Here is a 72,089-nt window from a genome sequence, read left to right on the forward strand (position 1 = left end):
TCATACGATGTTTAAAAACAGGAAAAAAACCCGGCAAAAAAGTTTATTTATAGTATATTATTTTTTTAAAGTCGTTTTGCGATATTTTCACGACAGTTTAGCATTGGAAAGGCGTTCTATGTATAAAATCAATTTTCTTTCTTTGAAGAAGAACGCATAATGGAATAAAAAATAGAAAAAAATAAAATTTCGGGAAAAATCCTCAAATTTAAGGACCGCCTAACTCCCTTGAATATTAAGCTATAATTTTCAAACATGGACCGAAAGTAGGCCTCTATGAACCAAACCACTCTACTAAAGTAAAAATTTATAGATAGATTAGGGAGGTCGCAATTATCCCTTACGTCTTTTGTTTATCTAGCCGGGAGAGGGCAATTAAAGCTATGTAGTAGCACGAAACCCGTATAAGCGTGGTCCAACGGCTTAGACCATGTGCTAGTGACTTGCGATTGCAGCGAGAGGGGACGGGTTCGAACCTGGACTGTGGTCAATTTTTAAAATTTTTTTTCCTTTGTTTATTTTACATTATATTATTTATTTAACGTGTTTTTCGATGTATTAAAAGATCCTATGTATAAAAAAAATTTATTTGTTTGGGAAATTTCAAATAATGTTTAAAAACAGGAAAAATCCCGGAAAATTAGTTTGTTTATAGTATATTATTTTTTTAAACTCGTTTTACGATATTTTCACGACAGTTTAGCATAGGAAAGGAGTTCTATTTATATAATATCAGTTTTCTTTCTTTGAAAAAAAACGCATAATGGAATAAAAAATAGAAAAAAATAAAATGGCGGAAAAAGGCTCAAATTTCAAGACCGCCTAACTCCCTTGAATATTAAGCTATAATTTTCAAACATGGACCGAAAGTAGGCCTCTATGAACCAAACCAACCTTCTAAAGTAAAAATTTATAGATAGATTAGGGAGGTCGCAATTATCCCTTACGTCTTTTGTTTATCTAGCCGGGAGCGGGCAATTAAAGCTATGTAGTAGCCCGAACCCCGTATAAGCGTGGTACAACGGCTAAGACCATGTGACTTGCGATTGCAGCGAGGGGGAACGGGATAGAACCTGGGCTGTGGTCAATTTTTAAAATTTTTTTTCTTTTGTGTATTTTACATTATATTATTTATTTAACGTGTTTTACGATGTATTAAAAGATCCTATGTATAAAAAAAATTTTATTTGTTTGGGAAATTTCAATTAATGCTTAAAAACAGGAAAAAACCCGGGAAATTAGTTTGTTTACAGTATATTATTTTCTTAAACTCGTTTTACGATATTTTCACGACAGTTTATCATAGGAAAGGTGTTCTATATATAAAATCAATTTACTTTCTTTGAAAAAAAACGCATAATGGAATAAAAAATAGAAAAAAAAATGACCGGAAAAAGGCTCAAATTTCAAGACCGCCTAACTCCCTTGAATATTAAGCTATAATTTTCAAACATGGACCGAAAGTAGGCTTCTATGAACCAAACCACCCTACTAAAGTAAAAATTTATAGATAGATTAGGGAGGTCGCAATTATCCCTTACGTCTTTTGTTTATCTAGCAGGGAGAGGGCAATTAAAGCTATGTAGTAGCACGAACACCGTATAAGCGTGGTCCAACGGCTAAGACCATGTGCTAGACTTGCGATAGCAGCGAGGGGGGACGGGTTCGACCTGGGCTGTGGTGAATTTATAAAAAAAAATTTCTTTTGTTTATTTCAAATTATATTATTTATTTAACGTGTTTTTCGATGTATTAAAAGATCCTATTTATAAAAAAAAATTTATTTGTTCGGGAAATTTCAAATAATGTTTAAAAACAGGAAAAAACCCGTCAAATAAGTTTGTTTATAGTATATTATTTTTTTAAACTCGTTTTGCGATATTTTCACGACAGTTTAGCATAGGAAAGGAGTTCTAAGTATAAAATCAATTTTCTTTCTTTGTAGAAGAACGCATGATGGAATAAAAAATAGAATAAAAAAAAATGGCGGGAAAAAGTCTCAAATTTCAAGACAGCCTAACTCTCTTGATTATTAAGCTATAATTTTCAAACTTGGACCGAAAGTAGTTCTTTATGAACTGAACCACAATAATAAAGAGAAATTTTATAGATAGATTAGGGAGGTCGCAATTATTACTTACGTATTTTGTTTAGCTAGCCGGGAGAGGGCAATTAAAGCTATTTATTAGCACGACCCCCGTATAAGCGTGGTCCAACGGCTAAGAGCATGTGCTAGTGACTTGCGATTGCAGCGAGGGTGGACGGGTTCGAACGTCGGCTGGGGTCAAATTTAAAATTTTTTTTTCTTTTGTTTATTATACATTATATTATTTATTTAACGTGTTTTTCGATGTATTAAAAGATCCTATGTATAAGAAAAAATTTATTTGTTCGGGAAATTTCAATTAATGTTTAAAAACAGGAAAAAGCCCGGAAAATTAGTTTGTTTATAGTATATTATTTTTTTAAACTCGTTTTACGATATTTTCACGACAGTTTAGCATAGGAAAGGAGTTCTATGTATAGAATCAGTTTTCTTTCTTTGTAGAAGAACGCATAATGGAATAAAAAATTGAATAAAATAAAATGGCTGGAAAAAGGCTCAAATTTCAAGACCGCCTAACTCCCTTGAATATTGAGCTATAATTTTCAAACTTGGGCCGAAAGTAGATCTCTATGAACCGAACCACGCTACTAAAGTACAATTTTAAAGATAGATTAGGGAGCTCGCAATTATCCCTTACGTCTTTTGTTTATCTAGCCGGGAGAGGGCAATTAAAGCTATGTAGTAGCACAAACCCCGTATAAGCGTGGTACAACGGCTAAGACCATGTGCTAGTGACTTGCGATTGCAGCGAGGGGGACGGTATCGAACCTCGGCAGTGGTCAATTTTCAAAATTTTTTTCTTTTGTTTATTTTACATTATATTATTTATTTAACGTGTTTTTCGATGTATTAAAAGATCCTATGTATAAAAAAAATTTTTTGATCGGGAAATTTCAAGTGATGTTTAAAAACTGGAAAAAACTCGGCAAATAAGTTTGTTTATAGTATATTATTTTTTTCAAACTCGTTTTGCGATATTTTCACGACAGTTTAGCATAGGAAAGGTGTTCCATGTATAAAATCAATTTTCTATCTTTGTAGAAGAACGCTTAATGGAATAAAAAATAGAATTTAAAAAAATGGCGGGAAAAACCCTCAAATTTCAAGACCGCCTAACTCCCTTGAATATTAAGCTACAATTTTCAAACTTGGACCGAAAGTAGATCTCTATGAACCAAACCTCCCTACTGAAGATAAATTTTATAGATAGATTAGGGAGGTCGCAATTATCCCTTACGTCTTTTGTTTAGCTTGCCGGGAGAGAGAAATTAAAGCTATGTAGTAGCACGATTCACGTATAAGCGTGGTACAACGGCTAAGACCATGTGCTAGTGACTTGCGATTGCAGCGAGGGGGGACGGGTTCGAACCTAGGCTGTGGTCAATTTTTAAATTTTTTTTCTTTTGTGTATTTTACATTATATTATTTATTTAACGTGTTTTACGATGTATTTAAAGATCCTACGTATAAAAAAAAATTTATTTGTTCGGGAAATTTCAATTAATGCTTAAAAACAGGAAAAAACCCGGAAAATTAGTTTATTTTCAGTATATTATTTTTTTAAACTCGTTTTACGATATTTTCACGACAGTTTAGCATTGGAAAGGCGTTCTATGTATAAAATCAATTTTCTTTCTTTGAAGAAGAACGCATAATGGAATAAAAAATAGAAAAAAATAAAATGGGGGGAAAAACCCTCAAATTTCAAGACCGCCTAACTCCCTTGAGTATTAAGCTATAATTTTCAAACTTGGACCGAAAGTAGGTCTCTATGAACCAAACCACCCTACTAAAGTAAAAATTTATAGATAGATTAGGGAGGTCGCAATTATCCCTTACGTATTTTGTTTAGCTAGTCGGGAGAGGGCAATTAAAGCTATGTAGTAGCACGAACCCCGTATAAGCGTGGTACAACGGCTAAGACCATGCGCTAGTGACTTGCGATTGCAGCGAGGGGGGACGGGTTCGAACCTGGGCTGTGGAGAATTTTTAAAATTTTTTTCTTTTGTTTATTTTACATTATATTATTTATTTAACGTGTTTTTCGATGTATTAAAAGATCCTATGTATAAAAAAAATTTATTTGCTTTGGAAATTTCAAATAATGTTTAAAAACATTAAAAAACCCGGAAAATTAATTTGTTTATAGTATATTATTTTTTTTAACGCGTTTTACGATATTTTCAAGACAGTTTAGCATAGAAAAGGTGTTCTATGTATAAAATCAATTTTCTTTCTTTGAAAAAGTACGCATAATGGAATAAAAAATAGAAAAAAATAAAATGACCGGAAAAAGGCTCAAATTTCAAGACCGCCTAACTCCCTTGAATATTAAGCTATAATTTTCAAACATGGACCGAAAGTAGGCCTCTATGAACCAAACCACCCTACTAAAGTAAAAATTTATAGATAGATTAGGGAGGTCGCAGTTATTCCTTACGTCTTTTGTTTATCTAGCCGGGAGAGGGCTATTAAAGCTATGTAGTAGCACGAACCCCGCATAAGCGTGATCCAACGGCTAAGACCATGTGCTAGTGACTTGCGATTGCAGCGAGGGGGGACGGGTTCGAACGTCAGCTGTGGTCAAATTTTAAATTTTTTTTTCTTTTGTTTATTATACATTATATTATTTATTTAACGTGTTTTTCGATGTATTAAAAGATCCTATGTATAAAAAAAAATTTTATTGTTCGGGAAATTTCACTTAATGCTTAAAAACAGAAAAAAATCCGGAAAATTAGTTTGTTTATAGTATATTATTTTTTTAAACTCGTTTTACGATATTTTCACGACAGTTTAGCATAGGAAAGGAGTTCTATGTATAAAATCAGTTTTCCTTCTTTGCAGAAGAACGCATAATGGAATATAAAATAGAATAAAATAAAATGGCTGGAAAAAGGCTCAAATTTCAAGACCACCTAACTCCCTTGAATATTAAGCTATAATTTTCAAACTTGGGCCGAAAGTAGGTCTCTATGAACCGAACCACGCTACTAAAGTACAATTTTATAGATAGATTAGGGAGGTCGCAATTATCCCTTACGTCTTTTGTTCACCTAGCCGAGAGAGGGCATTTAAAGCTATGTAGTAGCACGAACCCCGTATAAGCGTGGTCCAATGGCTAAGTCCATGCGCTAGTGACTTGCGATTGCAGCGAGGGGGGACGGTTCCGAACCTGGGCTGTGGTGAATTTTTAAAAAAATTTTCTTATGTGTATTTTACATTATATTATTTATTTAACGTGTTTTTCGATATATTAAAAGATCCTATGTATAAAAAAAAATTTATTTGTTCTGGAAATTTCAAATAATGTGTAAAAGAGGAAAAATTCCGGAAAATTAGTTTGTTTATAGTATATTATTTTTTTAACTCGTTTTATGATATTTTCACGATAGTTTAGCATAGGAAAGGTCATATATATTAAAAAAAAAAAAAATTTTATTTGGGAAATTACAAATCCCTAACTTTTTTGCTCAAATCCAATTCTTCGTAATGGTGTGAAAAATTAATTTTGTGTCTTTCTGGAAAAAAGATGCAAAAAAATAGTATTTATCACATTACACGCTGGCAAATTTTCTAAAAGAAGGTTTAAAAAGTGGTAGGCAAAAAGATGGCTCAAACTTGTTTCAACAGCTACAACTTCAATTTTAAAAAAAAATTCGACGATCGATTGTAATACTGATTACATGTATATTGAATCACTGAAAATTGAATTGTTTGTGGAACTCACGGAAATGAAGTAGTTTTACTATCGTTTCCTAAACTTTTGTATGGAATTCAGAAGTTTCAAAAACTTATTTTTACGTGACCTGCTTTAAATGTTTTAATTATCCTTTTCAGATCCAAGGAATTCATTAGAATACATGACCAATTGCAGGGTACTCACATTTTGGTAAAATTTAAAAGTGGTGTCGAATTTATCTCAAGAGTAGTGAAAATTTCAGAAAGTTTGCTTCCACTTATTTTTAGCGGATTTAAATACTTCAAAGTATGTTTGTTTTTTAAAAACTTAGCGACCTCTTAAAAATGATTGGCAAGCCGTGCAAGGGGTCACAGTACCTTTGCAACAATTTTTTAAAATAAAGGTATAATCATTCATTTTGAGGATGCTTTACATGCTCATTTAAGTTATAATCAATAATTTATCTTCAAAAAGTAATTAAACTGTTTAATTTTTTTTAAATTTTAAAAAAAGTTGAAAAAATTCTAAATTTTTAAATCCCTAAGGCTTTTTTATTTTAACATATTTTCAAAAAAAGTTTTTTTCATAGTGCTTGCAGTATTTATCTTAATAATTTTGTGCATTCATTTGTTGATATATCAATTAGAATATTTTTTATAGATTAATTTGTAAAAAAGTAGAAAAAAAAGGGTAAAAATTCCTGTTAGGTATATATAACATGCCGTAAAAATTGTAATACCTCATAAAATGCTTATTCCATGCACAGTTTAAATAAGTGTATTATACTCAATATAAAAAAGTTTACTTCAAAGCTTTATCTTAAATAGAAAAAATTCCTTAGGGATTTAATTAAGATTAAGACACAAAATTATCATCTATGCGAAAAAGCACTTTAAAGTCAGACTGCTGAGCAAGTTTCTGTATTAGAACAATTTAAAATCATTCATAACTTTTTTAAAAATGTAGATAGAGAGATGAATTTTTTTCTGTACATTTGAAATACTTTGAAGTTTTATTATAAGCAATAAAAAATTTTTTGGTATTTTTGTCATTTTTTGGGTACTGTGACCCCCCTTCCAAAAAAGTAAGGTGTTATTAAGGTTGGCGGATGAAAAAATACACCTGAGGCAGAGAATGAGGTTATGTTTCGAATCAAATCTATCCTCATTAATAAACCTCAATTTCAACAACATTTGCACCATTAATTACAACAACATTTGCACCATAAAATTAACCAGTTATAACTATAATAATATAACTAAAATAACTCAGAAATAACTTTCAGTTTAGATTGAGTGAAATTTTTTTTACCTCAAATATACGTATTTGATTGAAGTGTGGAAAAATTAATTTTAGAAATCAACTACGAATACACCTCAAAACAACCTTATGTAAACCTCAAAAAAACCTAAATTTTTGCAAGGGGGAGTGTTTTATATCATACATAAAAAAATTGCTTAGTATAATAAACTATAATTTCTGGCCGAGTTCAAAAATCATAAGTTTATATTATGTACAGAGTTTTCGGTAAAGAACACTTTATTCACGTTGAAATATTGGAAAAGAAATTTTTTAAAAAAATATTAAATAAAATGAATAAAATTTTATTATTTTTTTTATTTCTTTTAAATAAATATTAAACGCTGTGTAAAAATTACAAATAATTTTTCTGGTAAAGAATACTTTGTTCATGTTAAAATATTGAAAAGGAAATAAAAAAATAAAATAAATTTTTTAAAAAAATAAGAATTAACTTTTGGCATTATTGCGCTCAAGTCATCGGGCCACCAAAGCAGGGATCCATCCCCTCTTCAGGGGATCAAAATTGCGATGCCATGTCTTCGGATCATCCTAGGGATCTTTTCCCAGATCGTCGCCAATGGCCTATTGTGCAGCTCTAATGCGACGTACATCTGTAAACAGTCCCACAGCGGACTGATCGTTGGGACACGGTTCCCAGCAGATCACCGAAGTCAAGCATCACTGGCTACGGTCAGTGTACGGGTGTGTGACCTCTTGGATCAGCCTGCGTAGGGACCGTGGATGTGCGGTATGGGTCCTCGTTAAACTGTTCTATCGTAAAGTGCTTGACTTCGCGTGCAGGTCGTCGGGCTACCGAGGCGAGGGTGCCATCCCTTCTGCAGAGGATCAAAATTGTGATGGCATGTCTTCGGATCATCCTTAGGGATGTTTCCCAGACAGTCGCCAATAGTCCATTGTGCAGCTCTAGTGCGACCTAAATGAACAACAACGGCAACAACTCTATGATAAGCGAGCTATAAGCAACATACTGCAAAGAGTTCCAAAAATGCTCATCTGAATCACTTATTTGTATTTGGAAATTTTAAAATTTTGTATATTTTCAGGCTTGACTATTTCTTGCGTTTATTTGTAATTACTCCAACTAAATATTTGTTTCATTAGTTAAAGTAAGTTTTACAATGTAATTTATTTTCATATTAATCACTGCTAAATTTAAAATAGAGCGTATTCAAATGTTTTACTCTTAAAACAAATAATAATGTTAGTTTAAAAATGTTGGAATGTCTATTGAAATAACTTTCATCTTACATTGAGAATTCATCTAATTAATATCAACCTAAAAGGATTTTGTTTTGTCAGTTTTTCAAAATTATGGTTTTGTTATTACTAGTTGTAAAATATTTGAATATATTTCAGAATTTTATGGATTAAATCTAGAGTGACCACATTTTCATTGAGACAAAGCGGGACAAATGGGATGAAATGAGAATTACAATTTAGTTACATATATTTTATTGTATACATTTATATACTTGTACAAAAATGTATTTATTGTTAGTTATTGGTAACTATAAAAATATTTGTAAAAAAGTAATAATTTGAACATCATGATTTTTAATCAAATAAATTTTTTTATGCAAAAAAATTATGATTTTCATTCAAGGTCATATTTTTGATCCAAGTGAATACTTTGCAATAGATTCGGATCATTTGTCAAAATGTCGTGAAATATTTCACATGAATTCATCTACGTATCGTACATTCATGTGCGTACGTACATTTATGTACATTCGTAAAATATAATTGTGTAAAATATAATATAATTTGAATGGTCAAATTATATTTTACAATTAATATAGATTTTAAAGTTTTAATGTTCAACTGTGCTTTTGCAGTTGTCCATATTTTATTGATGCTAGAAAAAACATGTTCTGTTGCTGCATTTGTTCCTGGAAGGGAGACCGCGAATTCTACAATTTTCAAAATATTTTGATAAGGAATATTATTTTGTTTAAAATGAAGGAATAACTCCTTCCATATTTTGTCTGTTTCCACATTTGAAGACAACCAACATTTAATTTTTTCATCTGTAACATATCTTTTTACCAATGACACCTCACCTCTCATCAAAAAGATCATTTTCGCAAATATTATTTTTCGTAAAATGGTTACTAATATATTCAAAAAAAATTTCCACATATTCCTATAAAATCTCCTTTTTTAATGTCACCAAAGGAGAATTTTTGATATCTTCGAATTGAATTGTCCATTCTTCAAGATATTCCAAGCAGTTATTGTAAAAAATTTTGACATATGTTTCAGAAAATCAGGTCGTTCAATGGCGCATTGTTCTTTCAACCTAGTAATGCCTTTTCGAACAATTAAAGGAATGTAATCGTTATCAATTCTTTCTCGTAATTTTGTTTTTAAATTATTGATTTCATTTGACACTTCTGTAATTGAAATTTTTCCCTTCAATAATTTTCACAGCATTGTGAAATAATGTAGCTTGGTTGTGGATGAACTGAAGCCAAATTTGTGATGGGACATTTTCAAAAAAGAGCTGCAATATTCTTGGACATTTATCTTGTGATAAAAAGTATGATTTAATGGTTCGTATATTTTTAAAATATTATCTACAGCTGGTAAAAGAGCTAGCCATCGTGTTTTGCTGTAACCAAGAATTCTTTTGTATTCGATTTCTGCGCTTTCACAAAAATCCTTCAAACTTTCAACACGCACAGTATATATACAAAAATACGAATAAATTTTTGCAATAATATTTTCAACATCAACTGGAAGTAAGTCAGATGCTGTTTGAATAGCATTATGTAGAATGTGAGCTGCACAACCTACTCCAATAATTTTTTGGTTCAAATGTTCGTTAAGTTTCGTAAAAACGTTATTGATGCCTCTTCTAGCTTTTCCACCAAAATTTGCGTTAGTGTTATCCGCACAATAGGCAATAATTTTATCGTTCAAATTATTCTTTTTCAAAATAGTACTTATTGAGTCAAAAATTATTTGTGAAGTTTCACCCGNTTTTAAAGTTTTAATGTTCAACTGCGTTTTTTCAGTTGTCCATATTTTATTGATACTAGAAAAAACACGTTCTGTTGCTACATTTGTTCCTGGAAGGGAGAGCGCGAATTCTACAATTTTCAAAATATTTTGATAAGGAATATTATTCTGTTTAAAATGAAGGAATAACTCCGTCCATTTTTTGTCTGTTTCCACATTTGAAGACAACCAACATTTAATTTTTTCATCTGTAGCATATCTTTTTACCAATGACACCTCACCTCTCATCAAAAAGATCATTTTCGCAAATATTATTTTTCGGAAAATGGTTACTAATATATTCAAAAAAAATTTCCACATATACCTATAAAATCTCCTTTTTTAATGTCACCGAATGAGAATTTTTGATATCTTCGAATTGAATTGTCCATTCTTCAAGATATTCCAAGCAGTTATTGTAAAAAATTTTGACATGTGTTTCAGAAAATCAGGTCGTTCAATGGCACATTGTTCTTTCAACCTAGTAATGCCTTTTCGAATAATTAAAGGAATGTAATCGTTATCAATTCTTTCTCGTAATTTTGTTTTTAAATTATTGATTTCATTTGACACTTCCGTAATTGAAATTTTTCCCTTCAATAATTTTCACAGCATTGTAAAATAATGTAGCTTGGTTGTGGATGAACTGAAGCCAAATTTGTGATGTGACATTTTCAAAAAAGAGCTGCAATATTCTTGGACATTTATCTTGTGATAAAAAGTATGGTTTAATGGTTCGTATATTTTTAAAATATTATCTACAGCTGGTAAAAGAGCTAGCCATCGTGTTTTGCTGTAACCAAGAATTCTTTTGTATTCGATTTCTGCGCTTTCACAAAAATCCTTCAAACTTTCAACAAGCACAGTATATATATGTATAAAAATACGAATAAATTTTTGCAAGAATATTTTCAACATCAACTGGAAGTAAGTCAGATGCTGTTTTAATAGTATTACGTGGAATGTGCGCTGCACAACCTACTCCAATAATTTTTTGGTTCAAATGTTCGTTAAGTTTCGTAAAAACGTTATTGATGCCTCTTCTAGCTTTTCCTCCAAAATTTGCATTAGTGCTATCCGCACAATAGGCAATAATTTTATTGTTCAAATTATTCTTTTTTTAAATAGTACTTATTGAATCAAAAATTATTTGTGAAGTTTCACCCAGCAATGAAAGAAAATCTAATATTCTAATTTTAATTCCTGTTTCTGGATCAAAAAATCTAACAATTGTGGGAAATAATTTTAAATCTTTGTGGTGGGGAGCATCAGAATATATGGATATAAATGCGCATTTTTCTAATTCTTTCTGCAATTGTGTAAACGAATATGGTGAAACAACATTACAAATAATTGCTTCGATTTTTGTCTTTGCACATGCAAATTTTTTGTCATATAATGTTTTGATCATTTGCGACGTACAATCCATTGATCTGAAACTTTGATTGTGGTTTATGATGTGGAAAGCAAATAGCTCTTCCGCTAATGCTAGCTGTTTTTCTGAGTTTCCAAAGCTAACACTGCGAAAAAACTGTTTCATTTTAAACGAGAAAGCGGCATTATTCAAAAATCTTTTGTGCCTCTTTGTAATATCGTTTTTTCCGCCATGTGAGACCGAAAATTCAACATTGCATTTATCACACCGTACCATATAGTCTATTTTGGTTTTTTAATAAATGGAAATTCTCTGCTTAGCTCTTCATTAAATTTGCATTCTCTTTTTTTACTCATCTTTTATTCTGTGGGTAAATACTAGAAATAAATAAAAAAAATTTGCAACAAAAGGCTAAAGAAGAGTATTAAATTTTACCTTATTGACCGTTACGTTTGGCGACTATTGCTCTACCACTTCCTTCGCCAATCAAATAATGAGTCAAACCGAACGTCAAATTGAAAACAACAAACCGCACTGTCTGCACTTACCTGAATTAAGCCGAGACGTAACGACAATGATCGCACACCACAGAGTAAATCTAACTCGGTGCATTGCCTAATTTAGTTTACTCTGCATGCATTTTATGTGTTTTTTTAATGTATTTTTTATTTCTTTATATTTACCATAATACTTAATAAATAATAGGTAATATATTTTTACAGTACATTTAAAATAAGAAATGCAGATATTTTCTAAAAAGCGGGACATTTTTAAAAATCGGCGGGACGAGGGACTGTCCCGCCAAAATCGGGACGTGTGGTCACTTTAATTAAATTTCAACACAAGCATGGAAAATACATTGACTTTAGACAGTAAATGTGGGGAATTTTAAAAATTTTCGTACATGGAGGTTTTTGAGATAAACAGGTTCAATTGTATATGTAATATAATATTTTTATTTTAATATCTTATAATATTTATAACAATTTAGGAGCAAAATCATTATTCAAGGTCTGGTCACCAGATAAATTTCACAGTCTTGCCCTTTATTGCTGTGCATGTAATCATTATTTTAATGTCATGTTTTTGTGATTATTAAAATAGATTGAATTTTATCTCTTAAAGAACAATGAGGACCAGAAGAAAAAGGAAACTCATAATAGATGAAAGGATGAGTATTTCTGCTGAAGAAATGAAAAGTCAACTATCTGATACCTCAGATATCATAGCCATCTTTGATTCTGCTCCTCCAACAAAAAAATTGATGAAATGGAAAGAAACGGCTGGAGTGGAGAAGCTTTTTGGTATTCCTGGACATCAAATTCCCTCAAAAGCTTTATCCGAGGTAAGGTGCAGTGGAGTGCCCCCCACCCCCATAGACACAATTCCTCTAAAGTTATAGTTTTTTCTTTTTTTTTTTTTAATTTAGCAACAATAGTCACATAGTCTCAATATTTATTTTTTATCTAAGTTAACTTATTAAAGTTCCAAAACAGGGTCGATATTTTGTCTGGAAGAATTTTATTTATTTATTTTTTTGTAAAACACTAGAAGAAACTGGGGGGGATTAAAAATGGCTAATGCAGTTGTTTCACTATAAACATTAGAAGAATAGCTTAAATTTAAACAAATATTAACATATTATAAATAAATCTGAATATTTATGTACAGTCCGCAAAAAAAAAGATATCACCCAGAATAACTTTCATTCTAATTATCGGATTTTCATGAACTAAGTGTCAATCTTAATGGTTCGTAGGGGTGACCTTAAATATGCTAATTAATTAGTGCTAACTATTAATATTAATTTACTGAATCAGACACAAAAACGTACTTTCTCTGAATAAAAAAAATTTTTTTTAGATATTTGGAATCCTGACCCTTGAAATAGTTAAAACACACATATTCTGTAAAACTTCCATTACTAGGATTGAGCATTTTTTCCAGCTATTGTTGTTCGTTAAATAGGGGCATTTCAGAACCCTTTTTGTCGAGACAGAAAATTTTTTTGTTAAATCAAAGTACGTTAAATCTAGATACTGTATTGTACAGTGTTCATGAAATTCCTTTAACATGTAATATACCTTTACCGGTCAAATGACCATTTAAGATATTTTGCATCATAAAATGTGCTTGTCATCTTATTATTTTTGCACATTTAACTTTATGACTTCTTCTAACAATTATATAGTGTTAATATTCTATTATTTTTGTATTTTGTTTGTTTTGAATTATACTTGTTTTGTACCTATTTCTACCACAACCGGTCACTTGACCAGGAGAACAATTTGTTGCTTTATAAGGTTATCGGATCAGAAATTACGATGCAATGCGTGTTCAACATATTGCATTTGATGAGTTGCACATTTCTGCAAAGACTGTTGCGTAGTTTGTTCAATCAGAATAACGGGGGATTCAAATTTTGAGAAAGTACCTAAAATTTTATATTGGCATTTTTGTGTAAGAAAAAGTGACAGAAACTAAATGTTTTGATAAGTAGCTCATATTTTTATTTTGATAGCTTTACTCCATTTCTAACTAACTGTTAGTTTTCACCCAGAAAAATGTCAAAACAATCAAGACAGCACAAGTTCTTAGAAGAAATATTATTAATTATAAGAATTATAATTCTTATAATTAGAAGAAAGATGTGTGAGGAAAATGTACAATGGAAAAAATGCTTTGAGCAATGGATTAAAAATTCTTATTCGTATTTGTGATACATAAGAATTGGCAATATACAATTTTGTTTAATTATAATAAAGTTTTTTAAGTTTATTTCCTTTCTAACATTCATATCTCCAGGGATCTGTCTAAGGCAAATTTTCTACCGTTTAGTGGTACCTTCACAAATTCAACTTAATGAAAAACGGTAGTTTTACAAAATACTTTTAAAAAAGCAAGTTCTAAGATTCTCTCCCCCCCCCACCTCTTAAAATTTGTTGAACAACAATGTATTCCTGTGAAAATTATAAACTCTGGGGTTAATTACCCATTTTGATTTTCAATGGAACCCTCCCGTTCATTGCTTTTCCGGGGGAAAAGAGCTCTACGAATGCGTAGCAGGTGTTTGGTCAGATTGTCTGGCGTGGTAAGCCTAACTGGTCACTCGCGCCATATTATAGCGACTTTTTTTGCGCAGAGTTTTTTAAGATGTATAGTTCTGTAAAGTTTACAGGAAGTCAAAATTAGAACTATTATTATAAACATTATTCTAATTTTATTCTAATAAATCTTTATTTTTTTTCTCTGTGAAACTCTTCTCTGTATGACCCAGTCGAAAATGTTATCATAATGAAGATAACTTTTAGTGTTAGTACTATTAAATGTATGCTTTTTATTAAATTCAAGTTTAAATTTGACTATGGGCAATGATTTTTATGGATTTTTAAATTTGGGTACAATTTTGAGCCCAAAATTTTACAATTGCAAAATTGTTTTGGAACATATGGGACAAATATGTATAAAAATGTACCAGTCATAAAAGATTTTTATTTGTAGAGCCAATTTTCTTATTTTACTATATTTCTGTGTTGATTTTTTAATATAATATTTAATTTTCGCAAATTGTGTGTCTTGTGTCACAAAATTCTCTTTAAAAAAAAAACCCCTGATTTCATACAATCAATCAAGAAACATAAAGTGCGGTCATTTGACCAACTATGGTAGAAATAGGATATATGTTAAGTGTTGGTATGTCTAGTGTTAAAAAACATTCTCTTATTATATGCTAATTAAGTATTCAATTAGTGTTTGGTTGCAGAGGACTGCAGATTATCCATTCCAAGTTGCCTATAATACACAAATTTCAAATGTTTTGTTAATATGGCTCATATACTTTAAGTAGTAATCTTGAATCATATACGTCTCATCACTGACTAATTTCTTATGTTAGATGAATGTATATATCTTATGTTTGATGTTAAACAATGTAATGTGATTTGAGTTAATCAGATTTATTTTTTTTTAGGGATTTTTAAAACATTTGACAACTAGGGTGCTTGAGAATGAGGAGTTATCTGAAGAAGAAATTGAGAAAACAAAACTTGGTAAATCAGAAAATGGTATTGATAACACTTTGGAACAAATTTTTTGTTTCCTTTATGCAATTACTTGAGCTTACTTAATTCGGGTGGTATAATTTTAAATCTGAAATTAGTTTGTTTTTTTTCCTCCAAAAGACACAGATTTAACAGTATTTTTAGTTTAGTCTCTTTTTGTCTGAAAGTGTATTTTATATGTGTGTTAAAAACATAGAAAAAGTGCAAAAAAAGAAAAAGATTAATGATGAAGAGATATCTTTTCATTTTTTGTTTTCCAACTCTTTAATTTATATTTTTTAATTTTTTTCTACAAATATTTTATTTTAACAATTTTTCTTCTTCTCTTTTTATTAATCTTTAATATTTTCCTTGTTTTCTCTATATTTTTATATTACTTTTTGAGTTCTATATACTTGCAGCTTATCCACAGTAGATAAAATGTATTAATTTTCTTCGCTTTTTTTTTCTTTTTATCCTTCTTTTCTCTTTAGTTGTGTTAAATATATATATCTTATATACTTGTCTGAGTCTTTGAAAACAACACTTAATTCAAAAGAAAGCATGTGACCTTAAATTATCACATCATAAACAGAAATGAATTATTGCCTTTTTTCTTCCACACCTTATAAGTTATTTTTTGCTTGGGTAAACAAATTTTATAGTTGTGTGTAAAAAGTTTAAAGTTCTCAAGATACAGCAAAACACGGAAAAAATAAAATTTACATTAACGGATCCAAATTTTTGAGCACTCTCCCAATCTAGCTATTGGGACTATATTTTCCAGATTGCGGCTACCCCCTATATTTTCGCAGTCCGAAATCCAAATCCGACGAAAAAAAAGTATGTTTATTCAGAAAAAGTACGTTTCTATGTCCTATTTCATAACTTAAACTGTCGACTGTACTTATTAATTAGCATATTTGAGGTCACCCCCTCGAAGCCTTTAAGAATGTGTTCTAGAGCATGAAAATCTTCAATGCTGAAAGATATTCTGGAAAACACAATATTTATTAGGATGTTCAATGTTTTGCTGATCTGCATATTTAATTACTGTTTTGAAACAATGTGCAGAATGAAGAGTTTAAGTGATTTTTCTGCAACTGGAGTTCTGTGCATGCTATGCTGCCAACACAAATTTTTTTTTTCTTTCTAAGTGATAAACTGAAATTTCAGATGCTGAGCAAGTCAAAATTTTAAACACTTTCTGACATGATCTAGCAGGTACAAAACTGAAAATAAGTAATTAAAAAGAAAATTTTTAAAACTTGTTTATTTAAGTAGACTAAATCATTAACTTTGTTCTTTATCTCCAGGACTTGAAATTAATATCAGGCCATTAGTCCTCCAAGAACAAAAAAATTTAACTTTACCTAGATGAAATAATTGTCCGTAATGACCCCAACTATCAATGTGAAGGGTTGGGATGATATGCTATTTTATTTTTATTTTCTGCATCATGTTTTAGTCTGTGTTTTTTCCATAGAATAGCATATTTCTTTGTAATTGTGACATTGCATATTCTCTGCACTGTAATTTTTATTTTAAATAATTTAATTCCTTTTTATGAAGACAATATAATACAGAGTTCATTCTAGGCAGGGTAAACAGGGTGCAGCACCCTGCTGCCCTTTTAGTTAAAAGAATCCACCCTGTTGCCCCTGAAGTAAATTAGTGCCCTGATTTAATGGACTCCATACCCTTTTTGCCCTTTCTTTCCTTAACCCTTCTTTATTTTTCCCTCAAACTCTATAATGGATTTCTTAAATTTTTGTTATTTTCAACTCTTTTTATTTAGTTTGTCATTGCTGTCAATACATAGATTTATATGGGGAAGGAAAAATAGCCATCACACTCCCTTGTTGCACTTGTCTTTGAAAACTTGCAGTTATTCCACTATCATTAAATCATAATTATTATTAATCATTTTAATTATTAAATCATAACTACAGTCACTTAAAAACATACAATTATTATTTTATTAATATATGCATGCATTTTAAACAAATTACTAAGCTAATTAGCTCATTAACTCGATATTTATTACTCGATGTTAATTTATTTATAAAAATTAGTAATTAATATAATTGCTTTGCTACTTTTAGTAAAGTAAAAAGAAAAATTCTTTTACTAATTGACAGTGTTTTTTAATAGAACGTGTAAAGCCCATAGAAAGAAATTATTACCTTTTTAGAATAATAATGCCCTTTTTTCTGCCTAGAATGAGCTCTGTATAATACTGACGTATAAATGGGCTAGTGAAAATGTATGCTTACTATTTGAAATTCTATTTCTGATCTAGCCCAAATAAAATTATTTTTTTATGTCCGTAAGAACATTTTTCCAATGGCATGAATATAGCTCAATTGTTTAATGACAAATAATATTTAAAAAAAATTCCAAAAAAAAATTTAATCAATTCCTACTTAGGTCAACAAAGAAAATTTTTTATTTTTGTCACTTTTTATTAAATAAAAACAATTTTTCTCTCATATAAAACTAAACCACACTATGTTTAGTTTTCATGTTATTTGATTAAATATATTTATTAATTGATTTGTTTCATTGATCTAATTAGAACAATGTAAAATAGTCTCAAAGGTTAAGAGACAATGTATATGTTTAGTTTTTTTGAAAAAATGTGTCAAACTACGCTCACTTTGTCACCGTTAACAAAATTATATTGCTGTAGGCTTCGAACTTTCTCAGTGTCTAAATGAAAATTAATTTAATTGCTTTTTCATTATATATAAATTACTCATATCTTTTATTTTTAAATAGATGCTTAACCACTTCCTTACCGACTATTTTGAACAGAAAATAAACATATTTTTTATTCTATTAATTANTTATTTGAATAGATAATAATGTAATCATTATCATATTGGCTATTGAATTCATATCATTTTTTCTTTTGCGCGTTTAATGCTACAGTTATAAACTTCCTCTTTTTTGTGTTTTTGTCAATCACATCCCTGAAAACAAGGTACAACACGAAGTGATACTTTTCAACTGTCAATGAAGAAATACTCCATTTTTTTTTTTTTTTTACTTTTGTTGCTATGTAAATTCAGCAACCATTGTACATACAATTGCACAAAACACGTGAGCAGTCCCACGGTCCAGCATCAAAACTTCCAATCACTACAGATTTTTTCTCTTCCGACCGAGTAAAAACGTGATAAAACAAAATGTACTGACAAACTCTGCTGAGTCTTGAGTTTTCTCAGAATGATAAATATTTGCAATATATATGTACCCAAGTTAACTCGGAATAATCATGGAAGCAGTTAAACTACAGTTGTTTCAAAGAAGTTAAAGAAAAGTTTCTTTGAAAAAATAAATCTAGATGTTAGTCATGTCTTTTGATATTTTGTATTAGTACTTCTGAATTCAAAATTTTATTGTTATAATTTTAGATTTTAAGTTGTTTAAAATTAGTAAGAAAACTATTCATAAAATTCCTCATGCCAGTTACGTAGTTTTTTGTTGTGTCCCAAACCTTAAAGTGTCATATTAACAAAACTCCTGTTATTTCAATTAGTACTATTAGTTCATACTCTCCCTATATATTGTTCAAATTTTCAATCGTTCATAAAATACTTTTTATTTATCCACTCAAGTTCAAATGCATTTTTTTTTAACTTGTTGTGGATAATACTTGATGTTTCTATAATTTTTTCAACTATTAATTCATTGATTAAATAGCGATGAATGAAAAACAAAATGGAATTTTCTGATGGGTTAAGCGCTAGTCATTGTTTTAAATTTTACTATTAGCGATTCAGTTTATCACATATTTTAAAGATAACATCAGTGATAATTTCTAACTTATAGCTCTGTTTGTACAAAAAAAAAAATAGCTAATTGCATGCATTTAAATATTTAATTATTTTATATTCGCTGTGTCATATAAAGTCAATAAAGAACATTACGCGGTGGCACGTGTGGACCAAATTTATACTTTTATAGTTATCTGAATCCATGCCTTATTTTTTGTCAATTCCTGCTATTAGTTCACACTCTTCCTATATATATTTATATATCTTGTTCAAATTTTCAATTATTCATAAAATACTTTTTATTCATCCATTCAAGTTCAAATACATTTTTTAAATATTGTAGTGGATGACACTTGATGTTAATATAGTCTTTTCAAATATTAATTCATTAATTAAATTTAATTGATTTCAGTCTTATATGGGAGAAAAAAAAATTATTATTTAATAAAAAGTAACTGAAATAAAATGTTTCTTTGTTGACCTAAGTAAAAATTGATTCATTTTTTTATATTGTTTTAATATTTGTTAACATGCTCATGTCCTCTTTTTTTTTTTTTTTCAGGACCATCTGCAAAACAAAAGAGTAAATCCAAAAAAGGTTTATCCATGGATCAGTTAATACATTTTTGTGCTCCCACCAATGTCTCTAACTACTTAAAGTCCTCCTCTTCCATTTCCAATGTTGTACTTATTACACGTGGTTTATCAACAGATTCTTCCCACTGAATCAATCTTTCATGGATTCCAAAGTAAGTTGAGTTACTTTTCTACTCTATGTGTACTGCCTTAATGTGTGATATCAGAAATATGTTGATAAACACCCACTTATGTGAATAAAAGATATAGTTTGTCTAAAGTAAGAACTTCCCTAGATATTAGTCTGAACCCGTGACATAGTAACTATGGTAACAAGGTATAACTATTTCAAGTAGGAGTTTGGGATAACTGTTTAGGGCAGGTTTTGGTTCAAAATTGTTTCTCCTTTTCCCTAAAAAGCGGACAAAAGCAAGGAATGTATGGAAAACATGATATATAAATTTAGAATGGAAAAAAAAATTTATTTGTTTATTAGAAGGAAGGAAAACAAAACTTTGTTTTTTTGTTCTGCACTGTACAGGGACAGGTTTCAAGTTGGGCAGCCAGATGACCAAAATTTTAAACTTAGTATTAAGTAAACTAAGTATCATTTCCAAAGTAAAAAATTGAAGATTTAGAAATAATGATTTTTAACTTATAAATATCAGTTTTCAATAATTCATAGGCTGTTAAATGAATGGCAATATCATTTCAAATTTTCAACCGTGGTAAGGGAATATGTAACAAAGTACCGTTTTTTTTTTTTNTTTTTTTTTTTTTTTTTTTTTTTTTTTTTTTTTTTTTTTACATTCACACTAATAATCGAAAATGGAAAGAATAATAATTAAAGTGAACTAAAACGGGTTAACGGGTTGTCTTTCACAAATATGAAACATATTACATTGTAGAAACATTCCTTATTTTGATGTACAAAAAAAATTCTCAAGGTACAGTTTTGATATTTTACGTGCTGCACCAAAATACATAATTAATTGTACTGTAGCACTAGAATTAATATAATCAAATTATTTTTATATTTAAAGCAATATTTTGATAATAAATATTTTTATTTTAAATTAATAATTAATTATTTTTACACACCACTCAGTCAGACCACTGCTTTACTTTTCATTACATTTGTTTTTATTTATTTTCATCTCTTATTGCACCTTTTTTTTAGAAATGAAGTAAATATGAAGACAAACAATATAAATATTCCTTAAGGTTAATTTACAATAATATATTTCACCTCAGTAACCTAATAAAATTTTTGAAACTATGCTCTACTTATTTATATTATAACTTGAAATTGATCAATGAGTTTTTATAAAGCAAATTGTTTTTTGATACGTTATGATATACTAAATATTTAATGTAAAAATTTGATGATTATAAACTTTTGTTTTATTACATAGTTTTTCTAAGAAATTAATGTACATTTTTTTCCGACACCATAATTGCCTAGATGTAAAAACAAAACCAATTAACTCATCTAAACTAGGAAACCATGTTAGATTGGAATTCTTAATATATTCTAATTTCCATTAAGAAAGAAAGAAAAAAAGAATAAAAGTTAAAGAATTTTATCTAGTTTTTTTCCTCTATGGAATATGCAGCAAGAAATTGACAATTTTTCCTTTACAAATACTGAATATGTTTTAAAATAATAGTGCTAATTTGAAGCAAACAACATTATTTAAACATTTGACTTATGATATTGGTTTAAAGAAAATTATTTCAATGAATTTTATAAAGAGCACTGTTTGTATTAAATACAGTATAAAATAGCTCTATATTGAAATGTATAATAAATATAAAAATTTATTGGTTTCTAATCACCTGGAATTATTTTCTTTTGCTTAATAAAAATGTATTAAACAGTACTTATCCAAGGTTGTTTTGNGGTAAAAAATTGAAGATTTAGAAATAATGATTTTTAACTTATAAATATCAGTTTTCAATAAGTCATAAGCTCTTAATGAAGGGCAACATCATTTGAAATTTCAACCGTGGTAAGGGAATCTGTAACAAAGTACATTTTTTTTTTAAATCGCACTAATAATAGAAAATGGAAAGAAGAATAATTAAAGTGAACTATAACAAAACAGGTTGTCTTGCACAAATATGTAGAAACATTCCTCATTTTAACGTACAAAAAAAATTTTCAAGATAGACTTTTGATGTTTTATGTGCAACACCAAAATACATAATAAATTGTACTGTAGCACTAGAATTAATGTAATCAAATTATTTTTTTTTTTCTGTTTAAAACAAGATTTTGATAATGATAAATATTTTTATTTTAAATTAATAATTAATTATTTTTACGCACCGCTCAGTCAGACCACTGCTTTACTTTTCATTACATTTGTTTTTATTTATTTTGATCTCTTATTTCACCTTTTCTTTATGAAATGAAGTAAAATATGAAGAGATACAATATAAATATTCCTTAAGGTTAATTTACAATAATATATTTCACCTCAGTAACCTAATAAAATTTTTGAAACTATGCTCTACTTTAAGTTATTTATATTCTAACTTGAAATTGATCAATGAGTTTTCATAAAACAAATTGTTTTTCGATAGGTTATGATATACTAAATATTTAATGTAAAAATTTGATGATTATAAACTTTTGTTTTATTAGATAGTTTTTCTAAGAAATTAATGTTCATTTTTTTCCAACACCATGGAATTGCCTAGATGTAGAAACAAAACCAATTAACTCATCTAAACTAGGAAACCATGTTAGATTGGAATTCTTAATATATTCTAATTTCTATTAAGAAAGAAAAAAAAAGAATAAAAGTTAAAGAATTTTATCTAGTTTTTTTTTCTGTACAGAATATGCAACAAGAAATTGACAATTTTTCCTTTACAAATACTGAATATGTCTTAAAATAATAGTGCTAAATTGAAGCAAACAACATTATTTAAACATTTGACTTATGATATTGGTTTAAAGAAAATTATTTCAATGAATTTTATAAAGAGCACTGTTTGTATTAAATACAGTATAAAATGGCTCTATATTGAAATGTATAATAAATATAAAAATTTATTGGTTTCTAATCACATGGAATTATTTTCTTTTGCTTAATAAAAATATATTAAACAGTACATATCCAAGGTTGTTTTGGGTCATAGCTATTTGGTACATTTTATGCAAAAACTATTTAACACTTGAAAAAAACTTTTATTCATTAAAACCGTTTTTTTTCTGAAAGCTAAACATATTGTTTCATCCACATTTATTCAAGATGATATATTAAAAAAATAACGTTTTAAATGAAATACTACACTATTATATTGACTAATACACTAATATTGACACTTTTCTTGTACCTATACTGCAAAAAAAACGCGCTGACCTGGAAATTTTAGATTTTTGCTGGAAAAATCAGGGAAATTTGAAACCTGATTTTAGTGGCTACCCTGATCATTTAATTGGAAGATTAGTGGTGAAATATCCATATTATAACAAATTATTGTAATGATAACAGTTCTACTGGCCAGTGTTATAAAGAAAGGCAAAAAGAGTGTACCACAGATTGCTTAAACATATTGAGTTTGCTAGAGAGCATTTAAAGTGAATGTAAAGTCATGCTAAATCAGCAGAGCAAAAAAAAAACAGTTTAGTTTTTAGAGATATCAATGCTGTGTATTTTAGTGGCAAAATAATTTTTTTTTATTGCATCTACCATTTGTTTAGTTATGTAGAATTATAATTATTCTAATTATACCTGGTGAGGAGTGCAATGTTTGCGACAAACATACAATTGTTGCATTAATGCTAATTTTCTTGATTTCATTTTGACATTTTACAACATATTTTAATTTTTAAAAAAAAAAAAATTTTTTTAAAGAACCGACTTTATGTTAACATTTAGTTTTACTATTTTGTTGGTAAATATTTAATTTTTTATTCAAAATTCGAATTGTATAGTAATCACAATATTGAAAGTTCGGAAATGTTACTTGCATTCCAAACTGGATCTTCTTTTACTCCAAAAAGCTGGCAAAGACTAAGGAATGTATAGGAAACATGTCAAATGATGTATAAACATAAAATATAAAAAAAAATTATTCATATGTGTTCATTAGGAAGAAAGACTTTTTTTTTCTGCACTGTGCGGATACAAATTTCTAGTTGTAAAAACAAAGACAGTTAGCTATGCTAAACTTAAAACCATGTGTTTAAATTGAAATTCTATGCATATTTTAACTTCATATAAGGCAAAAAAGAATAAAAATTTTACAAATTGTGTCCATTGTTTTTTCTTTAGAGTATGCATCAATAAATTAGACAATTTTGCATTTGTGACATTCATTTTTGTAACTAAATCTCTTAAAATACTAATGCAAGTTCAAAACAACATTATTTAAACATTTGACTTGAGATATTGGTTTAAAGAAAATATGATCAATACATTTTATAATGAGCACTGTTTAGAATAAAATATAGTGTAAAATGGCTTAATATAAAAATGCAAATACAATGACTCACAAAAGTGTTCATTCACTTACAACTTTCAATGAAATAAGAATATCCATTAATTAAAATAAATATTTCAGAATGGATATTTAATAATAAAAAATATATTCTATTCTTGACAAAACTGAATGGCGTATTTAAAAAATAATGCAAAGGTTTATTTTTAAAAATCAATAATCAGAAAGTAACAGAAACTTTATCTTACAAAAGTCATCATGCACTTTCAAAAAAAATCTCCGCCTATTAGTAAATATTCTAATTTTTCATTAAATTAACATTTAGTAGTTTCCTTTTGCTTCTACAATAGCTTTTAAAAGTCTGTAAATAAATGTAACTAGTTTTTTTTTTCTTGGTGAAAATCAAACAGAATATGTTTTATTAAACTTTAAAGAAACTTTTACATTACTCAAATGAGAATTTTTCCACAAATTTTATAGTTTTTATCTCTGATATGAAGTTTCTGTTTTCATTTTATCACATGTTGCTCAGTGCAATAAGACGCAATAAACTAATTTAGCAATATTCATTGTTGATTTATCTCTAATGTTGACAAATAATCCACTTTTAAATTTTGTCTATTGTTTTACTATGACTATGTAATTAAAAAATTAAAATGTAATTTTGCTATCATAAGTTTGATATTAAATTGTAAATACTAAAAATTTGAAAGAAAATTAAATAAAACATTACAATGGAGAATGACTTTTTGCTGCTTTTTGATTATTGATTTATTAAAAATAAAATTTTGCTTTATTTTAAAAGTATTCCATGCAGTTTTGATAAGAATAAATTGTACATCTTATTATTAAATACTCATTCTGAAATGCTCATTTTAATTAATGAAAAGTGTCTTATTTCAATAAAAGTTATAAGTGAATAAACACTTTTAGGAACCACTGTAAATATAAAAATTTATTGATATATAATCACCTGGAATGGTTTTCTTTTGCTTAATTAACTTATATTAAACTGTTTTTGTTTTTTTTTAGTCATTCTGTATTTGCCATTAGGTACACTTTGAGCAAAAACTACTTAGAGTGACCAGGGGTCTGTCTAGGTTTTTTTGAGAGGTACCTATTTTGTGAAATTTAAAAATTATATTAAAAAATCAACACAATAATATAGTAAAATAAGAAAATATTTTCAAAAAAATTTTAATATTTTTCGAAAATGTGTTAAAAGTATTTTATGAAACTACCGCTTAACCTGGCTTTTGCCCTGGACAGACCCCTGGTGACACATTAAAAAATGTTTGTTCAATAAAAACAATATATTCTACAAGCTAAACATATTATTTTAGGACAGAATAGCCTTGTTGGTTGGGCAATGGGCCCATGTCCAGGGGGTTGTGTGTTCAGTCCCCACTGGTTGAAGACTCCCTATGTAGTAAATGGTTACTTATACACATTAAATCTGTCGTGTCACAAAGTCTTTCATGTTCCCATAACAAATCATACCTCCTACTGATCCAGGAGGTTTCCTTATCTTCTGGATTGGTTTAAAATTACCAGTCTACAAAGTTGAACATTACTGGTTGTAAACCCAAAATTGGGTTGACTGTTCAACAATGGTTATAAAAATTAAATAAATGTATATTTTCACCATGTGTCTTAATTTTTTTAAAAATTAATGTTGTACCAAAACAGAATCTTGCCAAATATAAACAGAAATAAAAATAAGCAGAATCTTGCCATATTGTTAAAATAAATTTAGTCTCATCTTTTAAAGATGATATATTGAAAAGGCTACAATAATAACATTTTAAATAAAATACTATATATTGACACATTTCTTGTACCCATCCTACACTTTATGAGGGGGGAAAAAACACCCTGACCTGAAATCTCCAGATTTTTACCCAGAAAAAACAATAATGCTGCTCACTCAATGGTTTTGTTCGGCTGAGTTTGAAATTAATTCATTTATTCCAAAATTATTAACATCCTTTTCAAAACTTTATACTCTGCCTTGTCGTAAAATTTGGAATATCTAATTTTGTAATAAAATTTTCAGTTGAAAACTCAGTTTTTTTCCTCTGCTGAATTATTCTATATTTTTTTTTTTGTAACTTTAGGAACAGGTTAAAAAAAAAAAAGCTGCATTGTCTAAAGTTTCTTTTCCTTGGATATATAAGCAATCTGCTATGTGATGTTTCATTAATAACTACTTCTTGAAACACAGGTATGTGAAAATATATTTTGAAGTTAATTGTTCTTAAATCAAAAGTTGATTCTATTTCAAATTTATTACAAAAATAAGTATAGTTAAGATCTAAGTCATGTTTAGATAAGCATATAAAAGGCTTTATTATTTTGTTCAGGTGGTAGAACTGTTAGAAAAAGTTTTTGGAGACGAGTACGAGTTTACTTGTGTAGCTATGATTTAATTTGTTTTCAGTGTTATTTTATTTATGATGTTTTATTCATCACGCATATGCATTCTTATTTATGTTGCATTTTGTTCATCACGCAGCCATATCTATCCATTCACGCAAATACTGAAGTCTTAAAGGACAATGCCTGTTTTTATTATGAATACAATATAAGATGATAAAAATGACCCCAAATCATTGAGAAATAATAAAAAAATTATTTTTATGAAAACTGATACTAAGAATGGTTCATTACTTGAATTTCTTTCAGTAATAGTTGGTTAAAGTTGACCTAAAATGGTAGTTTTATTATTCCAAGAAACTCTGCACTGAAAAGAAAATAAAGTAGAATACACAAATATAGTTTTAGTCCCTGTGGTTGTAAAACAAGGTTCTCAATTTTGAACTGTTTTTGGGGCTGTAATGATATTGCTTTTACAGGGTGTGTAGCATTTTTAAAAAGCTCTTAAAGTTGCTGTTACCTCTGTTTGATTTTTGACCAATTATCTCAAATTGATAAAATGAAAAAAATAACTGGTTTCCTTACCAAAATTCAACATACTGCACAATGTTTTTATTTTCTTTTTCTTTTAACCAACTGGGGATTTAGCGGATGGACAAAATCAAGAGAATATTTCGATTTCCCTATCTAATAACCTGATAAAACCGACTGAGCCATTCCACGGTAACTTTCGTTACATTCACATAAACTTTATTGCTCTGAGAACTTAGAAGCAAACAAATAATACTAATACACGTATTAAAATAAAGTGATTTCTTAAAATTACAATCAAAACCAAAAGAATCTAACTAAAATAATTAATATTTTCAGTTTAAACTAGTGGGCTGTGCAATCTTATATGGTTTGCTTCCTTCTCTACTAACTTAGATACATTGCAAATGCACGAAATTCTAAGAATTCAAAACAATCATTCAAATCCATATAACAACTTTTTTTTTTTAAATTACATCTTTTAGTAAACTTAACAATAATAAAACAAATAAATTCGTGATATAAATCAAAAATCGTCAAATAAATTCGTAATATACTAAAATGGAGATCTATCGACAAAGACAACTCACTTCTGCCTAACTTAATAGTGTGATTGTCGCGGCTGATAGGGTGAATTTAGGAAAAGATTACATTTGGTGAGAATGCTCTCTCTGGTTATTTCAGTTTCCGTTTTTAAAAGCGCTATATGTTGAGCCACCTCAGCTAGATTTGGCATGTGACATTTTTAGCACCAATCATTGGTCGGTTTTTCTAGCGTTGCTATTCGCAAAGTTGTAATGAAGCTTTTTTTGTTGCCGTGTAAGAGAAATATATATGTAGATAGTGTAAAAATCTAAAATTAGTGTGGTAACTTATGTTACCGAAAAAGGAATGGCATAAATTTGCAATATGCTTGAAGGCAAAATTCTGTTTTTATTCAAATGTTTCATGATTAAGATTATATGTATCGTTTTTCTGACATGTTTAAATATTACTTATGCCTAGATTTCAAAGTTAATTAAATAAAGTTAAATTAAATATAATTTTTAAAATGGGTAACTTACTTTACAATAACTTGCGTTACGAAATTCACTTTGTATCAAACTTTTATTCCAATAATGTACAAATACAAATTAAGTTATTTAAGCAGTATAGTGCAAGTCTTCTGTTATTAACTAGTACAGGGGACTTAATTCTTTTCACCATGTTTTCCTTCTGGTAGAATATTTCATCTCTTTTTTTTCTGGCCATTTACAATAGATTCCCACAGCAGCCATTACATTGACTTTAAATTCTTGCTTTTCAACAGACATTACCACACCAGGATATAACATATCCTCGTATCTAACCATATATCAACCCCCAGCTTTTATCTTGGATTCATCATTTTCTTTTTCAAAATCTTTCACTAAAAAAACCCTTCTGATATACCTTCTTGTACTCTTAAATGGTGGATCTACTTAATGTTTCAAATCAGTGGAGGTTTTGAGAATAGACTAGACACTCCACTCATCTGTTCTAGAGACTCGCACTCATCTGTTTTTTCTAAACATAAAATAAATTTCAAAAGATGGAACATTATGAATATTTCTGAAGGCTTCCATAGTCAATTCGAACTTTTCATGATACTTACAAAGACAAACACATCTTGGAAGTTTGCTACTAAGCATGCTTTGGACGGAGCTCAAAGAATTAATTTTTTCCAATTTTGCATTCTGGATTTTCTTCCATAAACATTTGGTGCATTTCTCGAACTGAATGATGTAGATGCCATGCATGTAATTTCTTTTTGCTACCATTAGCATCTCTAATTATAACTGCATCCTTAACTCCTGGTGCCTGTCAAGAGATTTTGTCCAATTTTGAAAACATATGAATGTCAACACCCAAATTCATGACTTAATGCAAAGAGTTTCTTTAAAATTAATATCTTAAGGCAGTGATAATTTATTTAAACTTTGGTATTGTAACTGAATACATCTTATTTAGTTTATATGCCAATTTTCAAGAGAAGTAAACTCATTTCATATTGGTAACTTACATTGCATGCATGTCAGTAACTTATGTTACACATATTGAATGGTGCACAAAACAATAAATAAGTAAAATTTGAAAAGAAAACTATTGCTGCTTATTTAGTGTTAGCCTCTGAGAAAGAAAAAAAATATTATTCTTACTTTTGTATCGCTTGTTCTTTTTTACACATAAAAACTTTTCTAGTTTTTGGTAACTTACGTTACATGCATTCCCAGAAGCAGAAAGTGCCTAAAACTGTGGCGTACGTCACAGAACAAAGGAAGTCCTACAGAACAATTTGTATCTTGAATAAGTGACAGCGTTTTCCTGCGATAATAATTTATTAATAAGTCATCGTCATTAACAAAACTTTACACCTCAAAAGTGATTGAAAACGTAACAAATCAAGAATGTTTGCCTTGATTTAAAAATAATGTTGAGTATCTGCATATGATCCTGTATTTTAATAAATGAAAATATGGTATTTTAAGGTAAAGCTGATTTTTTTTCACTGTGAAATGCTTGCAGAACATTTGTATAAATAAGTCCTGTTGCAGAACATTTGAAAATATTCTGCTTCTGGGCATGCATTATTGTTTAGTTAAAATTTATATAATTAAGTGAATTTAACAACAAAAACTTATTTTAACACTGCACAATATTTCTATTAAGTTTAATAAATAATATTTATTCTTTGGAACATTTTGAAATGAAAATAATGTTAGCTTACTGATTTTCAAAATCTGACCATGTTCTTCACCCAAATCAGAACAAGCAAATGCCAAGGTTCTATGGGTTACCAACACTAAAAAACTAAATTCTCAAAAAAAAATTATTATAAATTATCAAACTTCAAACCTTTCTAATTCAGAAAACATCCAAAATGATAACACAATTCTTATTAGAATTTTCCAATGCTTTTCCCTTTTTTCATGGAATTGCCCGGCTGTGCAATGCGTAGAAGACTGCCAGTTAAAATACGACTATTTACATGCAGAGCCGTCAGTAGATTAAGGCACCAGGAATATGATCAAAATTGTGATAATTGGTCTCAAACTTTTTCTCTAAAACAAAACATATCTGCTAAAAGTTTTTTTTTCTGCATTTTCACTTGTTAAAGATATTTTTATGAATGCTTATAAAATTATAAAAATTTTATTAATTTAAAATTGAAATTAATTAAAATTTTTGGAAGAAAAACTTGCTGTCGATGGGACAATCGAAACCTATTATCTCTCTTTGCCGTCAGGCTAACCGTGGGAGGTTTTCGTGGCCTTCCTCTCCATGTAACTCAAATTCGGGTTAGCTCTATCAAAAAGTCCTCCACGAAGGCCAATTTTTCCCAATACTCAATCCAGGAGTTCCCTTGTCTTCTGGATTGGGTTCATAATTACAAGGCTACAGAGTTGAACATTAGTCGTCGTAAACCCAAAAGATTGGGTTGTCTGTTCAATGATGGTTATAAGATAAAATAAAATCTATTTTTGTAGTTTTCCTTTTATTTGTTTCATATGTTTAAGTAAACTGCTCTAAGACGCACATTTTTAAAATTTTACTTTTTTTTTTTAATTCATTAAAAATGAATTATTTTTTTAATGAAGGGGATGCTTGATGATAACCGTATGAAGAAGAAATTATAAGCCAAACAACAGCAGCAGCCGGGAGAAAGCATCATCATGCAAACTTCAAGAGTTGGGTAAGAGTTAAAACTACACTCAACTTTTGCTCAAGTGACAGGCTTCATGATGCTAAGTGTTCAATCTTTTCTTAGAAAAATGTGTGGAAATTTGGTCTGCACAACTCACAAAAGGTAGTTCATAAAGGGTCCTAATTTGAACCTGAAATATTGGTTGTATTTAAAACTTTTGAATAATACAATATTTTTTATTGTTAGATAATATAATACCTAGATAGTATAATATATTATACTAGGAGGCTCCACCCCCTGCTCGCTGACGCTCGCCAACCCCCAAGAATTGCTACGCAATCCTATGTGGTTCACGCCGTGAACCATGGCTCGCTGCGCTCGCTCGCCAATGAACACAATGTTCTAGCACAAAGACATAATATATTATCATCAAAGACATAGTATTTTATCATCAAAGACATAGTATTGTACTTATGTAGAAGAATTCTACCAATGTTCTTATTGGCTTTTAAAAAAGTATATTAGCTATTTAGATTGTACATGGTGAAAAAATCAAAACATTAGCTAAATAAGAAACATATTAGCAAAATAAATTATCAAATATTGCTTCACTAATATTCTGCATTTTAAAGCGTGAAAATTCAATGCATAAATAAACGCGAAATATAAAAAAATTCAATGCATTCAATACAAACACTTAAACGTTTTTTAGACGTTTAGGTAGCTCCCAGTAGAAAAATATAAATTCAACAGCGGCCTTTTAAAGCATTCTCACTTCAATTAATTAATTAATTCCTAATTGAGTTTAAATTAAATATTGTCATGTTTTTAGTGCATGAATCTGAATTGAACAACCTGATAATGCTCACTCTGGTTATTGTTATCTGGTTTGCTCACTGCGTGCTCTTGCGCGCCGAATCCAATCAATTAAAAATGAAAACTGTTGACAGCGCGAGAAAAAAAATATCATCGGTTTTATTGATACATACATACGTACGTATTAGCGTTTTATATGATATAGTATTAGGTAATATAATAGGATCCTGATTCAACAGACCCTTATTTACAGAATTTTTCATGTCCCTTGATTAGATTGGAGGCAAAAGTCTTACTTAATAAATAATACTACCTGAATAAACAGCTGGGTGGGAAAAATTTTTGTTAATTTAAGTAAAGAAGATACTGTTTTCAATGACTACATTATCCCTCTTGTTTAAAACTGAAAAGGATAAACTTTATCAATTATATCATAAGTGATGACTGATTGGTTATCGGTGCAACTGAAATTAATTAAATAGTTATTTTATCTGCTGCAGAAATCAATAATAAATTTTCCATTGATAATAGGGGTAAACAGTTTGTTTTGAATATCTTTTGGTCATAATTTGAATATATTTTGTAATTGAAAAAAAATACTCATTTCTGCAAGTCAAAAATATGTTTCAATGTAAATTATAAATATATTCTTAAAAATCCAATTTGATTGATTTCAAAAGTTTTATCTAGATAGATATGAAAATGTAATAAATGTCTGCAATTTTACCTTCTGAATAGGCAGTTTACTATTTCCAATTACACTTTTTTTTTAGTTCCTTTTTTATACCCTAATTTAATGAATATTTATCGTCCTGATTAATTTGTTAAATCAGAGCCTGACTTTGTTTGAAAACATTTCTCAACTATTTGTCCTTTATAGAATCAGTTATAGAACAACTGCTTTTTTCTTACTTTCATACTTGTAAATGCACTTAAGACAGCATGAGGTGTTTCTAGCCATATAAGCTGAGCAAAAGGTAAATTTGCTCAGTTTATATGGGTAAAAAATATTTTTAGGGTGTTCCATAAATGTTGCAACAAAGTTTTAGGACATGTGTTAAGAATTTCAAAGAAACCTATGACTGGAAATGCCATCGTGCGCTGCTAGGGGTTTTTCCCTATTATAAACCGTTTTGATGCTAATTTTTATTACCTTTTATTTAAAAAAAAAAAATTTGACATCAAAAAAGAATAATAATGCATTAATTTTTTCATCTTCTAGGTTATGCAAGAGTTTCTACGTGTGAATCAATAGCAGACAATTTAACAAAACGATGCCTGAGCAAAAAAATACTTAAAAATACCATGAACTTAAAGAAGCAAAACATAACCTACTTTTTCTTCTATGAATACTGATTGGGAGATCAATGTTTCACACAGCAGCATTGTAGTTTTTCCCTCGCCTTTCTTCGAGAGGATAACATTTCTACCTGTAAAAATATAAATTATTTTTCTAATAGAGATTATCTTTTGTACCTGTTAAAAGTGGGTTTCTGTTGGATTATTATGTAAATAGGATTTTTTTCGATATCGGAACAAAGGATAGTATGTGCAGTACCTACAGATGATTGCTAGAAAAATTTTATATAAAGTGTGAATGGAAAAAAAGATTTTTAACTCGTTTGATCAAATCTTTTTTAGTTTGTCTTTTCTCTTTTTTTAATTTAAAGAAGAAATAGTGACAGCAGATGGATTAAGTATAGTGACGACGAAGCTCTCTCAGCTAAAGTGTTGGAATGTGATAGTCAACTGGGATCTAACATGGCTGTGAGAATTTTATAGTTGTCTTCTCAAAACAATTTTGTGATTGTCATTGAGAAATGTTTGTGTCCTGCAAAACTGCTGAAGTGTGCGTGAGATCAAGACATCTAGTACTATAATCTATTATTGGTGCTGCAAACTAAATGGAATCATCTATGGTGTGCTTAGCAGTGAAGAGCTCCTATTGATTTAGTTAACCTTCCTAACTAAAATGAAGCACTCTTTTGAACTAATTGATTTGATTGGTGTGAATTGAAATTTGATTTATTCACTGCCAAGTGTTACATTAAGTTACTTACGATTTTATCTTATTGCTGATGTGAGTTTAATTTACGCCATACACTTTCATCAGTGTTATTTGTTAAATATTAATAAAAATTGTTTTATTTGTTTCATTTTTGTACTGTTTTAATAATTAAAACAGACTAAGTTAGAGAAGAAAAAATATTTGAATTGATTTCAATTTTTTTTTTATTAGTTTTTGAATAGTATTTTTAATTATGTAGTTTTTATTATTTATAATTAATAATTGGATTATTATCATTCAAGAAGTCATAGGACTGTTCAAGTATTACATAGCATGTTTTTAAAAGGTGCTTACTTTCGATATTCGTTTTTTAAAAAGCCCTTAAAGGAGCTTTGTTTTTAAAAAGTGCTTAATTTTCCATTTTTGGAAAAGGTAAATTATTTTTCTTTACCCTGTCTATTTTTGCCATGTAATATGCAAAAGCATGCTTTTCACACTGTTCTATTCAACATTTTCACATTTCATAAACCCACAATCCATTTCGGCGTACCGTCGGTCGGTAGTGTATGAAAGCTCTAATCATTTTACATAATTTGATGAAATACAAATCCGCATGTGCGTTCTACTGAGCTGGGTTCGGTGAGATTATTGCCTTCTCATGTGCAACTCTGTTGTTGCATTTTGCATGATGTTCTCAATTTCTGTCTTCATTTTCCACCCTCTGATATCGAACTGGAAAATCTCTTGATCATTTTATAATGGCTAATTTAATCAAGAAAAGAGTTCTTTGTCAGAAACTAGTTGTGTTATCATGATCATGTAGAATCTTTGAAAATTATTTTGCATTTTGTTAATGTATAGAGTGTTAAAAAATATTTTTTGAGTGCTTAAAATGTACTTTAAAGGTACTTATTTTTTGATGAAAGATTTGGCTACGCACCCTGTTTTAAACTCCTCCCTTGTGAGCCAAAATAACCTAATTAGATATCCCTCCCTTCCTTGCATAAAAAATTTGCAGCACCACTTCCTTGTTTTTTACTTTCACCATAGTTATTTAATTTTAAGAATTTTCAGATTGTATTATTCAAATTTCTTTTATTTGAATTCAAAGTTTCATGTTAAAAATTTTAATTTTATAAATTTTTTAAACTGAATGAAGAAATTTTTTTGTAACTTATTATTTCTTTAAATTCAAATTTTTCTGTTTTCTTTTAAAATTTATGTGGCACTTAAAAATACGAAGAATAACTTATTCAAGATTATTATTGCTTACCAATACCATACCCACAAAATACCTTGCCCACAAAAATAAGCTAATCTCTTCTCTTTAGTAATGTCCCTCAGTGGACAGATCGCGAGGATACGGTTCCCAGTAGAACACCGAAGTCAAGCATCTCTGGCTGCGGTCAGTAAGCAGGTGGGTGACCACTTTGATCATCCTGAGTAGGGACCGAGGGTGCGGGGTATTGGTTCTCCTTTAACTGTTCTACCAAGACTTCATGCTCAGGTCATTGAGCTACCAAAGCAGGGGAGTTATCCTCTGCAGAGGGTCAGATGGCACGTCTTCGAATCATCCTCGGGTATATTTCACAGACCGTCGCTAATAGCCCATAGTGACGTAAATAAAGTACCTATCTCTTTAGTAATATTTGAATAATACAAAATAAAAAATATATGATATTGAAACATAAAAACAAAATAAACGTAATTTTTTCAAAGATTTTTTTTTTTTAAATACTGCCATTTCAAGATACTGGCCCAAAAATCTTTATGATGCTGTTGAACTTCAAATATTTGATTGAGTATCTGAAGAATAAATGTGCATTTTTGCTCTTAATGCTAATAATTGCGTTGGTGTAATTTTACGCCAATAATCATCGTTTTTGTGCAATGTTTTCGTTTGATTAACAATAATTCTTCAATATTTAAATTCGTAGGTGTAAGTTTAAGTATCCTCAGTGCTTAACTATACATTATTTTATAAATAAGAAGGATTCAGTTTTTCTTATCTTTTGGCATTTGACTTTCTACATGTAATTTTTATAGCTAATAAGCAAAGGATCGTTTTTATTCTTGGGGAATCGCACAACAAGACATACTTAAGGATCTTTATATCTATGTTAAGGATACACGGCTACATAATCTCCGAGACCTCCGTCGACCGAATTTTATATTCGAAAAACACGTCGCATCGTGAATCATATTCCTGCGATACAAACATCACCTACCGTGATTCATATTCACGCATTTTTGAAATAGAATATTGCGATTCGGATTTACGCTGTTTAAATTAAACATCGTGAGTCATTCTTACGTGATTTTAAAATGAAATGTCGCAGTGCGTATTCACGCGTTTTAAAAATCAAATATATCTAAATGTATTTACGCGATTTTTAAGTGTTGACGAACAAAAGCAACAAAAAAAAATAATAATCTAACTTACTTAAATTTCAAAACATATATATATGAAACATAAATTCGGTATTCACATGGATAATTGCAATAAAAAAAATTTAACTTTTTTCTGAAGCTTTTTTATTTCTCAAGAATATCCTTATTCTGTGTAAAGAATTTTGATCCATATCATCAATATTATTTAAAAAATATACAGGAATTTTTATTTCTTAAAATTATATTGTTTATTATTTTGATTTTAATATGTAAGTACCAAACTTTTGTGAATTAGGACTTGAACTACAAAAATTTCTTTCTACTCAACTATGGTCATCAGGGTTTCTTCCCAAAGACTCTTATTTCTTCCACCTTTATGTAAAATACAGGAATTTATATAAAAAAAGAAAAAAAAGGAAAAATTGTTACTCACATAGTGTACACAAACATAGCCCCACATCTCTTCTGAATACTAACTTCTAATTTTCAAACTTCGTCAGGTGTTATATTATAACATACTATACTACACTGCCAAAGGGAAAAAAATATGCAAATTAGGCTGGCCCACAATGTGACGTATATATATATATGTAGTGCTCCTCTATTTTCCTCGTAAACTCTTTAGCCGTGGCTTTTCATTCATCATTATATTGCATTTCGTAGTATTTGCAGTCATATTTTAATATTTTTAATATCCTTTATATAAGGGTGACAACATAATGCATTTTCTATGCTTTTATTGAGATTAAGAATAAGGAATCTATTTACAAATTATATATACACGGAGCAGAGCTCCTGGATAGATGCTTACANCGAACAAAAGCAACAAAAAAAAATAATAATCTAACTTACTTAAATTTCAAAACATATATATATGAAACATAAATTCGGTATTCACATGGATAATTGCAATAAAAAAAATTTAACTTTTTTCTGAAGCTTTTTTATTTCTCAAGAATATCCTTATTCTGTGTAAAGAATTTTGATCCATATCATCAATATTATTTAAAAAATATACAGGAATTTTTATTTCTTAAAATTATATTGTTTATTATTTTGATTTTAATATGTAAGTACCAAACTTTTGTGAATTAGGACTTGAACTACAAAAATTTCTTTCTACTCAACTATGGTCATCAGGGTTTCTTCCCAAAGACTCTTATTTCTTCCACCTTTATGTAAAATACAGGAATTTATATAAAAAAAGAAAAAAAAGGAAAAATTGTTACTCACATAGTGTACACAAACATAGCCCCACATCTCTTCTGAATACTAACTTCTAATTTTCAAACTTCGTCAGGTGTTATATTATAACATACTATACTACACTGCCAAAGGGAAAAAAATATGCAAATTAGGCTGGCCCACAATGTGACGTATATATATATATATTTCTAAATGCATGTGATAGCATTAAAATGAAGAAATGGTTGCTCACATAGTGTACACATATCCCCATATTTCCCCTTATTATTAAAATAATTTAAAATTTTGACATATTATAACATACTATACCAGAAGTAATATTTATTAAGAATTTAGGGGGCCCAAGACAAAATAAAATGATTATAGAAAAACAAGGGAGCCTGGCACAATATCTCCCTTAACCTAATATTAACCTATCATATTCAAACGCGGTTATGTATTATATTATAACTGACTATACTATTATGACAGAGAAAATAATTCTACAAATTAGGAAGCCAACAATGTACCTAAGTATAGTCTCCAAGTGCATAATATATTAAAAGTGTGAAAATGGGAAAATTTGTTCTTATATACTGTCTATATATAAGGCTCCATATCTCCCCTTATTATTAACCTCTAATAATCAAACTCTGACAGGCATTTTCTTATAACATACTATGCTATCTTACCAAAGGAAATATTTATAAACAAATTAAAGGAAATAATTATAGGGAAATACGGGGGTGTGGCACAATAAAAGCTGTACATATAAATGGCCCCATAAAATTAACCTGAACTATTCTAACTCTGTCAGGTATTTTATTGTTTCATACTATACAACAATAACAAAGGACATAATTATACACAAATTAGGAGGCCCACAATGTACCTTATTATGGTCTATAGTTCGTATATATATGGCCCTGTATCTCTATTTATAAAAATGTAATATTCTAACTCGGTCAGGTATTATATTATAACAAACTATACTACCATTTCAATAGAAATATTTATATGCAAATTAAGGGGCCCACAATGTGACATAATATGTAAGAATGTATATGTTTTAAAAGTGCGTAAAATCGAGTTAAAATGGAGAAATCGGTGCTCAGAAAGGTATGTGACCAAACATGCGTACTTTGTGTGAGCAACAATTTCTTTATTTTACCGCTATTTATGCATTTTCAAAAACATATACAAATTTAAATTGTGTGCCACTTTGTGGGCTCCATAATTTGTCTATAATAATTTTCTTTCTTATGGTACTATAGTATATTATAATACCTGACAGATTTTGAATATTATATAAAATATTATAGGTTAGAATTAAAGGAAGATATAGAGCCATATGTATGAATACAGTATACTAAGATCGAATTTCCTCATTTTAACGTTGTTCAACAAACTATTATATATAAATACATGCATAGTAACATATAAGACTACATTGTGGCACCCCTAATTGACCTATAATAATTTCCTCTGGTAGGGACACTAGTACTCTGCAATATAATACGTTGCCCAGTTTGAGTATTAAGGGGAGATATACGCTTTTTAACACACTATTATATATTTTTTATACTTTTAAGGCAACATTTAGGCTTCCAAATTGGCCTATAATAATTTCTCCTTTTAGTACCCTGTAATATAAAATGTGGCTCAGTTTTAATATTGTGGGTCAATATTAAGAGGATATGTAGGACCGTGCATGAATACAGTATATTTAGCTCTATTTACCTCATTTTAATGCCATTCAACACACTTATATATATATATACACATACGTAATAATTATCCTAGAGGCCCTATTTTGGGCCCCCTAATTGAACCTATAATAGTTTCCTCGGGTAGGGTACACTATAGTACCCTGCAATATAATACTTGGCCTAGTTTGAATATTATGAGGAGATATAGGGTTATATTTGAATACAGTAATAATCCGAGAGCGACCGGCCGCATGGGTTTTAGCCCTATCGCCGCACTACTAGGGTCGCTGCCCGTTTTCAGGGGTGCGTCAGCACCCTTGGTCGACTACGACCACGCAGCCACGGGAACGGACCCGGCAAAATCAACGCCGGCTTTAACGACTTTCAAATTGCCGGACCCGCCCGCCCGAGTCGGGGGGAGTTCAAACGCGGGGCTTTCCCTTGGCTGTTCGCCCGGTACTCCTCTGCGCTCACTCCCACCTATCGTTTAGAGCACGAGGTTCTAGGGGACTTTTCGACCCCGTTTGCACGGGCATCCCCTTTTGGTCCGACGTAGACTTGGAAAATTGGTCACGTCGGGCCGAAGGTTCACTTCGAACCGAAAAGACTGTACTCCTGCAAGCTGGAAGGTTTCCTTGCGCAGGCGAGGGCTGGGGTGGTGGACGAGACGAAACGAGCCTGGGGGTAATGCGCTCCACCTTCCCCGCCGGCTATCCTCATACTCGCCGTTCCGTGCAGACATCGTGTGTTTCTCTGGGTCCTCGAGTCACCGGAGTCCCCTTCTCTTGCGATCGAATCTCACCTTGATTCGCATCACTCAGGGGACCCCTATCTGCCTTCTACGAACCGCACAGGTGTTGGCCGTCTAAAAGACGTTGCCCATCTGACGGGACGAGGACCCCACCCGTTACGTCAGATTATATTTGAATACAGTATATTAGCTCGAATTGACTCATTTTAACGCGATGCAATGTTCAACTCGAGTTGAACATTAGTAGTCGTAAGCCCAAAATTGGGTCGGTTGTTCAACGGCGGGTATAATATAAAATAAAATATAGGGCCACATTGTGGGCCTTCTTATTGTCCTAGAATAATTACATCTGGTAGGAAACAAGTTTTCTGAAATATAATACGTGTCCCCATTTGAACATTATGGGGAGATATAGGGGCATGTATAAATACGGTATATATTGATACTGGTCCGAATTTCCCGAATACATATATATATCCCCCTAATTGGTCTGTAATAATTTCCTCTGGTAGGGTACACTAGTATTCTGCAATAAAATACGTGGTCCTGTTTGAATATTACGGGTCAATTAAAGGGAGATATAGGGCCATGTATGAATTTATATAACTTTACTGGGAAAATAATGATATTCTGATCTCCAGAAATAAATGTTAGATGTGAGTACTCATAAATTAATTTGAATACTTATATTCATGAACAAATTTAACTTTGAAAAAAAAAGAAGAACTGAATAGACGGAAAATTTCTCGTAATGATACAACAATGTAAATCTTTATAAGCCTTTCCCAATTCGAAAGGTCCCGAAGTGGATTGATCGTTAAATCACGGTTCCCAGCAGATCACCGAAGTCAAGCATCGCTGGCTGCTGTCGGTGAGCGGGTGGGTGACCACTTGGATCAGCCTGCGTAAGGACCAAGGGTGTGTGATATTAAAGCCTCGTTAAACTGTTCTAATATAAAGTGCTCGACTTCTCGTGCAGGTCGTCGGGCTACCGAAGCGGGGGTGCCATTGTTTTTAATTTACGTCGCACTAGAGCTGCACAATGGGCTGTTGGCGACGGTCTGGGAAACATCCCTGAGGATGATCCGAAGACATGCCATCACAATTTTGATCCTCTGCGGAGGGGATGGCACCCCCGCTTCGGTAGCCCGACGACCTGCGCGCGAAGTCGAGCACTTTACGGTAGCACAGTTTAACGAGGACCAATACCGCACACCCTCGGTCCCTACGCAGACTGATCCAAGTGGTCACCCACCCGCACACTGACCGTAGCCAGTGATGCTTGACTTCGGTGATCTGCTGGGACACAACAATTAAAGCAAAATTACTGTTGGCAAAAAGCAAAATTGTTATTCTTTAAAAATTAAAATTAATTGTAAAAGGCACAAGATGGGAACAAAAGTAAGCATTCATGTATTTGAAATGGCAGGTGGCAATATTTTGGATTGTTATCAAAACATGAATTAGCCAAGAGGGTCTTCTTTCCTGTGAATATATCATTAATCAGGAACTAAACAGTTTAGAAATGAGTTCTTTTCGTAATAGTAATAAATTGGAGGATAAATACTCGAAAGAAAAATCTGATGTGGTTGCGGAAAAGCACGAAACTGATAGATCAAGGTCGTCCAGCCATGTTAAAGGGAAATCCCCTCATAGCAGAAACAGGAATTCAAACCGAGAGCTATATAACCACACCGGTATTGTTGAAGAAAGGCTAAACTTTTCCGAAGATCGACATGTCGCTTACAGAACTGATGAAAACAATCGTGAGCGCCATAAATCAGACAAAGACAGATATCATGCTTCAAGTTTTGATCAGCGTGACAATCCTGAACGAAATAGTGGTCGTTCAGTTGAAAAAGTATCTTATCCTTATAATTTACATGATAAGAGGATTTTTTCTAAAGAAAATAGACCGTCAGTCAAAAATAATCGTTCGGGTGAAGTTTTCCATGATAGGCAAATCGACCCAAAATTGGCCCATAGTGATCGTACAGTAGATTTTCATAATGACAGGCAAATCGGCACAAAATTATCTCATGATGATCGTACGATAGAAGATATTCATTACGATAGGCAATTCGACTCAAAGTTCTCTCATAATGATCGGTACAGTGAACGTCGAAATTTTGCTAAAAGTCGTAGCCGTTCTCCCACAAAAATTGATAGTACCCACCATAAATATCCTGACTCGAAATCAACTCAAATGACTGAACATCGTCATGACAGTACATCCGATATTAATAAATCATCGACAAAATCCTTTGATTTCCATAATTCTAATGAAGGCAAGCATTTCAGTGACAAACCCACATATTATAATAAATCATTAGAATTTAGGCAAAAAGGTTATCATTACACAGAGAGACATGATGGATATAAAAATAATAGGAATAATTCATCATTCAAAGAAAGTTATAATACAAATGATGAGAGACACATATCATTTAAAAATCCATCTGTTTCGGGGGACGACGAGTTTGTTGCCAGTCTTTTACAAAAAATTGATTTTTTGAGTAACCAAGTAGATCATCTAACTCAAGAAAATATCCTTGCTTTATTTAGTATAACTTTTGAATGTTCATTATAAATTTGAATGAGTAGTCAGGGGTCTGTTTAGAAGAAATTTGGGTCCGTTAACAGACCCTTCACAAAATATCTTTTCCTAGAAGCAGACCCTTCACAAAATAATTTATCTTATAATCGGACCCTTCACTAATTTGTTTATCTTCATTGTTTTGTTAATCGAATAAACCCTTCCCGGGTTGGGGGGCAGAAAAGCGGTTCAAAACAACTAAGTTTAATTTCCAAATGTAGTATTTTTAAAAAATATTTCTTCTTTTACAAAAATCATGTGCACATTCTTATTAATAAAATTTTTTTTTTTTGAAAATGTATAATTGATCACTTTATATTTATTCATAAAATTAATTAACTGAATAGTATGTAAATAAGAGTTAATTTCTGGCAATTTTTTAAGTAAAATATTATAAATTTAAGAATTTTTTAAGTTTACTTAATGCATAACACATTAAAAGTGATACATTACTAAGTTGTGTTATTTAAAATATGTTAATTGAAGTTATTTAAAATGTGGGTGATTTTGTTTCCATTATTTGTCCGAAATGAATATTCTGTGTTGAGCAGTATAGGCTAAATACCAAATATTTGTATGTTGCATCTCTAATTTAGTAGCAGCAATTGTTGAGCGGAATCTTGTATCTATTTACAATTTAAAAACTTCTTGAAAAGTTTTTTTTTTGAATTTGTTGCAATAACAGGACCCTATTTGCACAAATTCACAAAATTAGAATCTTGGTTGGAAGAATGTGACTTAGCACTTATTTTATATTAACAAATTATGAATAGTTTTTTCACAATTTTACAAAAACAGGACCTTTCACAAAATGCCTGGACAGACCCCTGGTAGTTGTTAATAGCTTTAGTTGAATTAGATAAAATGCTTTGAAATATATAAAATGTGCATGAAAAAAATATTCAGTACTTGCATATACAAACTAAAGATACATCATTCAATTACCCGATTTTGGTACTTGAAATAGATTTAAAATGCATGCTAGTTCATTGCTTAGAATAAGCTACAAGCTTCACTCTCAGAGCTTGCCTTATTCTGAGAGTTTTTTTAATTGGTCACGTTACTAAGAAACACCAGATTTTTGTCACAACTTAACCTGTAAAATTATTTGGGGATATTCCCGTATCGTGATATGCGTCACCAACTACAATCGCCAAGGTGCCAAAAGGATTTTGAACTTCTAAATTTTAAAAAAAGAAACAAAGCATGTAGGTGTTTGCCCTAGGTCCGCTACGAGTTATACCTTTCACAACGTTCCCTTTCTGTGTTTCAAGTTGCTCCCTTTCTGCCACAGATCTGTATACGGAAATCGCCTCAATTATTTTTCAAGGTGCCCCAGACCTATCTTCAGTGCTCGTTTATTAGCCTGGCACAAGGAAAATCAACTTTTTTTAAAAATTTATTTTTGTTTTATTTAGCTTAATTTCGATGTGTTTTATAAAGTTAGCAGAAGTCTAATTTTTTGGTGACTTTTCCCTTGCGCTGGACTGAACACAGAGCAGTATTTTCATCATAGAAAAAAAATGGGTGAGAATTTCTCACCCTTTCTCAAACACAGGGTGAGATTTCGAAAAGTTAAGTGAGATTTCTAAAAAAACACAAAATCTCTTGAAAAAAAAAAAACATTTCTTTAATTATAATACATTTTTAACGTCTCCTACTTTTTAAAGCATTGAATATTTTTGATGCATCATCATAGAAGATTTTGCCTTTACAAGGTATTTGTCCATNATGTTTTTTACATTTAGACTGTCTTATCGTACATCTTGATATGTTAAGATAAAATATTCGAATAATTTAAATTGTAGGATAAAATTTTTGGTAATAGAAAATGCAGGCTTGGGATTTTGATCTCCAATGGAAATTCCGATGTACAGTATTAAAACGGTAATAAAAATTACAGTGAAAATAACAGTATTAAAAATTACTAGATATTAAAAGTCTTGCAACAATAAAACAAAGGTAAAGACAGTTTGAAATGCGATCAAATCGACATAAAATAAGTTGATTAGAGAGTTAATGTTAAACTGCATGATTTGAAAGTGTGTCGTAATCATAAAATCTAATTAAAAACTATTTTATAAATTGTGAAAATATGCTGCAATAACTGCCATTCGACAAGACGTTTGGAATTCGATAGAACTGTCGCTAATTGCGCTTGTCCAAAGGTGATTATTACAAATGCACTATTAGAAATTAGTGTGTCATGATATAAAAAAAACAAACAATGAAGCTAAATAATAGTGTTGAAATCTGTATCAACAACTGCTAAAAAATGCTTGTCAAAAAACAACATATTAATGATAAGCTAAAGTAGATTTGAAATTCTAGTGTTATAATATTGAAAAATGCAGACTGAACTGTGTAGGGATTAGAGAATTGGCCTTGCATCAGAAAGGTTCTGGGTTCAAATCCCGGGCAAGGCATGGATATTCTTTCATTCTGTGTACTTTCTGTCCTTATTGACAGAATTTTAACACATTTGGTTACAGGAAATAAAATAAAAAGTTTGAAAAGTCTAGATTTTAAAAACCGTGTCCCCAATTATAACACTGGAGAATTACAATCTATTTTTCTTGAGATCTTGAGCTATTCAGAATCCCTTATAACTCCCAGAAAACATTTTATTACTTTTCTGAGGTTGCTAATTATTAAATTATTTTATATTGTATTTTAATGAAAAAGGAGAAAAAAACTACTTTTGGTGTAAATGATTTTTTTATTTCATTATAGTTTATGTTTTTTGCTTGAAATAATCATTAAAATTTTCTTCTATTTTTTATTGCATGTATTCTCGTATTTTGAAAAAATATTGTCCATAGTAATATAATGTATGTTTTTTTAAGTGTTGATGAGGAAAAAATTAATTAGATAACTTTTCATCTTGTTTTTTAATTTTGTAAATTGCTTATTCTTTTTCTTTTTTTTTTTAAAAGGATTCGTATTTGCAACTATAACTAAGATAGTTTTTTAGCCTGTAATTGTAAATTTGATTACCATTCATGTTTTGTTTGTGGTTAATATGTATGTATATAAATATATGCCTTAATTAGAATACATGAAAATCTAAAGCTCTCATTGAAAGAGGAGTCTGCAGCTGAAATATCTATAAAATTTGGCAACAAAAGGTTTGAAGAGTGAGTAGTACATTTTTTTTTATTGCTTTATTTCTAAAATACTATATAATTTGCCTATAAAATTATTGTTTCTCTAACATATATCTTACTGTAATTTGCTTAGAAATCTAATTTTTAATTTCATAGGACCAATTTTAGGAACAGAGTTTTTAAGGTCTGCAGTAGATTTACAGTTGTGATGAGTTGCTCATTAAATTGTTATTTCTGCTTTTCAGGAAAAATATATAAAGAATTAAGGTGACAAAAAAAATTCAAACGAGATAAAAATTATTTTATAACCGGTTTTGGGTTTATGACTACTAGTGCTCAACTCTGTAGCCTTTTATAATTTTGAACCCAATCCAGAAAACGAGAATTCCTAGATCAAGTATTGAGAGAAATTTGACTTCGTGGAAGACTTTTTAATGAAATTTACCCGCATTTGTGTTACATGGAGAGGAAAACCATGATAACCTCCCACAGTTAGCCTGACGGCAAGGGGACTCTAAATCATGAACTGTCTACCACTGAGGATATATTACGTCAGCACTGTGGTCGGTGCAAGCCAGATTCGGTATTCGTATCAACCAGCCATCGTTGGGATTCGAACCCAGTTCATCTCATTGCAGTGCGATTGCTTTATCCCCATGAAGTTCCATAATCATGTTGGATGGATTATTACTGTTATTATCAATCTAAATTATGATCAACTAATTAATTATAAATTTTATTTAAGATAAATATTCTTTTAATAGAAATTCAATAATGAATATGCAACAAATATTTTAAGTTTTTGTTCGTTTCTAGAAAGTATCTGCCGATTTTAAAGGACATAGCTACTGATTTGATTACTGGACGTTGTAGTGTCAAAGCACTGTCTTCATTTTTAAAGACAACAGATGCTACTGAATTGCAATCAGAGAATTGGAATTTAGAGGTATAATTCATTTATTTATTTCAATTTTAGAGTGCATATTAAAAGAATTATGTTTCTTTTTTATTATGAATATTAAATAATTTTTTCAGGAAAATTTAATACATTTTTGCCGACCAGGTGACTGAGCAATTAGCTTGCCTGACTGCATAGCCAATGGCTGCAGTTTCTAATCCCCCTCATGGCATGAATGTTTCTCAAAGTTTTTTCTGTTATTTCCCCTTTATTTTGTTGATTTTTTACTTTAATTTTTTTCCTCTTTAACGCATTCGATTCAGAAGGATTTCATCACAATTTCACGACCTTTTTTGATAGTTTTTCAGCCCTTTTCACGTGGGTTTTATAACTCTGATATTTTTAAAATATTATCTATGACAGGAGAATTTAAATTTTGAGTTATCGAATTTTTGACATGCTTTTTATTAGCGATTCTATTGTAAATCCATATTGTTTTTCTTTCCCCTTTCCATTTATTTCAACAAATTTTTGCTAAGTTCTAATATTTTTAATTAACAGAATGTTATTTTGGTATGCAAATTTCAGATTTTTCAAATGTCACTTTTTGGTGTGCTCAATTCCATCATGATTCCAGATTTCCCCTCTACTGTTTTAACTTGCAATTATCAATAGGTTTTTTTTTTTTTTTAGAATTCATTGTTTTTAAAACAATGTTAAAATGGCACATAAATTTTGAATTTGAGTAATCCCTGTTTGACCACCTCAGTTAGCAGGAATCCATCCCATCATTTTCTAATTGCTTTCTTCTGCAGTTATTTAGTAGGACCTTATTATGGATTGCATATTTCAAATTTTAGATATCATTTTTTGATGTGCTCTATTCCTGATGATTATATAATATCAACTTGTTTATTGATAATTTTTTATCAGTTTATATGTCATTTTCCCATAATTTTTCATGATTAATTTTTTAATTTTGATACTGTGAATATCACTTTATTATGGCAAGCGAATTTCATATTTTAGTACTTAATCCCTTTCTGATGTTTTTTACATGATTAATTTTGATACTGTAAATATCACTTTAGTATGGCAAGCGAATTTCATATTTTAGTACTTAATCCCTTGTTGTTTTTTACATGATTAATTTTGATACTGTAAATATCACTTTATTATGGCAAGCGAATCTCATATTTTAGTACTTAATCCCTTTCTGATGTTTTTTGCATGATTAATTTTGATACTGTAAATATCACTTTATCGTGGCAAGCGAATTTCATATTTTAGTACTTAATCCCTTGTTGATGTTTTTTACATGATTAATTTTGAAACTGTAAATATCACTTTATCGTGGCAAGCGAATTTCATCTTTTAGTACTTAATCCCTTGTTGATGTTTTTTACATGATTAATTTTGATACTGTAAATATCACTTTATTATGGCAAGCGAATTTCATATTTTAGTACTTAATCCCTTGTTGATGTTTTTTACGTGATTAATTTTGATACTGTAAATATCACTTTATTGTGGCAAGCGAAATTCGTATTTTAATACTTAATCCGTTTTTTATGTGGTGATTTCATTGTAAAATTACGTTGTGGTACTATCATTTTTACAGAAGAAAATAATGACAACCAAAGCTGACGTCGTCAGGGTTCCGGAAGTCATAAAAACACAAAACCTTTTCTATCGAGAGGGCACAACAAATGTCTGAAATTTGCTCTCTCTCTGTAACCCTAAGGCTTTGCAAAAACGCTCAGGAAGAGAGAAAAAGAGAATACCATATAAAAATACAAAAGTAAAATGCATAAACTAATTACAAAAGGAAAACAAAGTTCAAAAACCTTCTTAAATATTCTATAGTTAAACCAAAGCACACTATTTTATCTTTTTACAGGGTGCGTAGCGTTTTTAAAAAGTGCTTAAAGGTGTTTATTTTCATTTTTTAAAAGCTTTTAAGGGTGCTTTTTTAAAAAGTGCTTAATTTTCCCTTTTCAAAATGAGGTTTTTCCTTTTCTATGTTGATTTTTGCTTCGGATTATGCAAAAAGAAACAGTTCACATTGTTCTATTCAACGTTTTCAAAATTAATTCAGCCCCAATCTATTTCGGCGTATTGTCAGTTCATAGCGTATGAAAACGCCATTCGTTTTACATGTTTCAAAATTTCATGATTTTTGACAATTGTCAAAAACAATGCCAAAAGATTTATTTATTTATTTGACATGACGGCTAAAACAAGATAAAACCGTCAATTTAAAAAAACTTTCCAACCCTGCCTAATTATGATATTTTTTTTAAAGTGCTTAAAAATATTTTTTGAGTGTTTAAAAGGTGCTTATTTTTTGTTGAATAATTTGGCTACGCACCTAGTTTTATTACTATTGTTTTTACGGCTGTTTTTAAACTTATTTATCATTTTTCTGCCATTTGCACATCATTTTTAAACATTTTTTTTTTAAATACAATATTATTACGACTGGCACCATTTTCAAGTATGAAAATTACACTAATTTTGAAATTGATTTACAGAGTAATAAAAATTAATCTGAAGAATTAATTATTTTAAATTGAATTATTTTTTTTTGAAAATTACGATTTTTTTTTTAATAAGAATAAAAGAACTTTGGTTTAAGGGTTTAAGAATCTTATGGTCTTAGGAATCATGCAATTTTTTTTGTAAAATACATTATCCCTTTTTTGCTAACTTGGATCAGGGCTTAATTGTTCAATCATAAAATGAATACAAACCCTGCTCTTTATGTTGATAACCTATCTATATTTGTCAAATAAGATATAAGATGTCTAAGTAGATTATCAAATTGTTGTCCCTGAAAACCTTAAAGATTGGAAGAGAGTTGCCATGGATAAGAACACTGGCATTTATCAGCTGTTGAGGCAGTCAAAGACTGCAAGAGACTGTTGCGCTGACAAAGAAGAAGAAGTGATCAGCATATACTGTAATTAAGCGATAAATGTATTAGTAATACGATATGTTTGTTTTTCTAGGGAAACATTAAGTGCTTTTTCTTTTATTTGTTAATATTAACTTTTGTCTTTTAATGTATCTAAGTTTTTTGTTCCTTTTTGGATTATTCTTTGTTATGTGATAAATCAAAATAATGTTTCTATTTAAACATATTACTGTCATACAAACACATAAACTGTACTTTTATTACTTTACAACTCAACATAAAATTACATTTATGATAACCATCGATTTGGCATTCAAATCGTTTTAGAGTTCAATTAAGATAAACATTGTTACTTACTTTATGTTTATGAATGGAACTAATGACTTTCACTGAATTGTAGTTTTGCTCTGATTTTTTTAAACATGAAAGCAATTTTTTATTTGTTTCTTAAAGGGGGAGATATTTTCACTGGACAATTCCTGTGAAGTACCCAAAGAAAGCTCATCTGTTCCTAGGTAAGACTAGAATCAAGTAATTAATCTTTTCTCTCTGATGTTTGTTGATTACTACATTTTTCACTGACTTTCACTTTCACTGTTTAATTAAAGTCTTGTATCGAATGTTCTGCAATGAGATTTTTAATGGTATAAACAACATTTTCTTTTAAAATTACGGCAAATTTTTTTCAATAATGTTTGGTATTTTTTTTGTATTTTTAAAGCTAAATTTGCAGAAATAATTATCAAATAATTTATAAATTATTAATTACAGAGATGAGTGTGCTCCGGAAAAAATCCGGATTTCCAGATTTTTCGCTCACATCGATCCGGAAATCGAAGGTCCAGACGTTTAAAAAAAATCAGTGATCACAGAAGTTTCTGGAAATCAAATTTTCAAAAATGGAACTTAAAAACACAGTTTATTTTATTTGTTTGTAAGGGAGAGCCAGAGAGAAACTTTATAAGCTTCTATTCATGATTAATATTCATTTTTTATCTTTAAATAGTTATTATAATCATAAACTCAAGAAAGAAAGACATATTTGTAAATTTTAATTACTTCTCCAGTTCATCATAGGTATGTGTAAAGGGTATAGGTATGTGTAAAATTTTAAGTAAACTAAGAAATATTGAGAAAAAGGAGAAAAAAAACTTGTTTAAATTTCTTTCTAATTTTTCAATTTAAACTGTTTTTTGTTTTGTCTTTTTAACTCAAGAACTCTTCCGGAATTTTGACTTAGGCTCACAAACATTCCTGTAATTATCAAATAATTTATAAATGCAGGGTTCAAAATTATTGGTGATCCATTAATATAACACCATTAAAAATTTATTTTGTTCATCATGAAATAATTATCAGGATTTGGAATAAAACTTTTGACGAGACTGCACTTTAATATTAGAACTTTTAAAACTGAATATACTATTTAACTATAACATTTCTTTGTTATCTTATTTTGAAGCAATAAAATAGAATTTTAATTGCACAATACTATTGATTTATATTTAATAATAAAATAAAATAAAGTCATTTTGTATTACATATGTATTTGAATATCAACGTATTCAAATACAAAAAGATACTAAGTCTAAATCTTTTGAACTGGCTTAAGCACAAACAAAATGTTAAAACATTATAGACAAGAGCTATTACAATTTGATATGTTGCCTCTATGAGAAATTCAATACAGAAATACTTAAAATCATGGTTGTAGCATTTTAAAAAAGTGCTTAAAGATTTAATATTACAGAGATTTATTTATTTTTAACCATGTCAATTTTCGCCTCGTAGTATGCAAAAGTGTGCTTTTCACATTGTTCTATTTAACGTTTTCACAATTCATTTTACCACAATCCAAGCACCAATCATTTTACGTGTTTGAAAAAATATTTGCGAGTCAGCATGTGCGTCTTCAGAGATGGGTTCGGTGAGATTCTCTCATATGCAACACTACTGCATTTTGCAAGTTATTCTCAATTTCAGGCTTCATTTTGCACCCTATGTTATCAAACCAATAAAATGGTTCAATTTATTTTTATGGTGGCTATTATAATCGAGAAAAGAGTTCTTTGTCAGAAAGTAGTTCCTTTTTATCATGATCATGTAAAGTCTTTGAAAATTATTTTGCATTTTGTANAACTACCACTATAAATATTAAATACCAATTCACTAGTATATAAGACATGTTAACTTGATTCTATCATTAGGTACCTTTTGATAGATGAAGGTTGACATAGTCGATAATTAATTCCCCCACAATATGTTTGTATTTGAATATCAACATATTCAAATACAAAAAAGTACAAAGTATAAATCTTTTGAACTGGCTTCAGCACAAACAAAATGTTAAAACATTATAGACAAGAGCTATTACAATTTGATATGTTACCTCTATGAGAAATTCAATACAGAAATACTTAAAATCATCGTTGTAGCATTTTTAAAAAGTGCTTAATGGTTTAATATTACCGAGATTTTTTTTTTACCATGTCAATTTTCGCCTCGTATTATGCAAAAGTGCGATTTTCACATTGTTCCATTCAACATTTTCACAATTCATTTCACTACAATCCATTTCGGCATACTGTCGGTTTGTAGCCTATGCAAGCACGAATCATTTTACATGTTTGAGGAAATATTTGTGATTCAGCGTGTGCGTCTTCAGAGATGGGTTCGGTAAGATTCTCTCATATGCAGCACTGCTGCATTTTGCAAGATATTCTCAATTTCAGGCTTCATTTTGCACCCTATGTTATCAAACCAAAAAAATCTTTAGATTTTTTTATGGTGGCAAATATAATCGAGAAAGGAGTTCTTTGTCAGAAACTAGTTCTTTTTTATCATGATCATGTAAAGTTTTTGAAAATTATTTTGCATTTTGTAATGTTTATGGTGCTTAAAATTTCTTTTAGTGCTTAAAAAGTACTTAAAGAATGCTTATTTTTTGTTTGACTACGCTCCCTGATGCTGCCTGATTAGATCAGTCAAATCAGGGGCTATGCTCCCTGAAAGTATTTAAATTTGTTTAATAAAATGTACATATATACCATTTATGAATTTATTTTTTTTGAGCTATATTTACTATGTATTAAAACTATGTTTTATATTAAATGTAGGTATGATCAGAGTTTTAATGAAGTTTTGCAAAATTCTGAGTTTTCCCAAGAAAGTGAAACTGATGTCAAAAGGTAATAAGTAATTTAACTACTGGATTAAAAAATTTTATAACCTATAGAATGTTATTTTGAAGTAAATGTTTTGTAAAAGGATTTAAGTACTAATTCTCATGCTGAAGCAAGGAATTTCAACTCATTTGTTGTAGGTTCATTGTCATGTTTTTGCAATAACTGATTTGTTAGTTTATTTGAAACTCTTAAGTGCAAAATTTGAAAAGGATTAATTTTTATGTTTTGTTTGTTTCTAATCCCCAAGAGGTCCATCCCAATTAGACCAATTCCATAAGTCCAAAAATGTCCAGGAAGTCTAAAAACAGATGAGGTTTTGAAAAAACCTCGTCGATCTTAAAATCGATACAGATCCCCCTCAAATCCTGCTAGCTGCCTCACCGTGGCGAGGGGGTGCCACTGGGCGGAATGGGCGAAGTACGTCGGGAGCGTAGCTCCTGGTAGGGCCACCCTAGGCGTGAAGGCCATTCCATTATGCCCAGCTAATGCTAGCAGGTGAAACTATGGAGCTAAATCAGTCTTCTACCTTTGGTGCTCCAGGTCACTTTAGGCCAACAGAAGCTGTAACACTTTCCCCTGTACCATGAGTCTAGTTTAATTTTTATAAAATGCTGTAAATACAATGCATTTGCTTTGTGCCGTAAATACAATTTAAGGCACTATTACATACCTGCCAAGTCTCCTGTTTTTTAACGAAGACTCCTGTGTTTTAGGACTATATCCTGTTTACCCGTATATTCTCAAATTTCTCCATGTTTGTTAAAGAAATTTAAAAACAAAAAAATTGCCGATAAAATATCCGCTGATAGCAAAAGTAATTTTCTTATTCCTCAACTGATGGTGCTATTGCCAGTACTGCAGTATGTTGAGTGTTAATAGTTTAAGTAATTATTAATAATGGATTTAAAAAATCTTCTTTTGGTTAAGATTTATATAGAAATTTTTTTCTTCGCTAAATGTGAGTGCTTATATTGTTTCCAATTTTAAATTTCTCTTTTTGACTTACATGATTATGCATTATGTCAAAACTTTTAGCTTTACTCATAGACTAAAAAATTATTAAAACTTTACTCGTAGACTGAAAAATTTCGCTAGTAAAATCTCTGTTATTTTATTTCTCCAATGTTGGCAGGTATGCTATTAATAGAGAAAAAAGTTGTAAGTAAAATAAATAAAGTGATAATTTTCTATTTAGCAGTTATTATATTGTAAGTTTAGATTGAAACCAAAGTTGGCTTGATTATATAGAACTATAAATTTTGTTGTTGTTGTTTCTTGTTATTTCTAATCCCCAAGAGGTCCATCCCAATTAGACCAATTCCATAAGTCCAAAAATGTCCAGGAAGTCTAAAAACAGATGAGGTTTTGAAAAAACCTCGTCGATCTTAAAATCGATACAGTTTAGAATATGCTCGGGCGAAGCCTGAGCAGTCCTACATTTAGTGCAAAGTCCAAAAGTCTTTTGCCCCTGAACATACGAGAGACACCTCAAGTGACCACTTGCAAAGCGAGATAAACAAGTCTGCTGGCTTCTAGGTCCCTCAAAAAGCAAGCCACTTCCAGGTCGTTTTCTGAAATACCAACTATGCGGAGGAGGAACCCTCCAGAGGTCCATAAACATTTTTTTGCACTCTGCAAAGACCTCGTTGAAAGTGGAAGGTAGATCTGGCTGTAAAGGTTCCAAAGAAGCATCTTTAGCCAGTGCGTCCGCCATCTCGTTACGTTTGATTCCAACGTGTGATGGAATCCATTGGAAGTGTACTCCAAAGTCCGCAGAGAGCCTGAAGAGCATCCCCAAAATTCATAAATTTTGTATTTTTTGCTAGTAATTAGCATTTAATGAATTGTTTTAATCTGTAAGAAGACAGAATTTGGAACTATGTGCACATAAAATTTGTTTTAAAAGTTTTTTATTTTATTTTTAGCAAAGAATGTAAAGCAAGTACAAAGGTTTGTTTTAATTGTGAAGGAGATCATCTCATCAATGAATGCCCACTTCCGTGGGATAGGAGAAAAATTGCTATTGCTAGAAGAAAAAAACAATCAACTTTTGTGTCAAATAAGTAAGCTAAACCATAGTAATTACTACTTGACATTTTAGATATTATATTATTTGAATGGTCTTTCATACTATTGCACATTTGGATGCATCATTAATATTTATGTCTCAGGAAGTGTCATTTATTGCAATGTATCTATAATTACTATAATTTTAATCAAGATAGCAGTTTTTGAGAATTTCTGTTACATTTTGTTTAAAATAACTTTATTTATTTGCTAACTATTGAGAGTTATGAAATTTTGTTGTTCTTTTAATTGTTTTATTAATTTTTGTTTGTCTTTTAAATTTTTCTTTTATTTTAAATTTTTTGTTTCTGACTTACAAAAGCAAAAGAAAGGCAACGAGTTTACAGTACAACTGAGCTCTGCTAATTTTTAACAAATAAATTATATGCGCGTTAACTTATTTCATAATTTTTACCAGTAAAATCATAATTTCTACAGTTTCTGGAAACTTCTACTTATAAAATTTTTGGAGTTTTTAGGACTGTTTCATTCATCTCCAATCAAAACGGACTCCTGTGCTCTGTACAATATGTTTAGCTTATTTTACTGAAATTTTTTACACGTTAATGTTTCTGCAATATTTATTTATTTCTTACTCACTCATGATAATGTTCATTTTTCGAATTGCACAGTATCTTTTTTTTTCAGACGCTATCATGTTTATGAAAATCAACATTCTAAATTTAAGCCTGGAGTTATAAGGTAATTATTTTGAATACATACTTTTTTTTAATTTATTATTACTGTGTCATCTTATATTGGAACAAATTGCTAACGTAATGAAGATAATTGTTTATGCAACTTATACACTATCCATTATTGATACAGTTTTACATTTCTGTGCAATTTTTATGTATGTATTAATGCAGCTTTTAAGTAAAACTTATTTTTTTCATTCATATTAATAGTTTTTTTTTTCAGTTTTTATGGAATTGTTAATTCAGTTTTTGTAAAATTGAGAATCCTCTCTGTATTTTATTGACTCCACTTTTTCTGTTCATACAGTGATCAAGTTTGAAACCAAATGGAATTGATTATGAATTATATTCTGCACATGCTGCGTAGAGTTTTTAAAAAGTTCTTAAAGGTGTTTACTTTTTGTTTTTTAAAAGCCCTTAAAGGTGCTTTTTTTATTGGCTGTTTTAAAAAGTGCTTAATTTTCCCTTTTCAAAAATGATTTTTTTTTTCTTTATCACATTGATTTTTGCCATGGATTATGCAAAAGCATGCTTTTCACATTGTTCCTTTTCAGCGTTCTCGCGCAACTCTGCTACGTTTTGCAAGATATTCTCAATTTCAGGCTTCATTTTGCACCCTCTTAAATCAAACCAAAACATCTCTCGATCTTTTTATGGTGGATAATATAATCAAGAACAGAGTTCTTTGTCAGAAACTAGTTATTTTATTATGATCATATACAGTCTTCGAAAATTATTTTGCATTTCGTTAGTGTATATGGTGCTTAAAAAGTACTTTAAATGTGATTATTTATTGATGAGAAATTTGACTACTCACCCTGTATTAGTATATGTGTTTGAACTGCGTTGACCAGGTCTAAAATATTGTTGATAGATGAATTTTTTTTGCATATTTTGTTGTTTTTTCCTTTATAGTTACTAGCTAATACTTGTACAGGGTGAATAAGAAACGAAAATAATGCATAAATCATCACTGAACAATAATAGGAAGTCATGTACAAAGCTGAGAGACTATACTGACGTAATAAATAAAGCTAAAATAATTTCAATTATTTGTTTATTTAATATTATTTGTTCCCCATTTTATGTACATTATTAAATTAAGCTAACACATTTTTTGTGGTTCATACTATCAAAATAGAATTGGTACTGTTATCGTTTATTTATGTATTTACTGTTTTACTTGTCTGTTGATAAAGAGCATTATTTTTTTGTTATTCTATTTGACTTAATGTAATAAATATGGATTAATTTTAATTAAATATGAATTCTTAATATATTTGTTAGTTTCTTTTTAGGATGGTTTTGTTATTGTTGTTAAAAAAAAAATTTCTTTTTAAATTACTATCAATCAATTAAGTTTTGCAATCTTATTGATGTTTATCTTTCACATAATTAAATTTTTTATTGATATTTTTTTATTAGTTTATTTATTGGGCTTTAATCGCTTATTCCGTTTTTGGTTTAAAAAATGTTCTTGTGTTTAAATACGATTTTACTTCAATTATACACAGATTATTTGTGTTGTTGTCGTAAGCCATTAAGGTAAGGGGTGCAATTGTTCTTGTTCTCCAGTGGCGCCATCTGTGGCAAAGTATTCGACTTCTGCCACATTCATTCGTCACACCCACTTATAGGGCAGACCCATTCATACATCCATTTATTCATCCACCAATTATAATATTGACCTGAACCCATGGTGCATAGCGTTTTTTAAAAGCCCTTAAAAGTGCTCTTTTCATTGGGTGTTTTTAAAAAGTGCTTCATTTCTCCTTTACTATGTTGATTTTCGCTTCGAATTATGCAAAAAGACACAGTTCACATTGTTCTGTTCAACGTTTTCATAGTTAATTCAACCCCAATCTATTTCAGCGTATGGTCAGTCCATAGCGTATGAAAACACCATTCGTTTTTCGTGATTCAAAATCTCATGAGTTTAGAAAATTGTCAGAAACAATGCCAAAAGGTTTTTTTTGTTGACATGACGGTTAAAACAAGATGAAACCGTTGATTGTCAAAAACTTTCCAACCCTGCCTAATTATGATATTTTTTTAAAGTGCTTAAAAATATTTTTTGAGTGCTTAAATGGTGCTTATTTTTTGTTGAATAATTTGGCTAGGCACCCTGTGAACCAGAGAAAGATCAAACCCCTATTCAGTACTCCCAGTGGTATAGTTTGTTATGGGAACACGGAGGACTTCGTGACCTGACAGATTTAACGTGCACCAGACAAGGGAGTCTTCATCCGACTGGATTCGAACTCCCGTTCTTACGAACCGAAGTCCAGCTCCCTGCCAAACACGTTATCCCGGCTTCACAGAATATTTATATACTTTTGTTATAGTTATTATTTTTACAACAATTTTATATCTGTTTCGTAATATTTTCCTTTTAAAATTTTTATTGCCAGTGAGGAGTTGAGGAATGCTCTTGATCTAGGAAGGGATCAAATTCCGTTGTATATTTATCGGATGAGAATTTTAGATTATCCCCCAGGCTGGCGTGCCGAAGCTGCTATCGAAAGTTCTGGTATTGCATTGTATGACTCTGAAGGTATTGGTATGTATTAACTTTTTGCTCTGTTGCCTTTTTTTGCGTATCTAGTTTTTTTAAAAATTTTTTTTACAAATCTGGAGGAAAATTAATTGTATTGCAATATTTGGGAGAAAGATTTTTGCGGAGTATACTTGGTGGTGTAAATGAAAATGTGCAGTCAGAATGCGCCATAAAACAATATCCCCCTCTTTACGCTTTTACCTTAATTTGCGCGTCTATTTTCCTATTTTGTAATCTGGCAATCCTATTGCGAAAATATTTTTAATAATTCTTGAACATTTTCCCATGCACGTAAGTTCATTTGAATTCAGTACGTGCTTTATTAATTTTGTTTTGTGTTTTGTTCTGTTTTTTCTCTTTACATTTTATTTTCTGCTTTTTATGTGTTATTTATTAATTAATATGTTCTATTTTTTTTCTTCTTTTTTTTTCTTCCTTTTTTTTGTTTTTTTTTTTACTGCCCCTCACACTATTGCTGTATTGAGCTATATTGCTATATTTAAGCTCACTTTAGCTATATTGATGCAATATTAGAAAGCACTCCTTTTAGTGGATATAATCAAGTGAGCTGATTAAGAGATAATATCTTTTTTTTTCAACGAATTTTTCTTAATTTTATGTTAATTTATTTTAACAATTTTCTTCTTTTCATTATTCTGTAATTTTTTCCGTGTTTTCTCTATGTTTTGAACATATCTTATGAGTTCAAAACATATTACATACTTGCAGCTTATGAGCAGTAAGTAAAACTTATTAATTTTCTTCATTTTTCTCTTTATCCTTTTTGTATTTATTTATTGTGCTATAGATATATTAATAATTTAGTAAAGAACTTGATGTTAATGTTTATATAAATTTAACAAAAAAGTTTTTAAATTTTTTTTCAGGTACTTCATTTTTAAATGTGTCTTTCAAGTGCATGTCATTGATAAATTTTCTTTATTATTACATTTTTTGACATTTATCATTATTAGAATTGATTGCTAATATTTTTGAGGTATAATAGTTAAAATAAATTTCTGCATTATTATGATATGAGCACAGTTAAAATAATCAAGAATGAGTTTAAATAAATCCAATTAGTTTATTATTTTTTTTTTTTAGTTTGTTATTAACAGTTTTGATTTTATTATTATTTCTTTCTTTGAATCTGTTAACTGATTATGTTTTCAATTTGAATAAAATATTTTGTTTATTTTTTATTTTATATTATTAGCTCAACCTGACGAGAAATGCAAAAAAGAAAAAAATAGCGAAAGTGCAGGTATTGATTTATTAAAATTATTCACTGTCTAGTATTGTAAATCAACATGTATTATGTGTATTAAAGAATTGTAAACTTTAATTTTTCATATTGCCTGCAAATGATCTTTCATAGTAATCACACTCTAGGCTTATTAATCACCTTGATATTTTTGTTAATTATAAAATATATGTTATTTAGTACACATAATTATTCTCTGCCCTAGCAACAATTTTACCTTGACCCTAGTTGACCTTTATATAGGTCCTATAAGAACAGGTACAAAGGGACCAATATTGGGATGTCTAGATTTTGTAATATTGGTCCTAGAATGACCTATATACGGCCTACATTGGTTAATATAGAACCTATATTGGCTAAATTATGGATATAAAATATCAGATGAATCTGACAATTCTATATAGAACCGATATTGGTTGTAAAGTGACTGTAAAATATCGGCTGAATCGGAAAATTCTACGAGGAACAATATCTGAAGAATAACGGCCCTTTGAATAATTATAGAGCCGAGATTCATGAATATTGGCCCAATGAAGGCCAAAGTATTTTGCAGTTTCCAAGTTATTTTTCATTCATTATTATGTAGCATATACATATGTGATTTTATATTAAATCAATGTACATATTTTAACATTTAATTTCTTTGCCTTTTAGTACAGTATGATCACGATAAACTAATAGATTACCCAGGATTCAATATTCCTCTAACTCCAGATCTCACAGATGTAAGATATCATAATTGTTCTCATTATTAAACTTAATTTTTCACTTTTTTTTCTAGTTCATACATGAAATTGTTATTTTTATTCCAGTTCAGTTTTATTATATATTTATGAAACACTGAAGTAGTAGTTATCATGATTTTTCTCGTAAAAACATTTTGTCCTGTTACTCCTTTTTTTTTTCAATTCAAGACTTCTTTATGAAAACCTAAAAAAGATAATTCTATTTTCGGGATTTTATTTTATAGCTGTCGTTGAACAGTCGACCTAATCGACTACTAATGTTCAAGTCCGTATATTTGAACCTAATCCAGAAGAGAATGGAAATCCTGGATTAAGTATTGAGAGAAATGAGCCTTTGTGGAGGACTTTTTGCTGGAACTAATCCGCATTTGCGTTACATGGAGAGACCCATGATCCATCTACCACTGGGGATATTTTACGTCAGCACTGTGGTCGGTGCGAGCGGGTGTGGAATTCGTATCGACCAGCCATCGTTGGGATTTGAACACAGTTCACTTTATTGGAGGAACAATGCTCTATCCCCTGAGCCCCCATGGCTCTATTTTCAATATTGTAGCATCAAGTATTTTTGATATAGTAGCTTGATCAATTAACATAAAAGTGATTTTATTTTTACTTAATTGAAACAGTAAAAGGAGCTGTCTTGAAAAATGTGCTTTTCTCAAAATTCCTTGATTTAAAGGTTTTTTGTCATTTTCCGTCTAAATTAAAAAAAACCTCAAAATTCCTTGATTTAAAGGTTTTTTGTCATTTTCCGTCTAAATTAAAAAAAACTAGGTTCCCACTGCCATAAAAAAGACCTTAAATTTAAAAATTTATTCTTTAATTTAATAATTTAAATAAATTTTTTTAATTGCTTCGTTCCTTTGATTGGCCCTGATTTCCAATTCAAATGACTTAAATAATTTAATTTTATAATTGCTCTACTTGCCATTCTTCCAGGAAAATGTCCTCGAGTGTAACTTAAAATCTGGGTGTCAAAGAAGTAAATTTTTTTCTTATAAAAATTGGCGTAATACTATTAAAAAAATATTTTTTTGGAAATACTGGTGCTGTTACATTCTTTTTCAAAATTCTTTGCTGTAGAATAAATACATAAAATTAAATAACAATTTCTCTTGTTTGCAGATTTCATTAAACTGAGGAAACTTAAGAAACGAAATTTCTCATTTAGTGGAAGTTCAATCATCTTTTTTCTAAACCTTTCAGTTGACTATCTTAACTACATCCTTTATTATTAATTAACTATTTACAAATTCAATCTAGTTTTTCAAATTTTTATAACTAAAACGTCATGTGATTGATCTGAATTTTCTTAAAAATCGAAAAAAATATCTTTAAAAAGCCTTGATTGCTTTTTTATTGTGCTGAAATTTTGCAAAAAAAGAAAACTTTAAAATTGCTAAAAATTATTAGTATAATAAGACTGATTGGTCAGTTAATGTACTCAAAAATTTTCAGAATTCAAAAGTTTTGCAGGTAATTGACAAGTTTCATTGTATATATCTCCTTTTGTAAGGATTCCAGATTTTTTTCATAGAGAACTTTTTATTATGTTAACTAATAAATAAAAAAAATTCTTGTTATTTTAAATTTTTTAACCCCGTATGGTATTCAAAAATTTTTTATTACTGTCTCAAATGAATTTAATAACTATTTCATATTATTAATTAAAAAGATATCACTAATGAAACTAATAAAATTTACATATTTAACTCTATTTAGGCAATCACAATTAAAAAATACTGTCTTTAAAATATTGATATTTTTCTTACTTTATATATCTTTGTTGGTTATAAAAAAGTAAACCTTAACTTTCTAACGATCTATATTATGAATTTAAGAATAGTACAAAAATAACTGAAAATGTATAAATCTATTAAGTTAATTACAATCTGTATTTTACATTTCATGTTGTAACCATGAATTTTTTTTTGTGCAATTGGTTTATAATAAATTTATTGAAATTTATTTTATATTTCTGTAGGAATTTGATGTTTTAGGATTTCCTCCATTTCAAGAGTCACAGTTGCGTACTTATGTAGAAGAGACCTTGCCAAAAGCAGTAATTAATTTTTTGTTTAACTGATTATCTATTTTATTTCTTATATGGTTAAAAAAAATCATAAAATGCCTTTTGTAGGAGATATTTTGCATAATAGCATATAGTTGCTATAAATTGTTTTTTATTATTCTTAGAAAACTATTTATTTTTATTGTTTGACGACCTTTTGTTGTGTAAAACAGATCTAATTTGCTTTTCTTATTCTTAATTCTTGAATCTGTTATACTCTTACTTTCTAATATAAAATTGATATCTGAACTTTTTTGTCCGAATATTACTTAATTAACACGTATGGTGATAACGAGTTAATTAAATAATATAAAGATCAATTTTAACGTATGCTTATGAAACCTGGGACATACCTTGTACGGAGGAGGCTATGTTGGGTACCTCTGAGAGAGAAAGGTCTTGAGAAGTATTTTTGGTGGAATTCAAAAAAATGGTGTGTGGCTTAGAAGATCAAATCTAAAGCTTTATCACTCACATAATGACCCTGACATTATTAACTTTATTAAAACACAAAGAATAAAGTAGGCAAGCAACATTATCAGAATGGACGAAGACCATACCACAAAAAGAGTCTTCAATGCCAGACCAGTTTGCACGCAAAAAAAAGGCGGGCCGAATTTGAGATGGATAGATGGCCTAAAGAAAGACCTTTTGGTCTTAAAAACTAAAAAAATTGGAAAACACTAGCAAAAAATAAGATAAGCCTGGTAAAAACATCTTGAGAAGGCAAAGGCCCACCCTAGACTGTCGAGCCATTGATGATGATTATTATTTAATTAATGGCAGTCTGAGAATTTTAATTGTAATAGAAATGAACAAATAAAAGGAATACTATGGATTGTAATTTTCAATACCTAAATATGCATAACATTTTCTGATTTTAATTCAAAGATGTTGACATGATAATAAAAAAAAATGAAAAAATAATAAAGTTCATTTTAAGTTTATTGTATTGCATTCAAATGAAATAGCAGAGTTATGGTTATTGGGATTAAATTTTATTTTTTTAAGCTAATATTTTAAAAAATCATTTATACTATGATTGAACAGTACAAATCTTGGGTGAAAAGCGTAAATGTTTATTAAGATTTTATTAGACAATATTCACAGAAAAATATGCTAGACAATTTGGAAAGAACGAGCTCTTCCTCATAAGCTGGTTTTTAAAAAAATAAAACATTTTTAACAAGCTGATGAAGAATTTAAAAAAACATAATTTAAATTTATCAAGTATTTGAATTGTGTTATTCTTAAGTATTGATCATATAGTTTTTCTTATTTTAAGTGTGAAGTTTTGTGACTATTTTTATGATGCATTTTGTTTTTATTTAAAATTAATATCATTTATGTAATGTCTTAGAAAATTTCTGAGTATTACTGGTAATTAAGACAAACTGTGTTTGTTTTTTTAAGTAATAATTTAAAAAAACAATCCTTTATCATTTTTAAAATTTCACAATTTTGCTAGTCTTTAAATTAGATTTTCCCATTGATTGTATAATCTGCTTTTACTTTAAGGTGACAAATAAAGTTATTGTTTATATGGTGCATTTTATTCTTGCGTAGCTGCCAGCATTCATAGGAAAAAATCCAGTAAATTTTATGAAAAAATATAAATTTCATGATAATTGTTGCATGATATACTAAATATTTCACATACAGGGAATTTTAGGGATTTTTATAGTCATCAAAATAGAAAAATCACATTGTTTTCCAGTTATGATTGAAATTAAATAGACGATGCATTTCGTTTTTATTTAAAATTAATATCATTTATGTAATGTCTTAGAAAAATGTCTGAGTATTGCTGGTAATTAAGACAAACTGTGTTTGTTTTTTTAAGTAATAATTTAAAAAAACAATCCTTTATCATTTTTAAAATATTGTATAATCTGCTTTTACTTTAAGGTGACAAATAAANTTTCAAAGCGAATTTTTTTCCCGCTGAGTTTTTTAAAATTAAACGTGAGGCTCTCCCTCTGTAAGCTTTACAAGAAGTCGAAATTCGAACATTATCATAAACACTATTGTAAATTTCTTTTAACTGACATTTCTAATATTTTTTTCTCTGTGAAACTTTTTTCTGTATGACCCAGAGGAAAATGTTCTCATAATTAGAATAACTTTTAGTATTAGTACTGTTAAATGCATGTTTTTACTAAATTCAAGTTGAAATTTTACTGTGGACAATGATTTTTTACAGATTTATGCTTTTTGTAATTTAGATAAAATTTTTAGCCCAAAATTTTACAATACCAAAATTATTTTTGAGTATATAGGGAAAAATATATAGAAATAAGTCATAAATGATATTTATTTGTAGTGACAATTTTTGAAAATATTTTCTTCCTTTACCATATTTTTGTGTTGATTTTTTAAATATAATTTTTTATTTGCACTAATTATGTCTAAATTTTCACAAGATAGGTACCTCTTAAAAAAACCCAGACAGATCAATGATTTTGCTCTTTCATAAACGACACACCTTTCCAAGAAAACAAATATTATTATCATTTCAAAAAAAGACTTTCTGATATTTTTCACTAGAGTTACATTATTTTTAATTTAACTTTTGTAACTTAGTGATAATAGTGCTTGAAAAGTTTTTAAAAAGTGCTTATTTTTGATTCAAAGATTTGGCTACGCACCCTGTCACTGATTTTCTAAATTTATTGCTGTGATGTAATTTTTGTTCCTATTCATCCTAGCCAAAATATATACTAATGCATTTGAAGTTCTTCCAAAAATCTTCAAAATAAATATCTCTTCTGTTGTTGTTATCTTGTTTATATCCAACAGAAATGTTTCTTAAAGTTTTGAGGAGGAGTAGTCTACTTTCCATTTATATTTGGATGCAGAATTTCAAATGTCCTTGTCACTATCCATAGAATATCTCTTTTGCCTCACTCTTTTAAAAAGTCAGCTCTTATTAAATTTGCACCAAAAAAATATTTTGTTGTAAAAATGATGAAAAAATTTATTTTACATCTGGAGTAGCAAAAGGGGAAGGATATTCACCAATGATGTTAGGGGGACAAAGGGGAAGGATATTAATCAAGGATAGGCAAACTAGGCTGTCCGCATCATGAAAAATAATGACTTCTAGAATCAAAGCCATTGATAAAATTTTGACTTCACAATTAGAATAAAAAATTGCACCATTTAAATTTTGCTCAATAGCTATGGATGAAATCACTGATATAAATGATACTGCTCAATTAGTGTTATTTATACGAGGTGTATGATAAGAACTTTGAAAAAACCGAGGTACTGGCACGTTTGCGTTCTTTAAAGGGAACTACAACGAGATGTGATATTTTTCATGAGTTTCAGGAAAAGCTTTTAACTTTGAAAGTGCCCGTAGCAAAAATATGTAATATTACGACTGATGATGCACCAAATAAGACAGGGGAAAAAATCTGAATTCCGTGGACTCTTTATTAAATAGTTCTGTAATACAAACTGGCAAAATACCGGGAATTTTATTTCTCAGTTTCGAAAGTATTGACCTCTCAAAGTGCATTCTATGTGTTATCTAAGGATGATATTTCTGCTATACTAAACTATTTCATTTACTATAACATTATTTGTTTTTAATAGGTTAAGCTGTTCCTTATTTCTTTAAGTTTTTCTTGTAATTAAAACTTGTATAATTAGCCTAATATAACTCCAACAAGAACACAGCGATAGTGTGTTTCCTCTTAATATATAGTGTATAATATATGCTGGGTAAAGTCTGGAAATTTTTTTTCTAGATTTGAGTGGCAACCCTGTATCTAGTATATTAGTTTTATAACTTGGCTATTTAGACTTTGCTAAACTAATAACATTTTTTTTCCTATTTGTGTTGATAAATTGTGAGGAAATACATTCATATTCCTGATTATTGTGATTCAAACTTTTTTCCAGACCCATCTGTAATAGAATTAAAAGAATTCCAGCCTCCTTTACCTGAAGATAAAGCGCCGCCCCCTCCACCCGAATTTTCACCAACTGAGATTGTGATTGCTTCACCAGAGTATTCACCATTCTCTCCATCCTCTTCACCCTCTTCCCTTTGTTCACCAAATTCACCTAAAAACAAGCCTGATCCTCCCGAAGCTGAAAGCGACAGTGAAGACTGCGTGATTTTGGTCGAGCAAGATTCCGGTGGCGATTCTCCGATTCCGAATCCCGACTCGAATAGGTTTGGAGCTATCATGGAACCTTTTACACTGAACGAGGACTCGTCAGGAGGTGACACGTCACCCTCTTTGGTGGAACTGGAAGAAATAAAGAAAAGACTGGTCATGGCGCTCGGCATCGACGCGGAGCCGTCGAGTCCCGTTGCGGTCGCAAATGAGGATTCTGTTCAGTCGCTTAAAACAGTGGATTCTGATACAGTGGAAAACACGAATGAGTTTTCAAATTTAAGTGATAGTAGTTTTTCTTCAAAAGCTAGCACTAGTGGAAAGTCTGTAAGTAACAGTGGAATTCTGCCAAGGACAGATAGCATTGGCAGCAAACTAGTTTCTCTGGGGACGCCATCCATTTCAAGGCACAGTTCATTCACAAGACTGCCAAATTATGAAAACTTTTCAAAAAATGTTACGTCTCACATGGATTTTGAGAACCTACCTAGCTCCGTTGGTACTTACCAGCGGATGAAGAAAGTTATTAAGAAAGTCAAGAATAAGCTCAATTCTCTCATGCATTGAAATAGGTATTTGGAGTCAAAAGAATTGTTTTGTTGAAATGTATATTTTTAAAGCACAATTCATAGGGGAAAAAGTGCCATGTCATTGAACTGTGTTTCGAAACCTCAATTTCTTAGGTAACTGTTATACATAATCAAGGTACTTTCGGTAATGTTATTTCTGTGGAAAAAGAATGATAAATTTTACTTTCTGATGTAAAGCATAGTGGATAAACGTTTTATGTGATATTTTGATAATTTTTAGAAAATCAGCTCTACAACTTTAAACAGATTCTTCTACTAAGCTTTTCATTTCAATGCACTTAATGAAATTCCAGGTAATTTTATTTCTTTGGGATAAGAATAATACATTTTAAATTAAACGTAAAACTTTGTGCAGGAATCGGTTATCTGAAATTTTAATCTGAAGTTTCAGTGTTTGAAACTAAATTACCATTATTGCCCATTTTCAACTATGCAGAACACACATTTGGTATTCAATGTCTTTAGTACTGTTTATGAAATATAATACTGTTTACTATTTACCACTGTTAACAATTTTTTTTCTTCTTTCATTTAGATTAACTTTAAAAAAAACTGCAATTTTATTATTATTGAGAAAATTATATCTTTGTTAAAAATTTCTCTGCTTTAAAAATAAGTACAAACAAAGTGCAGTAAAGTTATGTGTCTTTTAATGTATTAATGTTAAAAAAGTATATAATTTAAAAATAAATACTAACAAAAATATTGTAAAATGATGTGTCTTTTTAAAGATTAATGTTAAAAAGTATGTAATTTAAAAATAAATGCAGCAAAATACAAGTAAAGCAGTGTTTATATGTCCTTCATGTAATTGGTGTAAAAAGATATATGATTAAAAATATATATAATTGAAAATTTTAATAAACAGTTTTGGTTATTGCTCAAGAGGACTACTCATGCAAACTTGTGTGACTGTATTTTTAAAGTTGTATAGAGTGCTAGGGAAATCCTATGCAGCATTTAAATTAAAAAGCAATATCAATGATAAAAATTAATTCTTTAAAGGAAAAGAATCTTATAGGAAAGAAAAGATAAGAAAGAAAACTATTTTTTAAGTATTAGACATATTTCTTTTCTACATTGTAAACAATTTTAATTAATTGCAACTTAATCTTTAAGGTAATATTTAGTACATAGTACTTTGGAAAACAGTATCAGTACTTTATATAAATTTTCAAAAGAAAAGAACTATATTAAGTTAAAAGAAACATGCCTTTACTCTGTATTAAACATGTCAGCAAATAAAAAAGGGTATAATTTGTTCTATATATGAATGAACCACAATTAATGTAACAAGAACAGACATGCTATAATTTTGATTTTATAATCAAGAACCTTCCTCAATGTCGAAGCAATGCAATGTTTTTATAGCATAAAAAAATTAAATTATTCTGTTTTTGACAGTGAGATAGATTTTTGCATATAAAATCGAAAATATGTCTCTATTTTTGTTCTGTTATTTGCACTTCATGTTGTTAAGCACTATTTTTATTAAACATGTAGTTAATGTTTTACACAGTTTTTCTACATTGATATTGTTTAAATTGATTTTGTAAAATAAACTCATTTAAATTTAGTTCTTTAAATGTTTTTTCGATAATTGTTAGACAAACAATGAACAAGGTTTCCCAATCGAGCGTATTTCATCTTTTAAAAAAAGATGAAACTTATTTAATTAATTCATCATTACTTGGAATATTTATCAAGTAAATTCTTGTTTGATAAATTCGCCATTTTTATTTTATTGAACAAAGTTAAGATCTAGAATTTATTAGTTGCTGATATTCTTTTACTTTAAAGCAACACTGAAAGAAAGAGAGATAATTGTAAGTAGAAAAAGAGTAGCTAATTGTAATTTAAGATTGAATGTTTTTTAGTAAACTTAAAATTGTAACTTAATCTATAAATTCTTTTATCATCTTTCTTTATTGATGTAAAAATCCCCTTAATTGATAATTCAAATTTTTGTTAGGTATGGTATGCTATTTTGAATTGCACTGTTTGAGAATCATTCTGAGTTATTTGACTTGAAATGATAATTTTAACTGTAATAATTGACAATCTGAAATGGATTTTTTTCTTGTTTTTATTTTTTTCCCCCCTTATCAATAAATGTGGTATGCTATTTTAAACTGCGGCTTTTAAAAGTCATTCTAAATTATTCAGTTTAAAACTATATTTTTATATTAATTGTAATAGTTTATAAAATGCAATAACGATAACTTTCTTTTTTACTTAATAAAAGAATATTATATGCAACTTAGAGCATTGATGTTTAAAAATTCTTCTAAATTATTCATTTTAAATCTATATATTTTGTGTATTGGCTATAATAATTTGCTTTTTTTTTTTAATACATTAGATTTTTTTTTGGGAGGGGGGGGGGGCTTAACCTTTGCCTAAAATCAAAGCAACAAATTCGTATTAAAATAGATGCCAATGAATTATAGTTGGGAAGACACAAATTGCAAACCTATTAACAGTGCTTTAAAAAAAAGAAATTATAAAAAATAATAATTTATTTTCCGTTAGACTAAAGTTTTTGTGAAAAATGTCTTTATGGCATCTCCTTAATAAATTATGTTGAGAATATTTTTTGATTCAATTTTCAGCAATAATTACAAACCCGCTCAAGAACATTGTTTTACCCAATACTTAAAAATATTCTTTGATCCCGCGTTCATGAATATGATAATACTCTTGATTGATAATATCATACTATTATTATTTATAGTATTATATAATATGATAGTATCATATTCTAGAATACTGAATCAAAGAATATTATATGATATCGAATATGATAGTAAGGAATATTTGATTTATTCTAGAATACGACAGTCACGAATATTCTTTTATTTAGTGAAGTAAGACTGGATAAAACTTAAAAGAATTATGTACTACGAAAATGCTGTTGTATTTTATTGAAAGATATATTTTTCTAATGGATACAAGTATAAATTATTTTGAAATACATTTCTTGCAATGAAATCTTCAATGTGCAAGAAAAAATTGTATATTCTGGTATTATAGATCATTTTAATATGTAGTTATTTAAATATTGCTTGTTTAGCATAATTGAATTAAATATTTAATATTGCATTTAAATATTGCACTCTGTATTAGTCAATTTTTTTTTCAATCCTCTTACTAGTAGATAAAGATTTTTAAACTACTTTTTGATTTGGTAAATCTTAAAATGATATTAATGTGTGTTTGGTCTGAAAATCCTTTATGCATAGATATATAAAGACAATAATATTATGCACAATAAAGACAAAAAGGATAAAAAGAAAAGGGAGAAAAACAAAAAAAAATTAAAAAGTTTTATTCACTGTACATAAGCTGCAAGTAACTAAAATAAAAACACATGCTGTATTTTATTTAAACATATTTTTAAACAATTTATTTGAACCAAGGCTTTATTTTCAATAACAATTTTTTGTTTTGTTGAGAAGTTATCTAAACAATGATTGCAAACAATAGTGAATTTTCAAATTGATCAGGAATAAATAATAGATTATTTTGCTACTTTTAAGCTTTATGTGGACCCTTTAATTGTCACTATTCTTCAAAAATATTTTCTTTTTTCTAGTTTTATAACTAAGATGTATTCCAATATACTTTAAACTTATTGAATTCTTAAACGAAGAATTAAAGCTAAATCAATTAATATTTTGTTAAAATGTTTTTTAAACAATTTATTTGAATGTTGGCTTTAATGTTAGATTTTATTTAAATGTAAAGATGTTTTTTTAAACCTATTCCAGACTTGTTATTATTTTATTTTCATAGTGTGTAATAATTCATGTATTTGGGAATGAAAAATTATTGTTATAATTTGCACTTATTATGTGTTGTTTAATTGAAATGCATTTTTAAACTTACCTGAAATAAAGATTTATGTCAGGTTTTATTTCAATATTAAAAAGAAAGTATTTTAAACTAAGAATTATCTAAATATATTGCGAATTATATAAATAATGATTTAATAAACTTAGTGCATTTGTATGCCTCGAAAATCATTCCATATATTGGACCTTTTATTTTTGTGCATTCATGAGCTATCAAATACAAATTATTATTTAATATTTAGTTTATCATAAACTTTATATGTTTTTCTGATAGTTCAATTCTGTTTTAGAATCTTCAATGAATTTAAAATAAAAAATTATAAATCAAAATTTAATTTTGTAAATATTGCCTATTTGATTTTAATAATTTTTGTACTAAAAATTCTGTATGCATGCTTATTTGCAAGTTTTGAAACGCACAAAATAAACCTAAATGAATTGTTTAATTTGGTCTTTAATACATTGTATACAGTTTTCTAATTTTGTTTCATAAATTTCATTGAAAAATACAACTGTTATTATTTTTTTTTTAAAGGAAATATTATTATAATTTTAAACAGTTTTGATTGCAATCTAGTATAACCAAGTTTCCAATCAATTTAATTTATCAATTTTTGATAATTGAATACTAAAAAGCAAAAACTATGAAACAAATTTAATGAAATTCTTAAGAAATTAGAATAACTGTTTTTATTTTTATTTCTAGCAGCAGCACTTGATGTGTACATCATTCGCTAGAGTGTAAAAACACTCCGCACAGACCTATAAAGAATAACAATCAATAATAAAAAAATTTAGGAACATTAAAACTTTGAAATACAAAAACAATTAGAGCAAAGAAATATTAAATAAAATGTCAACAATAGAANTTATAATTTTAAACAGTTTTGATTGCAATCTAGTATAACCAACACTATTAGTTTCCAATCAATTTAATCTATCAATTTTTGATAATTGAATACTAAAAAGCAAGAACTATGAAAAAAATATAATAAAATTCTTAAGAAATTAGAATAACTGTTTTTTTTTAAATTTTTTTTTTTAAATTTCTAGCAGCAGCACTTGATGTGTACATCATTCGCTAGAGTGTAAAAACACTCCGCACAGACCTATAAAGAATAACAATAAATAAATAAAAATTTAAAACATAAAAACTTTGAAATACAAAAACAATTAGAACAAAGAAACATTAAATAGAATATCAACAATAGAAATATAAGCAGAAAATTAGTCAGTCAGCAGCGCCTGCAACTGTTCCCTGGCATTTACACGGTGCATAGTATTTTGAAATAGTCCTTAAAGGTGTTAATTTTCGTTTTTTAAAAGCTCTTAAAGCTTTTTTTCATTGGGTGTTTTTAAAAAGTGCTTAATTTCCCTTTTCGAAAAAGATTTTTTTTCTTTACCTTGCCATTTTTCGCCAAATGCGTGCTTTTCACATTCTTCTATTCAACGTTTTCACAATCCATTCAACCACTATCCATTTCAGCGTACCGACGGTTCATAGCGTATAAAAGCGCCAATCATTTTACAGGTTTGATGAAATACTTGCGATTCCGCATGTATGTATAGTGAGCTGGGTTCGGTGCGATTCTTGCACTATCATGTGCAACTCTGCTGCATTTTGCAAGACATTCT

The 72,089-nt window shown here is 29.3% G+C and overlaps 3 protein-coding genes across 10 annotated transcripts; all 3 read left to right on the forward strand.

The window, feature by feature from the left end:
• The first annotated feature begins 8,007 nt into the window (after positions 1-8,007).
• LOC107439938 (double-strand-break repair protein rad21 homolog) lies at positions 8,008-33,883 on the forward strand. 6 transcript variants are annotated; one of them, XM_071184840.1, is made up of 8 exons: positions 8,089-8,218; positions 9,543-9,664; positions 12,613-12,832; positions 15,458-15,551; positions 19,872-20,058; positions 26,458-26,564; positions 30,865-30,959; positions 32,950-33,883. In XM_071184840.1, exons 3-5 carry the CDS (start codon positions 12,617-12,619, stop codon positions 20,033-20,035), a joined length of 474 nt encoding a protein of 157 aa, XP_071040941.1. In that variant the 5' UTR covers positions 8,089-8,218; positions 9,543-9,664; positions 12,613-12,616; the 3' UTR covers positions 20,036-20,058; positions 26,458-26,564; positions 30,865-30,959; positions 32,950-33,883. The 6 variants fall into 6 exon arrangements, with proteins under 6 accessions (XP_071040944.1, XP_071040940.1, XP_071040941.1 ...); XM_071184844.1 differs by having other exon boundaries at positions 8,121-8,218; positions 15,458-15,536; XM_071184843.1 differs by lacking the exon at positions 9,543-9,664 and having other exon boundaries at positions 8,008-8,218; positions 15,458-15,536.
• A 7,274-nt stretch (positions 33,884-41,157) lies between these two features.
• On the forward strand, positions 41,158-68,176 carry LOC107439937 (uncharacterized). Of its 3 annotated transcripts, XM_071185611.1 has the most exons (12): positions 41,158-42,317; positions 45,426-45,504; positions 46,291-46,420; positions 49,743-49,804; positions 52,406-52,477; positions 54,400-54,537; positions 55,190-55,243; positions 57,651-57,799; positions 59,013-59,060; positions 59,715-59,785; positions 61,794-61,871; positions 65,690-68,176. In XM_071185611.1, exons 1-12 carry the CDS (start codon positions 41,297-41,299, stop codon positions 65,702-65,704), a joined length of 1,917 nt encoding a protein of 638 aa, XP_071041712.1. In that variant the 5' UTR covers positions 41,158-41,296; the 3' UTR covers positions 65,705-68,176. The 3 variants fall into 3 exon arrangements, with proteins under 3 accessions (XP_071041712.1, XP_042910880.2, XP_071041713.1); XM_043054946.2 differs by lacking the exon at positions 65,690-68,176 and having other exon boundaries at positions 61,794-61,928; XM_071185612.1 differs by lacking the exons at positions 59,715-59,785; positions 65,690-68,176 and having other exon boundaries at positions 61,794-61,880.
• LOC139426495 (zinc finger CCHC domain-containing protein 8 homolog) lies at positions 65,757-68,176 on the forward strand. The gene has a single exon (XM_071185613.1). The coding sequence runs from the start codon at positions 66,080-66,082 to the stop codon at positions 66,575-66,577; it is 498 nt and encodes a 165-aa protein (XP_071041714.1). The 5' UTR covers positions 65,757-66,079; the 3' UTR covers positions 66,578-68,176.
• Positions 68,177-72,089: the final 3,913 nt, after the last annotated feature.

The sequence above is a fragment of the Parasteatoda tepidariorum genome, chromosome 9 (assembly GCF_043381705.1).
Source record: "Parasteatoda tepidariorum isolate YZ-2023 chromosome 9, CAS_Ptep_4.0, whole genome shotgun sequence".
Lineage (NCBI taxonomy): Eukaryota > Metazoa > Arthropoda > Arachnida > Araneae > Theridiidae > Parasteatoda > Parasteatoda tepidariorum.

Excerpts from the sequence above, each read along its gene's own strand:
- LOC107439937 (XM_043054946.2), top strand. The coding sequence starts at position 41,297 with ATGAGTTCTTTTCGTAATAGTAATAAATTGGAGGATAAATACTCGAAA. Across the intron at positions 55,244-57,650 it reads TTTAAGCCTGGAGTTATAAG|TGAGGAGTTGAGGAATGCTC; the intron begins GTAATTATTTTG and ends TTTTATTGCCAG. Across the intron at positions 57,800-59,012 it reads GTATGACTCTGAAGGTATTG|CTCAACCTGACGAGAAATGC; the intron begins GTATGTATTAAC and ends TTATATTATTAG.
- LOC107439938 (XM_071184839.1), top strand. The coding sequence starts at position 12,617 with ATGAGGACCAGAAGAAAAAGGAAACTCATAATAGATGAAAGGATGAGT. Across the intron at positions 12,833-15,457 it reads CCTCAAAAGCTTTATCCGAG|GGATTTTTAAAACATTTGAC; the intron begins GTAAGGTGCAGT and ends ATTTTTTTTTAG. Across the intron at positions 15,552-19,871 it reads ACTTGGTAAATCAGAAAATG|GACCATCTGCAAAACAAAAG; the intron begins GTATTGATAACA and ends TTTTTTTTTCAG.
- LOC139426495 (XM_071185613.1), top strand. The coding sequence starts at position 66,080 with ATGGAACCTTTTACACTGAACGAGGACTCGTCAGGAGGTGACACGTCA.